Source organism: Glycine soja, chromosome 2, assembly GCF_004193775.1.
Source record: "Glycine soja cultivar W05 chromosome 2, ASM419377v2, whole genome shotgun sequence".
NCBI classification, from domain to species: Eukaryota; Viridiplantae; Streptophyta; class Magnoliopsida; order Fabales; family Fabaceae; genus Glycine; species Glycine soja.
The window spans coordinates 33159344-33231432 of NC_041003.1; the positions used below are offsets into that span (position 1 = coordinate 33159344).

At 35.6% G+C, this 72089-nt stretch overlaps 4 protein-coding genes across 4 annotated transcripts; 3 read left to right on the plus strand and 1 right to left on the minus strand.

The window, feature by feature from the left end:
- The first annotated feature begins 1962 nt into the window (after nt 1-1962).
- Nucleotides 1963-4679, plus strand: LOC114392754 (remorin 4.2-like). Its single transcript, XM_028353982.1, has 2 exons — nt 1963-2823; nt 4312-4679. The coding sequence occupies exons 1-2, from the start codon at nt 2116-2118 to the stop codon at nt 4501-4503; spliced, it is 900 nt and encodes a 299-aa protein (XP_028209783.1). The 5' UTR covers nt 1963-2115; the 3' UTR covers nt 4504-4679.
- Nucleotides 4680-6415: 1736 nt separating this feature from the next.
- On the minus strand, nt 6416-8710 carry LOC114375274 (pentatricopeptide repeat-containing protein At2g33680-like). Its single transcript, XM_028333055.1, has one exon. The coding sequence runs from the start codon at nt 8708-8710 to the stop codon at nt 6416-6418; it is 2295 nt and encodes a 764-aa protein (XP_028188856.1).
- A 10616-nt stretch (nt 8711-19326) lies between these two features.
- Nucleotides 19327-27525, plus strand: LOC114392765 (putative elongation factor TypA-like SVR3, chloroplastic). The gene is made up of 14 exons (XM_028353992.1): nt 19327-19804; nt 19988-20097; nt 21055-21258; nt 21959-22135; nt 22410-22562; nt 22965-23054; nt 23642-23776; nt 23856-23972; nt 24159-24310; nt 24381-24465; nt 25022-25116; nt 25885-26050; nt 26136-26331; nt 27030-27525. Exons 1-14 carry the CDS (start codon nt 19591-19593, stop codon nt 27164-27166), a joined length of 2031 nt encoding a protein of 676 aa, XP_028209793.1. The 5' UTR covers nt 19327-19590; the 3' UTR covers nt 27167-27525.
- A 7191-nt stretch (nt 27526-34716) lies between these two features.
- Nucleotides 34717-42408, plus strand: LOC114392775 (calcium-dependent protein kinase 32-like). Its single transcript, XM_028354003.1, has 8 exons — nt 34717-35889; nt 36777-36900; nt 37015-37158; nt 37740-37892; nt 38040-38155; nt 38260-38427; nt 38797-39027; nt 41926-42408. The coding sequence occupies exons 1-8, from the start codon at nt 35407-35409 to the stop codon at nt 42082-42084; spliced, it is 1578 nt and encodes a 525-aa protein (XP_028209804.1). The 5' UTR covers nt 34717-35406; the 3' UTR covers nt 42085-42408.
- The last annotated feature ends 29681 nt before the right edge of the window (nt 42409-72089 follow it).

Consider the following 72089-nt stretch of genomic DNA (forward strand, 5'->3'; position numbering starts at 1 on the left):
ACTGAAGTGATCGATACAAAAGCTCACAAGTGATTTTCTAGCATGAAGGAGTACGTGCATTTAATGCTTAACAACCACAATCTTCAGACGGAAAGCTCAAGTGAAGAAACATATCTATTTAGATTTGTTTTGCATGGGCATTCACCTAGGATGTGTCAAATCCTATGAAAAATAAATGAAGTTCAAGATCTAGAAGTTGTCAAACACCACTAAAAGACGTGCACTACTGATGAAAGACCTGCTCTGACTTAAAGTAAGTGATTTTCTACTGAAATGATCAACACAAAAGCTTACAAGAGTGATTTTCCAACAATAAGGAGTATGTGCATTTAATGCAAGCATTAACTGCTCCAACAACAATAATCTTTGAAGATAACAAACACTTGTTGAAGAAAACCTATAAATACCATAAGCTTTTAAAGACATGGACATAAACCTAGTGTTTTGATTCAAATTCTTTTTGTAATAATTTTTTTTGTAACTTGTTGTATAGTTTGAAAATATTCTCAGAATACCTTGAGAGAAAAGATTAATGAGATTGTATATCCATCTCTAAGACAATTAAGAGTTAGTTATTGTACAAACAAACAATTTTTTTTTTATTTGTATAGAGTCAATAGTGACTTGGTAGGACAAAGAATACTTGATTGTAACAAGCTTAGTCTTGAGTTGTAAGGGTCAGAAGTGTTAGTGATTAATACTTGTAATTTGTTGGTGGTTAGCCAAAACAAAACATAATCTCAGTAGTAAAAATCAACATATATAAATCTCTATGTCTTAATGCTTTCGTTTATCTTTTTGTTTTTAAACTGACCTAGGACTTGGATTAGATTTTGTTTTGAAAACTTTGTCTGATTTGCAAGATCTATTTTAATCGTCTGAAAGTGATTTTGCGAAAATCTATTATTTATCTTATAAAGTTTTTCTTCAAACGGTAACTTTGCTTTTAAAAAAAAATGCTTTAAAAATTTTAAAATCACAATTCAAAGCCCGGTTATATTTGCCTTTACATATACTAAAAATAAAGCATATTAAATCAAAACACTAAAAATATAATAAATTAACTAAAATACGATAAATTCAATTATTTTTCTACTAGCTAGTAACACAATTTATCATAATTTTCAGTCATAATATATATCATTTTTCTTTCAAACGATTTCACTACTTTAACTATCTTATACAATTAAAATAACAATAATATTTACATTATTCACACTTTAAATAGTAAATGAAAGAAAACATATGGAAAAGACTAATCTTAACAAAATATCTTTTTATTCGTTGATGAGTAGAACTAATCATTATTTGTAAAAAAAAAAAAACTAATCATTAAAAAATCACTTTAGCAATTTTCCCAGCTATGAATAATAAAATAATAAGAAATTTAGTATTTTTAATAGTAAAATATAAAATATAAAAATTGGGACCCTTTTTATCTGATTGATTTTTTCTCATAGCACACTTCAAGGATAGAAAATAAATCATCTCAATTACATTCTTTTCATACAAAATATTTAAATCTGAGACTTCATTTAAAAAATTCAAATCTAAATCTACTTACTCGAATACATAATAAATAATTTCAATTTAATAACTTGTTTGAAATTTTATATTTTTTCAGTAAGTTATTTTAAATTTTATATTATTTTATCAAAAAATCATCTCCTTCTCAAGTTCTTCTTTTCCAAGTAAATGCAAATCTTGTATAAGTCCAAACCAATCCATTCATATATCACTATTTGTATATTAACTTATTAAAAATTATATTAAAATAATCATTATAAAAATTAATAAACATATAAAATATATAGGTGGTAATTTATAGTTCAATGATAATTAAAAACTCTTAAATATCCTATTTTCTCTTTTTATCTCGCAAACCATTTCTCTACCTTATCTCTTCATTTTCACTTACCATTAAAAGACTATATATATATATATATATATATATATATATATATATAAAACACACAAACACTCGCGCAAACACAAAATAAACAAATACCCCATGGTACTCTGCTTGAACCCCCTGACTTTGTCTGTAGTCCACTTTCCCTTCACTTTCTCTGTTCCACTACTGACTCCACCAAAACCCCACAACACACCCTTCTCATGTTGAATGATCAAACACCTTCCACAAGCCATGGCACAGAGCAACACCACACTGAGAGTGCAGAAAACGAACCACAAATCAGAGAAATCTACGCCTTAACTCCACCCCCAAGAAGAGAACCAAACTTTGAAACACACACACATAGCCACAGCCACGACTCATCTTCTGTGTCCATAGAAGGTGGTTCCAGCGAGAACTTCAGCATGAGTAGAGAATTCAGTGCCCTCGTTCTAGCAGGCTCAAGCATCGAAAACAACATCACCACCCCAAGTCAAATGAGCTTGAACACGATGCATGGCAATGAAGAAGGTGTTAATAGTCACACTAACAGCAACAACAATTATAATAACAATAACAATATTAATAATAATAGCTACAACAACTTGGGGAGGATTGGAGAGGATGAGATGTTGATGATGGAGGAGACTAACCCTTTGGCGATTGTGGCGGACATCAACCCTTTGGAGGCGGTTTCGTCGTCGTCCCCTCCGAGGCGTGGTGGAGGGACTTCTTCTGGTTCAGGTGGTGCTCTTAATGAGGTGACAGTGCAGAGAGTGAGGAAGGAGGAGGTTGAGGCAAAGATATCGGCGTGGCAGAACGCCAAGGTTGCTAAGATCAACAACAGGTTCAAGAGGGAAGATGCTGTTATCAATGGGTGGGAGAATGAGCAGGTTCAGAAAGCATCTTCATGGATGAAGAAAGTTGAGGTATGTTATACACTTATACTTATATATGAGTTATGAATTATTTTGAGTACTCAGGTATCTCAGATCGAGAGTCAGAGACTAATTCTTCAAAATACGAAAATCTATTGAGGGGTTAACATCTAAGTTCTAACAAATACTTTTTCATGCATACAGACCTAAAGTATGAAAATCTATTAAAGGGTTAAAACATCTAAGTTCTAACAGATACTTTTTCATACATATGGACCTGGAAATTGAAGCTGAGTGAGGGTATATATAGTTGCTTATGAGTTGAGTTTTGGTTACTTTTTTTCGGGTGTTAGTGGGTTGGTTAGTGATCATGATTAGTTTGGTTTGAATTCTATGGTGATGGTGGTGCTTGTTTATGATGATTACTCTCTAGACTAAAATTGAGTCGTTAGATTAGTCCATGGTTGATCCAATCAATCGGTGAAGAACGGAACCCTTACCTTAATTTCTTCTGGGTCTTCATAAAAGTGTTTTTTTTTTTTAACTGAAATTAAAGATTGAATAGGGTTGACAAGTTGGGGAATAGGGTTTGACACCCTTTGATGATTGCTTCATTATTGTTATTTGGACTCTTGTATCCTGGATCAATATATTTCTAGACAAGGTGGGAATTATTTTCCCTTGACGGTTGGGGAAGAAATTTAGTTCTATGTATGAAATTATAAATGCGTGAACAAGGTCTAGATTTCTTGTCAATTTTTCTTTTCTTTTCTTTTCTTTCCCTCTTTATTATTATTATTTCCCTGAACAAATTAAAGTGTTAGTGACAGCAGATATCCTTTGAATTTTGATGTGTGTTTGTGATTTTAGCATGCAATTCAAGGGCTTGATCTTGGTCATATGCAAGCTTAAAATCTCTGTCTTCTCATAGTGAAAAAAATATGTAGAATTTGGCTCCTTCTCAAACTCTTCCTTTTCCTCTTTTCTTTTTTTGTTTGGGCTAGTAGGGAAGATACCATGCCAATTTCAAAGTAAAATATCATCCAGCTGCAGGCATATTCTGCATTTTTTTATGAGCAAAAGCATATTCTTTTGGTTAATACTTTAATATAATAATAGAGTTCAATTGTTATATATCATCAAGAGTAAAAAGTTTTATACTGTCAAACTAATTAGAGTTCTTTTAAAAATAATTTTTAAGAAAATTATTATATGTCGTCTAACATAAGATATGATATGTGATTGGATAAAGTGAATTTTAAACATGGTAATATCTGAAGGGACTCATTTAGGCTGAATCCATTTCCTTATCTTCAACTCTACTTTTACAGTCACTACAAAAAAGGGCTGAAAATATGGTAGCCGCCAGCAAATAGCAAGTGGTCTAATGATTTGATTTTGATGCCACTTTCATTTTCAGCCTACATTACATTAACTCAATTAGACATTAAAACAGAACTTTGACTAACAAAGTGCACACTATATGTAATTACTATTTTGTCCATCATTAACAAAAACAAAATTGCACTCATCGTGCAGAGGAAGCTGGAAGAGAAAAGAGCAAGAGCACTGGAGAAAATGCAAAATGATGTAGCAAAAGCCCATAGAAAAGCTGAGGAGAGGAGGGCATCAGCAGAGGCTAAAAGGGGAACTAAAGTAGCCAGGGTTCTGGAGATTGCCAACCTCATGAGAGCAGTTGGAAGAGCACCTACTAAAAGATCTTTCTTTTAAATTATATAAAATAAATGTTATGTTTTGAAACCACAGACAAAAGTGACGAAAAAGAGAAACATAGAGTGAAAAAGATTATGAGCATAATAGATGACATAGTGTGATAAGAGCCCCTGTTCCTTTTAAATTTAACTTAAAGGGTTAAAGAGGGCTTGCAGTGAGATAAGCAGTATAAAGAAAAAGAAGATATGGGGGGGGGGGGGGGGGGGGGGGGGGTAGGAGTTATATGTTATATTATATAGAAACCAATTGGAGTGTTTTTGAGTGATGATGATTATTTGGTTGGTTGTGCTGATTAAACGTTTTGTACATTAATAATATATGGTTTATTGTAATTAGTTGTTTTCCACTACCAATGCCGACATGTAACTCTGTGTCCAACATTTTATGCAATTTTCTCCACAATGTTAGATTTTGACATACCAAACGGGTCCTCTCAAATCTTCCTAATCAGTTGTTAATTTTCATACCCCATCACGGGAAAAAGAAGTATTTGTTTAGTTTATGAGAAAATATCTTGCAGACTTAACGCACCAGATAGAGTTGAACGACCTACTTAATGCACGGATTAGTAAAGTAAAACACTAATTCTAGTTAGAGAACACCACTAAAAATAAAGTTACGCACTTAAATTTTGTTCATTAGTAAATTAAGAACTAAGTTATTCACTTTTTCATCAAGCGAAAAGATTAGACATGTGACAACTTAGTAGACCAAAGACAACTCAGAAAAAAAAACAATTTAATAGTTGATGTTCAACTTTAGCACGGAAATTGCGCATTGATGTGGCTAGTATTTCATCACCTTAAGTAGCTAGAGTTTTCACGCTTTCAATAAGAACTAAAGTTAAAAACATTATAAATAATTTTCGTTTTCTAGTGTATTTTGTATTTGGAACGTGAGTCTTCAGTGGAAGGCGATTTTCACAAATACTGGCCTAGAAAAGGATTGAGTGTCAGTATAGAACACATAGGCAACAAAGCTAGATCCAATGTCTAGTTAGATAAATTCATTACCATCCAAAGGGAGAAGATTTTGGCGATGAAATATGATCAAGGCATCATTCTTAATGTTTGAATTTTTCATTTTCCTGTGTACAAAGAGATTTTCAAAGTAAGACCATCCAAATCTTGTATCCATGTGCTACTCATGAGAAATTATTATATGGTGTAAGAGCATTGTGTGTTTATGGTCTTGGTCAATCTCTACCTGACATGTAACCAAGTTTTTCAATTTACAAGAAAGAGTTAATGACACTCAATTAGGTGTCACGCAGAGATTAACCTGAACCATAGACACTGAGTGATTTCAAAGCATACAATAATTTCTCACCACTTATATTTCTGTCAGGCAATAGAACTATAGAAATATCTGTCAACATTGTCATTTTTTTATGCAGTATATTAATTCTCAGTGGTTAGCTAATAAAACAATCAAATATTTTTCATATTTCTTTTATAACGCAGAAACTGGTTTATAATTTGAAACAGTAACTAAATTCATGATACATAGCATTCCAAAATAACTGTCGTATTGGTAATACTTAAATTTGCTTACTCCATAGCATGATAGAACCCTGCTTTCATTTTCATGAAGTGTAATTCATAAACCTATGGTCAAGTTCTATATTTTCTACAAAGATTACAAATACAAATGTACATGATTTTGGTTCATTTCGGATCCTAATGAAAACAAGCATTAAAGCAAAAGAAGTTGCCGCACCAGTTTCTAATAAGAAAACTTCTACCAGTCACTGTAATGAACATTACAGAAGGTGTTCAGAATTTTCCAACCTTTTCTTAGCAAGAAGTGGTATACAGAATTACTATGGTGAAACTATTAGAAAATTGTCATGGAAGAGTGATCTACTGGCAAATCCACCCTCCACTGTCAGAATGCTGTAAAAATATTGTCACAGGGAATTTGAAATCAGTTCAAGATTATTTCTGTTCCCACAGCTCCGACATATTTCATATTTTAACAGATCCAAATGTGCATAAATTTCTCTGCTTTGAGGGTGGTTTTTGTCACTTGCTATAAAATAGTGAACCTCGTTGTCTATCTCAATCCAGCTGGAACCTGTTTCTTTAAATAATTTCAAGTCATTCATAGCTGTTCTGATCTTTGCAGCCTCTTCCAGCATGCCTCCTTCAGCATACATATTTGATACAAGTATGTAAGAGGAGGCCTCATTGGGGGCTAAATCAAGCAATTTTCTGGATGCCCACGTTCCACATTGTAAATCACTACAAAGCTTACAGACATTCACAAAAGTCCTCCAAAGCAAAGGTGACTCAGGGTACGGGCATTTGTTGATGATATCAATGGCTTTGGATAGGTTTCCAGCTCGACCTAAAAGATCAATGATGCAAGAGAAGTGCTCAATCACAGGCCTGATCCCATACTTCGATTCAATCTCATTGAATAAGTGCAACCCAGTTTCCCACAAACCTGAGTAACTACATGCTTGGAGAACAGCCAACATTGTAATCTCATCAGGAGCAAAACCCTGTTCCTTCATCTCCTCAAAGAGCAAAAGTACATTGTTTCCTTCACCATGAAGGGCATATGCAGAAATTATGGCATTCCAGGTAACAAAATCACGGTTCATGCTACTAAATATTTGATAAGCATCCTGAACAGTGCCACATTTAGCATACATAGTAATTACAGCATTGCCTACAGCAGTATCATCTTCAAGGCCCACCTTTATAGTGTAAGCATGAAGACTTTTCCCAGTTACCAAGCATGCTTGATTAGCAGATAAACAAAGGAGTCGTGAAAACGTTACACAATCTGGTTTCACACCATTGAATCTTACTTTGCTGAAAAAACCCATAGGGTCCTCTTCATCATCTCTTATTTTTGAATTCTGGTATCCAACTAGAATAGCATTAAATGAAGCAATTGTTTTATTTGGAAGCCTGTCAAAAATCACTCTTGCAGACTGCAAACTTCCACAGTTAGCATACAAATCTACTAAAGAAGTACCACTATTTACATCAGAGACATGACCAAGCTTTATTGCAAGTCCATGAATTTGAATCCCAAATTTCAAATTATTCCACTCTGAACACCCATCTAAAACAGTGCTGAAGCAACCAGAATCAAGAGGCACACCAACTTGAAGCATATTTAGGAAAATTTCAAAGGCTTTGTTAGAATGGCCGTTCTTAACAAACACTGAAAGAAGAGCAGACCAGGAAATCAAAGACCTCTCATCCAGTTCACCAAACACTCTCTCAGCCTCTTTGACCTTTCCATGTTGCCCATACATTGTAATAACTGCATTTCCAAGAGATGTTTTACACATAAAACCATACTTAACTGCAAGCCCATGTAGTTGCTTCCCTACATATAATCCTACACTTGAATCACACACACTGATCAAATTCGTAAACGTGTAATCACTTGGTTTCAATCCAGATTGTAGCATATCCACAAAAATCCAAAGCGCCTTATCCCCCAAGCCTTCCTTGCCATATTCCAAAATCATATAATTTATGCACTGAGCATCTTTAACACTTATGCCGCCAAACACTTTTTCACCACAACCCAACTGACCACTTCTACAATACATAGAAACCAATGAAGTGGCCACAACAACATTCTCCTGAAGCCCATTTTTCACGACAAAAGCATGAACCTGCTCCCCAAAAACACGATCCTCCAGGGACCTACATGCCTGTAGAACCACTGAACAAGTATGCTCATTGAACTTCTCACCAGCCATGCACATATCACGTGCAACACAGAAAACAGACCCAACATCCCCATTCTTCAAATACCCCTTCATGAGGGTAGTCCAAGTGACTATGCTCCTCACAGGCATTTCATCGAATATCCTCTGTGCATCACCCATGTTACTGAATTTTGAGTAAAGGTTCATAAGATTGTTGTCCACAAACATGTCACCTTCACAACCAGATTTGATAAGAGACCCATGAATTGCCTTGGCCAGCATATAATCATGTGACCCAATTGAGAATTGAAGGAACTGAGGCCAGTCATTAAGAAGAACAGTGTTGTTCTGATTACAGGGTGAAACAGCACAACATTGGGGTGTCCCATGTTTGAGGCTTTGTGAGGAGTTAGGGAAAGTGGGGTGGAAGCCATTATTATGGGGTGGAAGGAAGTGCAAAGGGCATGCAGAAGAAGGAGGAAGAATGGAGGGTGAAACAAGTGGTTGGAAAATTGGTTGAACCATTCGGTTAAAACTGAATAGAATCAATTAAATGCTATTTCTTCCATAGGGTGAAAAATAGTACGATATGCAAATGCAACAGTTTATAATTATGCATCAACCACACGGCTGAACTCCATCACGAATCCACAGCTATCTCTTACGTATCTTCTTCCGTCCTATATAATTTTTAAGCTTAAATAGGTTTTGGTTTCCTGGGTTAATTTTATTTTTCGTCTTTCAAATTTAAATTTGTTCTTATTTTATCTCTGTTTTTAAAAAAACGTTTTTTTAATCTCTTTTTAGTTTCTATTATAAAAAAAGAAAATTATACTAATGCTCACTTTAATTTTGTTAAATTATATAAACATCCCTTTTTATTTTCTACATTTACCATAACCTCCTTTTTAGGTAATTCCACTTTAATGTCTTTCAATCAATTAAAGGGTTAAGTGTAATGTATAAAAAGGTGTTATCATATAATTTTCAAAACTTAAGGAAATTAGTATAGGAATAAAAAAAAGTAAAAAATGTTTGGTTAGTTTCATAAAACTTTAAGGATAATTAGTGTAATTTACTAAAATGAAATAAACATCTCATTCATCCCAAAATTAATATGATTTTTTTTATGAAAAAAGACTAAAGAATTTTTTTTTTGAAACTAAGGGGGAAAAATGAATTCAAAGTTTTTTTTTTGACAAAATAAATTTAAAGTTGAGAAACCAAAAACAAAGTAACTCAAATTTAATAGAACAAAAATATATTTAAGTTTATAATTTATAATAAAATTCTTAACTCGTGAGGGCAAAAGATTTTTTTGTCAATAGATTATTATTACTATTATGTCCACATTTTTTTATTTTTAAAAAATATTAATATTGATATGTTAACCATTTTTATTTTTTAACTGGTCAATATAATTAATTTAATGAGAATTTATAAGTATTTAGTCAAATAAAATGTGGAGACCAAAAAGAAATATACAAGTATAGATTATTATTTTATCTTTGATATATCTTTTAAGATTTTACTCATTAAACTTATCACATAAAATATTTAGTTATTTATATAAGAAATAAATAACTAATTTTCTCAAAATAAATAAAAATAAGTAAGTTAGTTAAATTTAATTGATAGTGTCATAAATTTAAATTTTATATAAAAAAATCCAATGAACATTTAATGGTAGTATAGACTTACATACACCAACAAGTCATTAGTTCAAGTGATACTGAATTCGATTTTCTTAAGCAAAGTCTTGGATTCAAATCTTTTGAATGAAAAAAAAGTGATTAGGAGGGAAGAACTGATGTAAACCAGTTTGCACAAGGGTTGAGGATGGATCTTCAAAGGTTTTTCTTTTTATTTTTTTTTTTACTTGTATGAAATTTAGAAAATAGAATGGATAAGGAGAATGAAGAAGGTGGTTGGAAGAATCACTCCTCCGGAATTGGTGTCACACACAAGGTGGTGTTCCTTGATAAACCAATTTCTTGAATCACTCAAGTAACTAAGGAGATTCACTCTAAGGTGATTAAAACTCAATTCAAGGTATGTTTTTTTATTAGAAAATGTGTGGCCTATAAATAGGAATGACATCAAGTTTGTTACACAAGTGAAAAGATAAAATGATCACCAATAACAACAATTGATGGTGTCATTAAACCTAATTAAAACTAGAATTAATAACAACAATTGATGGTGTCATTATACCTAATTAAAACTAGAATTAAGACACAAAAACATATGGAAAATTGTGCAACTCTTTGGTCAACCAAGAGGCAGCCACAATCCTAGAGTTTTCACCTTATTAAACCTTAATTTCTTTAAATTAAAACAAGCCCATAGGTGGTGCAAATCCAAAGAGAATTAACAATCACTTTAACATAAGTTTGGATCTTTATTTCAACTAACAAAATGTTAATAAAATCACTCAACAAAAGTGGCACCCTCTACAATTCTTGGAACATGATGCAATTGGCAATCCGAAGCTTCTCCACTTGTAACGTGGGCCTAAATTCAAATAGCATGGTTAACACTTGTTGAAGAGCTTCCTTGGCCTTCTTTGTTCTAGCCCTTTCCATAGGTCCTCCAAGTCCTTCTAAAGGTTCCTTGCCCTTATTCCTTTGCCTTGTCCTCATCAAGAACCCCACCAAACCTGGACAGCCAAGTTCCTTAATGAAGATTAGTCATTGGCAAAGCCAATACATACTTTGTATTTATAACATACTAGAAAAATTCAAATACACAATCATATATATGCTTATTATTTGATATTTATTTGTATTTGTTAATTGAAATTCCACTAACATCGGGTGCACTTGACAATCATCTTTATCATATTGTACATTTGATCTAAACAAGAGCAGAACATATGTACTTGGGAAACTTATGAACATATATAGATCTATTACAAGGCTATTGCAATGATTGAAAAGATTTCATTTAAAGTTGAAAATGCTGACCTAATATACAACCTCCCACTTATTGATAAATCAATGAAAGAAATTATAAGTGAACTGTGATCTTTAGCTTTTATCCTGCACTATGCTTTGTGTTGTTTTATCTACTGGTACTACAAATGACTATAATATAAATTTATCTTTTGTTTTTTAATATTAGTTTCTAATAGCTTAGTTTATTGCACATCCACCCTATTATAATTCTCTCTTCTAAAATTTCAGTTGTCTTTTGTAATATCTTTCTAGTTATATTTTATTATTGCAGGAATAAAAGATGTATAATGCTATCTAGTTATGCTAAGGATTATGTTGTTGTAGGGTGCATGCAAGTTTGAAATTTTATACCGAAAAGGAGGTATTTGATTTCTTGGACTTCCTTTGGCTCAAACCAAGTGAAAGAGACCATTAAATATGCAAATGCTTGATTTTGATCCTCTATATTTTATCTTGTAGAATATACTAGTGGAAAAAACATATTCAACGATGGTTTCTAACACACTCAAAGACGATTTTAAACCGTCTTTGAAGTCAACATCGTGGAAAGTTTTGACTTTCCACGATAGTTCCAAAAAAACCGTCTTAGAAAAATTATCATTCTAAGATGGTTTTCAGGCAAATAACCATCTTAGAATGATGCCCTTATAATATGATTTTATGTTGAAAATGTTAGACAAGTGACATCAATAACTTAAGAGGGGGGTGAATTAAGTTTAAAAAGTTCTCATTTAATTGACTTCTAAATCCCCTTTTAAATCTATATGTTAGGAATATTGAAGATGAAAACGAAAGTTATATCAACAGAATACTTCAAGTGTGTAAGATAAATAAAATATGCAAGATAAAGTTATCAAGATAGGGAAGAGAGAAATGTAAACTCAACTTATCCTGGTTCGGCCACTTCCTGTACCTACGTTCATTCCTCAAACAACTCACTTGAGATTTCCACTAACTTTGTACAAATCTTTTTTAAAACTTCTGAACACCCGAGGGATCTTTTTTCTTATGTTCAGGAAACTCACAATTCAAGAGACAAACAACCTCTTGATCTTAATAAGTCTTTAAAGAAAGTACAAATGTTTTTCTCTCTTTTAGAGAAGAAGATACAAGATGAAGTTCTTAGAAGAATCGTTAATTGATTTACAACTGTTTGACCAATGATTTATTTTTGAGAGGTTAAGACAATAAGGTTATGAAAAACTTTGAAAACTTTCGTAGATAAGTCACATATTTATAGGCCCTTGGTGGCTTTTCAAAAACTTATGAAGGGATGTGACTTTTCAGAGTAACTTTTAAAATTTCCTCATTGGTAATCAATTACAACTCTTTGGTAATTGATTACACAGTTATGTAAATAGGAGTCATGACTTTTCAATTTGAATTTTTGTAGTTCCGTTACTGGTAATCGATTATAGACAAGTGGTAATCGATTACAACTTTCAAATTTCAAACTTTCTGAAAAAGGTTTTTAAAATAATTTTGCTTCTGGCAATCGATTATAATGTCTGGTAATCGATTACCAGTGGAAAAATGTCTTTTTCAGAAAATGTTAAAAATAATTTAAAACCTTTTTATAATCAATTTAAAAACTATGTTGTGAATTCAAATCTTTGCAATCACTAAGAGACTCTTTTAACAAAGATAGACTAAGACTTAACTTTCTTCTTGATCTTTGTTTTCTTGGTCTTGATTTGGACTTGAAATAAAACTTGTGTTGCTTTTGTCTTGGCATCATCAAAACCTTTATACACATACATTCACATTCTCCCCCTTTTTGATGATGACAACCAACTGAAATCATTTATTGAAAAATATTTCTTTTGCGAGACGATCACTGTCTCTTAATTTTGTAATCATTGCTTAACAGAAAAATATTTTCAGAAAGGTTTGCAGAGATATATATATATATATATATATATATATATATATATATATATATATATATATATATATATATATATATATATATACCCTATACTTGTACCTTACATGATTCTCTCCCCCTTTGGCAACATCAAAAAGACAAAAACACCGAAATAGAAACAATCATTCACGTAGTAACCAATCATTCATAGAGGAATCAACCAAGTGTTACACATACCAAACATATCAAGTCTTAAACAATAGTATGAATGACCAAAGCATCCACAGAAAAACAACCAACGAAGAAATAAACAACAAGTCCAAAATAGAAATATAAAGAACCAAATCCGAAATAAACCCAATGCAGAAAGTTTGAAATATCAAGGAAATTAAAGATAGATAATGCTAGATAAAAATAGGACGGAAAAGCTTCACATATTCGCCGGAGGATCAATATACAATTATGCAATCAAAAACATTTATGAGTATGAACAATCATGAAAAACAATCATCAAATGCAATTGTTATAAACATTCAAAGTAATCAGTCATAAACAAGCAAAACAACCATTTCACTCAACCAAAGTAAATAATAATCATAATCAATCATGATAAACAATCAAAGTTAAACATTCATCATAATCAAGCATGATAATTAAATAGTATAAACATCCAAAGTGGCTAAGATTCTAAGTTATTTAGGTTTAAGAGTCCTAATTTTCTTCTAATATCAAAGAAGTTTTCTTTGGGGAGAGGTTTTGTGAAGATATCAGCTAATTGATTCTTTGTGTCAACAAATTCTAATATGCAATCCCCTTTTTGAACATGATCTCGAAGGAATTGATGCCTTATTTCAATATGCTTTGTTCTAGAGTGCAGAATAGAGTTTTTGGACAGATTAATTGCACTTGTATTGTCACAATGGATAGGTATATGATTAAGTTTTCAACCATAGTCAGAAAGTTGTTGTCTCATCCAAAGGATTTGTGCACAATAACTTCCAGCAGAAATATATTCCGCTTCTGCAGTTGATAAGGCAACACTATTTTGCTTTTTACTATGCCATGATACTAGAGCAGAACCAATAAAATGACAAGTGCCACTAGTACTTTTTCTATCAGTTTTGCATCCAGCAAAATCAGAGTCAAAGTATCCTACTAAGTTATAAGAGGAATTCTTAGGATACCATAACCCTAGATTTATAGTGCCTAACAAATATATCATTATTCTTTTAACGACACTTAGGTGAGATTCTTTGAGATTTTCTTGATATCTTGCACACATACAAACACTAAACATTATATCAGGTCTACTTGCTAAAAATTAAGAAGAGATCTGATCATACCTCTATATTTCTTTATGTCTATTGACTGATCGATTTCATCTTTATCTAGATAGCAAGCAGTGCTCATAGGAGTGGCCATGTATTTAGCATTTTCCATCCCAAACCCATCATGGACATTTCAAATTCATTTTGCATATCTTGAGAGAATTCTTTGCATAGAGAATCGTTAGTTGACCCAAAGATTATATCATCAACATATATATTGTACTAAGAGAATATCATGCAATTTTCTTTTGATAAAGAGTGTGGTATCAACCTTTCCTCTTGTAAAGCCCTTTTCTAAAAGAAATTTTCTCAATCGTTCATACCAAGCCCTAGGGGCTTGTTTCAAACCATATAGAGCCTTTTTCAATTTAAAGACATGATTGGGCTTTTTTGAGTTTTCAAAACCAAGAGGTTGATCAACATAAAATTCTTCTTGGATGAAACCATTAAAAAAACTTTTAACATCCATTTGATAAAGTTTAAAATCTATTATGGATACAAAGGCTAATAACATTCTAATGACTTCTAATCTGGCTATTGGAGCATATGTTTCTTCATAATCTATTCCTTCTTCTTGATTATACCCTTTAGCCACTAATGTAGCCTTGTTTCTAATAATTATTCCATGTTCCTCCAATTTTTTTTCTAAAAACCCATTTAGTTCATATAATTGGATGATCATTAGGTTTATCAACTAATTCCCAGACTTGATTTCTTTCAAATTGATTTGACTCTTCTTGCATAACAATGATCCAATGTTCATCAATTATGGCTTCACTTAAGTTTTTATGTTCAATTAAAGAAACAAAATTCATATTATTGCATGCATGTTTGAGAGAGTGTCTAGTTGTTACCCCTTTTGATATGTCACCGATAATATTATCAAGAGGATGATATCTTGAAGTTCTCCACTCTTTTGGAAAATCTGTATCTGTACTTGTTTTAGTTTTATCATTTTTATCTTCATTATTTCCATTTCCTTTGCCTTTGTGCCCTTCATTATAAATGTGCATATCTTCTAAAGAATCTGTAATATCATCAAGTATTTCCTTTCTTGACCTTATAGGGTTAGTCTCATAAAAAGCAACATGAATAGATTCTTTAATAATCATAGTTCTTTTCTTATAAATTCTAAAAGCTTTACTATTTGAGGAATAACCAAGGAATATACCTTCATCTGCTTTTACATCAAACTTACCTAAGTTGTCTTTCCCATTGTTTAACACAAAATACTTGCATCCAAAAACATGAAGATGAGAATTGTTTTTCTTCCTTTGTACAATTCATATGATGTTTTATTTAAGATAGGTTTGATTAATGATCTATTCATTATATAACATGCAGTATTAACAACTTCAACTCAGAAATACTTAGGAAGATTTGTATCATTTAGCAAAGTTCTGGCCATTTCTTCTAAATAAAAGTATAATTTCTAAGCAATTGCTTCTAAAGGTCCCTCCTGGTAATATTCTAGCAGCATTAGGCTATGATTTAATTCATGTTGTTTAGCATTTTTGTTTGTGTTTTTCGGTTTTAATTTTCTCTTAGGTACCAAAAAAAAAGTTCATAGAGATCCAAATTTAGTCCATTAATTTTACTTAATTCTCTTTTTCTCTATTAACATGACATTACCGTGGTACTCAGGAAGAAATCCAAATTTATGTTGTGAGTGAGTCATTTGTTTGAGAGGGGGGCTTGCATTATACAACTCATCTCAATGCTAAACTTGCCTGGTTAAAAGGCATCCAAAGATACACCTTCTCCAAGAGTAGCAACCTATCTCTTGATTCTACTTCTTCACACTAACAAGGCATAAGCATTTTACTTAGAAAATCATGCAGCAAGACATTTACATTGTTCAAGTTCAGAGTGTAATGTAAGAGGCATGATAGGTGTTAGCTAAGTTTTCTAACTTTGTCTATATGTGATGATAATAACTTCGATAATCATCATCGTGCAAGCCTGAACTAGTATAAAAGCTATTGCGAAAGCTCTATCTAAGATTGTTAACTTTTGTTATTAGTTGTTTTAAAGTCACATCTAGAATGTTATTTAATTAATTGACCATATAAAAATCTTTCCACTCACAATGTATCAAAACATTTTTATTCTTAGTTTCTCTTTAGATCAATTGTAAGAGAATTACCTCTTTTTTTAGGTCCTCTTATGTATGTGTTGGATGAATGTTGTCGTCTTGCTGAGCTTCCTATTTGTTGACACATATATAATCTCTTTTATTAATCTTGAACAAATGATATTAGGAAATAAAATATTAAATGAAAATGAATTTAAATTTTTAAAATCTCCCATGCCATGCTATGTAGTGAACTCATTAAATTTTTTGTGATCCTTTAACTCTATTGGTGATGTTCTCTTTTTCTTTACTTTGTTCCTTAACTCAGGTTTGGCATTGTTGAGGATTAGTTGGAACCTTATTTGTGTAGGAAGTTGCATTCCATTGCACTAGTAGATATAAAGTGGATGCATACTTGTATAATTTTGCTAATGAGCCTAAGATACCGAGGAATGGAAAATTGAACAAGGTTATGAATTATCAACTTTATGACTAAGAGGGATAACCATGTACTTCTATATATTAAGCTGAAAGAGATTTGTTATTCAACTTTTGTCACTATTACACTAGTTTTTGTTGATTATAAATATGTTATGTTATGACTTAGTAGCAAATCACTTTATTCTATATATTGTCATTTTAACTCTTCCCAAAATTCTAGTAGAGATCAGTGACTTATCCAAAATTGTTTGTGTAAGGATATATATTATAATTAGAACTATACTTTTAATAGTTTTGTACACTTATTAATTTTTATGCATATAATAAATATTTTTGAAGAAAGTGTCTAGGTCTATTTTGAATTTGTAGGTTGAGTTCATTGAAAAAAAATATTTAAAAAATGCACTTAATCTCTACATTGATTGTGGTTGCAACCGATGTAGAAAGTGTCTTTACAACATCAATTTTGAGCAAAACCAATGCTGTAAAGACAATTTTTACATCAATTGTATCTACAACCGATGTAAAAAGGTGCTTACAACATTGGTTTTTGAACTGTCGTCAAAAGTTGCCCACTTTCATTGACAGTCAATTCAACATGAGTTCTAAACCAATGTTGAAGACTTTTATTTTTTATTTTTATAGTAGTAAGAGTTTCCATGGTCCAACGAGATAGCCTTCACTAAGATATAAAAGAAGGTGGGTTGATTGGAATGAACACTAAGTGTCACTTAAGTTCTATATTAACTAACCATGAGAGATCAAATGGCTCTTCAACAATTCATGATTGTCAAGTAGATTTTTTTTATTCAAGATACAATATTTTATAGATAAGTGAACTTTTCAATATGAATTAAATTTCAAACCATAATAGTAGTCTATTTTGTTGTGAGAAAGTGAGTAACATATGTTTCTTAATTTGCTATAGGTAGAATTTATCATTCCAAGAATTGGTCAGGGTGACTCCCCTCATGTCTAGAAAGCAAACATTCCAATGAAAAAAGGTGATTATCTTATATATGGCATTGCTTATATGCATATTGGTTTTATTAATGCAACTCTATGATCAGATGATATTTGATATACGCCATCATTAATCCTATATAATCTTTTATGATTTGATGTAGATTGAGTTTTATTAAACTTTATGTGCTTTAGGATATTCTTAATTAAGCAGTAAAATTTGTTGATTAATTCTTTATCTTTGTAAGATGTTAACTATTTTAATGTATTTTTTCTAAATTTATGTCTTTGATTAACTTGGGATGGTAGGGTTTTATGTACTTCCACACAAAAATATAACCATGCTCTATCAAGATCAAAGATGGAGAGATTCTAACTCTAGAATCTAGATATCAAAACAAGTTTTGTAGGAAGTTATGAGACATTTCTACATTTACTTGACAAAACAATTACCAAACAAAGATTTAAAACAAATCAATATGTGGATGTTCAAGTTGATTCTAAGGTGATGGTTAAAACATGCATCTGGTTGAGGTTTGATTCAAGAGATTCACTCTTGGAGTGAAAAGAGATTCAATATATGGATGTCCTTGGGGTGGCTACTCCAAAATCTACCTTGATGTAATTTTCTTTCCTTTGAGCCTTTTGCACAGTTGATATTAAAAAAAAACTCATTTATTAGGGTGGAGAGAATTAGGGGCTTTGTCCTTGGGACTTGGGCCTTAATTATAATTTTTTAAAGACAAATAAAAGACTTAATACTTAGCTTGATCCCTTAGTTTATTAAAATCGCTCAATTAGTTTTCTTAATTTTTTGAGTATTCAATTGAGGCCTTTTGTTTTTTAAATTTTACTCAATGGATCCTTTCGGTCACACGTCCATTAGGTGATGATTTATGGTTGTTATTAATTACGAATAGTGGCAGTTTAAACCCCCCACAATAATTATTGTTATTTTGAAATTAAAAAATGAAAAAAATATAATTTTAAAATGAGTGAATAAAATTTCCAAACGCAACATCCCCTCCTGAGGCCCAATCCCTCGAACCCCCTCAAGTTCCATATCCTAACATATACAAAGAAAGAAATTTGAGCAAGATGGACCTTGTTGGATGTAGACTTCGTGGGAAGCATTGGTGTAGGAAGGTTAGCTAAGGGAATTGTTTTGGAGGGTGCAGCAAGAGAGGTCAACACAGGCATACTGGAATGTGTTGTTGTTAAACAGATCCAATTGATTTTTTTAAAATTTTTTAAAATGATAACAAATAAAGTGGGGATTTTTTACTGCCACTTTTTAAAACACTATTTTCTTAAATTTCAAGATAATAATTGCAATTGATAACGGCCAAACTCATCACATAAAGGAAAAAATTCAATTGGGTAAAATTAAAAAACAAAAGGATCCAATTTCATGCTAAAAAACTAAGGACCAAATTGAGTACTTTTAATAAATTATGGGATGAAATTAGATATTAAGCCTAAATAAAATAACACTCACAAAAAAGAAGGGAGGAAAGACACGTTGATTGGATGATGAGGAGAAAAGTAGTCCGTAGAGGCATTGAGAGCCAAACACTATAGCCATTTCCCCACAGAAGAGTGATCAGTATCCATTCCTGTGCCACTAAAATTCTATTTTCCTTTCCACGACACTTACAATAACAATAACAGTAACAAAACCTATTTATTAACAGCCTCATACCCATTTTCTTTCCCCATCACTTCCTCCCTCTTTCTCTTCTGAGTAACCAACCAACCAAGAGAGTGAGGGAGCAATGGAGAAGATGGCAGCACTCACTACTAATATTATCCACACCCCTCTCTTACCCAACAATACCACTCTTCCAAAGACTTCATCTTTTCAACCCTTCTTCTCTAACCAACTACTTGGCCTCCCCTTATCTTCTTCTTCTTCTTTAACCGTCGCTAAACGGTTCTCTTGCAGGCCCATCAAGTGTTCTGTTTCTGAAGCCACAGAGCCCAAAACAGGTAACTAATTCACAACCCTTCTTTTCTACTTGTTGCTTGTTTTCGTATTTTTTGACATTGTGTACCATTTTGCATACAAGTTTCGGCTTTTCAGGATTTTTTTGTTGTTTTTGTTTGTATTGTTGTCTATGGAGTGTCATTTAATCTGATTACCTTTTTTATTTTTCATTTGCGTGTATTTAGAGAAGAAGAGGCAATTGCTGAGAAGAGGGGACGTGAGAAACATAGCCATTGTTGCTCACGTTGACCATGGGAAAACCACTCTCGTTGATGCCATGCTCAAACAAACTAAGGTATTATTCATTGCATGGAATATGAGTTGAATTGAAGTAAATAGAGTTTTGGGTTATCTGTTCTTTTCGTCTCCTTATTATTGTCATTTTGTGTATTTAGTACTCCTTTTTTCTTCCTCAAATTCGGTCCCATGACTTCAATTTTGCAATTTGAGCCACTTGACATCCAATATTTAATAGAAATGTTGATGTGGTGTTGTAGAAAGTGATTTAGTGTTAGGAACGGAAAAGAAGAGGGAAGAGAAAAGCCTAGCTTCGAGGGCTAGGTAACCTCCTGAGCACAAGAAAGGAAGAAATGGAAAAGGAACTTGTATTCTTTCTGCTTTTTCATACAATCATTGCTCAATATATAGCCTTCATTAGAGCATTTGAGATGCTAGAGACACACACATGACAAGGATCAACAGATACCCACTACTCCTATAACAGAATTATTCTACCAAGCATATTCCTACTAAGTGCTAGCCATTCCCTCACTGCCAGGTGGGCTACCTCTAACGGCATTCGAAATTTCCTTCATACGTAGTCTCTCAAATGCTTGGGCGGCTTCGTTATTCTCTTGGGCCTTGCATAGCTGCTTCCTACTTCCTGCACACCCTTCTCTCGGAGCACTATTCCATGCCTATCATTTAGTGTCTATTTATTTTTGAGTTTGGTAGAATTGATTCTGATATAGTTGATTTTGAACTTTTAAATGCCACTGGAATGCATGTCCAAATTAATATTAGGTACAAATTTTGAACGTGTGTCAGTGTGTGGAGTTGATTTTTCTCATAAATCAAACAAGCACTTATTTCTATACAATTGTTGTGAATGTGAAGGATAAGTTATTTTTTAGAGACTTGATAACATCTGTTGACTGGTTTAACCCTAGTTTCCATAGCAAAGTCATTTGGTTTGTTCTTGTAGAAAAGAGTGGAGTGGATGGATATGATATGTGTGTTGAATTTTGTGCAGGTATTTCGTGATAATCAATTTGTTCAGGAAAGGATAATGGACTCGAATGATTTGGAGCGCGAAAGAGGAATTACAATACTGAGTAAAAATACATCTGTTACTTATAAAGATGCGAAGATTAATATAATAGATACTCCGGGTCACTCTGATTTTGGTGGTGAAGTGGAGCGCATCTTAAATATGGTGGAAGGGATCCTTCTAGTGGTATTCCTTCTCTTTTCCCATTTTTTTATGATCATCATGCATCTTTTTGCACCATTGAATTGACCGTGATGACTGATATTGACTATTGGTAACTACTCAAAGCTGGCTGCTTGTTACATTTCTTAGCTAAGAAAAGATGGTTTTCATTCATGCAATTCTCCTGCACTTTTCCCTATTCTGTTGGGTATTTTTGACCAAGGGAAAAGGGGGAGGGGGTGGTAGTTAGTGTCTTCAACACTTCCTTATCACGGGTCTCTTTTACAAACTAGTTTCAAGAATAAGAACAAATAAAAAAAACTTCGTACCCCATTGCCCAGAGGCTCTTCGCTATGCGAAGGTATGGGGGAGGGATATTGTACAACAACAACAAAGTCTTATTCCACTAGGTGAGGTCGGCTACTTATATTCTAAATGATTAATTTTGTTCTCTTCTTTCTTATCTTGATCCCTACATATCGTCATTATTGGTTTTCAATTTAAAAGGAATTTTAAATTTGTCACCATTTTATTCTTACTACTCAGACTGTACAAATGTATCCTTATTCTTTGAGGGATATTTATCTATAACAATGATAGTTTGTTTTCCTCTATTAAATTTTTTTTCATACTTTTTCTCATTTATAAATACTTCATTTTCTTCCCTGGAATGTGGCTTCTTGTAATATGTAGGGTTTACCAAGCTGCTTTTTGTTTTATGTAGGTAGATTCTGTTGAAGGGCCAATGCCACAGACAAGATTTGTCTTGAAGAAGGCTTTAGAGTTTGGTCACTCAGTTGTCGTGGTTGTGAATAAAATAGATAGGCCTTCTGCTCGCCCAGAATATGTCGTCAACTCTACTTTTGAACTCTTCATTGAACTAAATGCAACAGATGAACAGGTATGTCAGTGATCATATAACTTAAGACAGTTGTAGTTTTCTGTGTTGTTTACAATTTGGGTTGGAGCTTGGAAGTTTGTCAGTAGTCAGAACTCTATGATTTCTTTCCCAATGATCTGTGGGAAAGTTATAAAGAAAACTATTAGATTTTGAATGCCGTCTGCTGGTAAATTCAAACATATCATTGGTGTTTGAAAGATTAGAATTGTTTCAGTATTATGAAAGATAATACTCTGTAAGTTTCATAGCTTTGCAATGTTTTTTCTACTTGCAGTGTGACTTTCAAGTAATATATGCAAGTGGTATAAAAGGGCATGCAGGGTTGACTCCTGAAAATCTGGCAGAAGACCTTGGCCCATTGTTTGAATCCATCATTAGATGCATCCCTGGACCACATATTGACAAAGATGGTGCCCTTCAAATGCTTGTCAGTAGTTGCTAATTATATTGCTTCTTTTTTATTTAATTTTTCTATTGATTTGTTTTTTTTTAATAATTTTTAGCATATTTTTATACGTATTAATTTACCACCTCTGGGGAAACAGAAATAAAAGATGCAAATGATGATCATGACCGGTTTATTTTGTGAGAAAATACGAAATGACAATCCGGGGATGATGTCATTTCCGTATCTAACATGGTCATTTATGAAGTTTGTAGGATCTACTTTGCAGTCCATTATCATTTGTGACAGCATAAAAATTTTCAAAATACTAGATGAATCTTAATGTTAACCATGACAGTAACCAAATTTGTGTGAGGAAGATTCATAAATATGTGTATACAAGATTTAATTTGCAGTCTTTCCATATGCTTATTTGCCAACTAGGTTACAAATATTGAGTATGATGAACATAAAGGGCGTATAGCAATTGGGCGCGTGCAAGCTGGAGTCTTAGAAAAAGGCATGGATGTCCGAGTGAGTTCCTTTTCCTTTACTTTTGTTCTTCATTTTTGTAAATTCCTCCATACTAACACATTACTTTTTACTTACATTGAGTTTATATTGTCAGGGATAAATATTTTTGCATAATAAGTGAAGTTTATTAACTTTATAACTACATTTTAAGTCTCAGACTCACTTCTCTAACTCAGTTTTTTTTAGTTTTTGTGGGGGGTTGAGTAAACATTATTGAGGACTTCATTTCAATTTCGTATAACCATTTTGTTTCGAAGTCCAGGGAGTAGATAATTTTAATCTGCTTATGATAGTAAGAGACTTCAATTAAATAGGTCTATGTAAGGAGAGTTAGGTGAGTAACAGGGGATCATAGCCTCTGAGAAACATAATACTTACTGTAATAATTAGTTAGTTATGACAACAATAGAAAAAATAGAAAGAGATGAGTGTGTTAGGGGCATGGAATGATATTGATTGATTTTGTCAGGTATGTACTTCATTGGATCAGTGATTGGGAATTAGGGTTTGATCAATAAAATCTCAATTCATTCTATATTCTGATCCAGTTTCTATCTGCACACCACTTATTGATTGATTTTGTCCAGGTATGTACTTCAGATGATTCATGTAGATATGGAAGAGTTAGTGAGCTTTATGTGTATGACAAATTCAATAGGGTCCCTGCAGATAAGGTGGAGGCAGGTGATATATGTGCAGTTTGTGGAATTACTGATATTCAGGTAAAGATTGAGGGTTTTGGATAAAGTTCATAATCTTGTATTACAATAACCTTATTAACCTTTACAAATCTGTACTCAGATTGGGGAGACTATTGCTGATAAAGTATCTGGGAAGCCACTACCTTCCATCAAGGTGGAAGAACCGACAGTGAAAATGTCTTTCTCCATAAACACTTCACCTTTTGTTGGCCGTGAGGTATATCAATAGATTAATGCTTTATTGCCATAAAAAAGTTCTCTATTATCTTTTACTGTGTGAATATCCTGATGCTTTCTGTTAGGCACAACAATTGCTCTTAGGTTCAGCTTTCTTGGTAACAGTGTAAGTTGTGTTTTCTCAGCTAGGTCAGAGACCAGCTAAAACGTATTTGTAACTTTTCAGGGAAAGTATGTTACTAGTAGGAATTTAAGGGACAGGCTTTATCGTGAACTTGAGCGGAATCTGGCTATGAAAGTCGAAGATGGTGAAACAGCTGATACATTTGTTGTCAGTGGGCGAGGAACTTTGCATATCACCATACTCATAGAAAATATGTCAGTATTATGAATGTTCCATTTCTCATTAATTACTCTTCATATTCTTCAAATAATATTGCATCTGCAGGCGAAGAGAAGGATATGAATTCATGGTTGGGCCTCCCAAAGTTATCAACAAGAAGGTGAATGAACAACTGTTGGAGCCGTATGAGGTAATTTCTCAATCAATGTTTTGTTGCTTTTTAAAAGCAAAAAATAAAAAGTTGATTTGACAACACATGACAACTAGAGTCTTATTTGACAGACCTTGAAATCTAGTTATTTTTCCTGTAGAAATGACATGCTTATTTGAGACAAAAAAACTAGCTTAATTGGTTTGTTTTATGCTGTCCTGTTACATGAAGACCGGTCTGACATAATAAATATTCCTATGCTAATCTATTATGTAAGCGAAGCATCAAAATCTCATGTGTTTTAGGAAAAGCATATGAATGATCCTGAAAATGTGATAGCCTTTTAATAAGTTTTCTTTTTCAATATTTACTTTATTAAAAAAAAGTAGCTTTTAAGTACCTTCTACGTGCAAAATCATCATTATTGGTTATACAAAGATGATGTCATACAAGATATCTTTATTCATTATTTTGATATTTTCCTGTACAAAGATCTCTTTTTCTTTTTTTATTCTTCCTGTTTTTTTATCATCCAAACAAAGAATAAATTTCTTTTCTCATTTATTACATATTTTAATAAGAGGAATTGTTGCAGATTGCTACTGTGGAGGTACCAGAAGAGCACATGGGAGCTGTTGTTGAACTTCTCGGCAAGAGACGAGGACAGATGTTTGATATGCAAGGAGTTGGGTGTGTAAATTACTTTCTTTGCTTCTATTTTGAACGTGATATATTTTACCACCAATGTCATACTGTTTGAAAACAAAGCATTGAAGTTAAGTAAAATTTCTAAGAGAATCATCATCATATGTCATGGCAAGGAGTTTTTATCTATAGTAAATTGGGAGTTGTATCTTGTATTGTTTTGGATTAATAATATAAATTCACGTAAAAGACATATTGATAATATATTTATTACATGACTATAATAATTGATAAAAGATTCACATTTATTCAGATTTCGCTATGAGGTAATCTTGTTTTGCTTTTGAATGATAATCATGGTTGACAAATAAAATTTGATAAATGCTAGTCTTGTATTGTATTTACAATGACTCTGATTGAAAATAAAAACTCTTTCTCCACTTTTCTTTCTCAATCACAGAATGTCCCAAATCCATACTATTGTTTTTTGCTTATGATGTCCCATGTGGATTGTTTTATTTATTTATTTATTTTGGCTCTGTATAGTATTCTCGTTTGCCTGTATCCTAATTTTTGAAGAAATGTTGCCATGCCAATGTTATATCCAATGCACATACTTATCTCTGTCGGGTTGTAATTCACATGCTTGTATTATATCAAAATCTAAACTGTAATTTCTTAAACCATTATTATCAGTTGGTATATCACACTCTCTAAACTCTACAGTGCATTTTATCCTACAGTTCAGAAGATCTGCATTGTCTAGACTAATGTAGCATTTGATCTGATATTGACCACATTTATTTCTATCAGATCGGAAGGAACTACACTACTCAAATATAAGATCCCAACCCGTGGCCTTCTTGGTTTGCGGAACTCAATTTTAACTGCCTCCCGAGGGACAGCTATTCTCAACACTGTCTTTGATAGCTATGGGCCATGGGCTGGTGACATTAGTACTCGGGATCAAGGCTCATTGGTAATGTCTGCATTATAAACATTAGCATAGTACTCAACAATGCCATTGTTTCCTCCATTCATTAATGATAGTTAGGGAATTTCAGGTTGCTTTTGAGGATGGAACAAGTACTTCTTATGCAATCTCTAGTTCACAGGAGAGGGGACAGATGTTTATTGGTCCTGGAGTGGATGTTTATAAAGGTCAAATTGTTGGCATCCATCAGCGACCTGGGGACTTGTCCTTGAATGTTTGCAAGAAGAAAGCTGCAACCAACGTACGTTCCAACAAGGAACAAACAGGTGAGTGACAAGCAGCTCTAGTGCAATTACCTTGTTATTGTATATGAAATACACATTCAAATAAGATGATTTTATGCTATTTCTAGTTCCTTAAGCCGGTGTTAAGTTTGACTTCAAATGATTTACTCTTTCAATTAATTTTATTTTAACATTGTTTTATACTATTGGAGGAATAATGCTGCTTGCTACAATTTGGCCTGCTACTATGTCTTAACTTCTTTCAGCTTGGTACAATTTTGCTTGCTACTATTTCTTAACTTCTTTCAGAAAGATCTTACATAGAATTCTGATGTGACTAGTAACAACTATCAGATGTGTGTTATTTTTTTGTTCTTTTATTTGGAAATGCCATTTCTTTTACGTTTCTTGCAAATTATTTGCTTGAAATAATAAAAAAACTCAACAAATTATTACTTTATCATCTGAATCCAAGGAACCGAATCCTTGGTAAGCACATTCCAAGGTCCAACACATAATTACAGTAATGTAAATTGTAATTATACCAAGCTGTTGAATAAGCTTTTCAGAGTATGATTGGTATGTATCCTAGGTTGCTAACATTATGTAAGCCTGAATTGTGTTTATATAATTTACTAGTATGATATTTATTATTAGTATGCAACTTCACATTCACTCGTGTATAATAGTAGTATTCTAATAGTCAAGAAAGTTTTAATTTACTTTATTCCCTTATGCAGTGATTCTTGATACGCCATTGGACTATAGTTTGGATGACTGCATTGAATACATCCAAGAAGATGAACTAGTAGAGGTCACCCCCGCAAGTATCCGAATGTGCAAGAATCCAAAAATTACAAACAAGAAAACAAGGTAGACTCTCACTGTGAAGCAGTAACTTGCGAATGCTTTTTGAGTTAACCAGTGACTGCTGGTGTGCTGAAGCTGCATAACTCATCAATGCTGTTGCTGCTAAAGTGATGAAGAAACAAATCATTACCATTGATGTAATGTCACATATATTCTTCCGAAGATGCAGGCAGAATAATATAGAAGCTGGCTGAAAGCCCTATTCATTATAGCTATTGGTCATCACAGTTGATTAAAGGGATGAAGTTATACTGAATTTTGTTCAATTTGTAAAGTCTCTATTAGAAGTAAGGAACAAGATATTAATTCTTCATCATATGGTTATTGGTTGCAGAATAGCAATACAACACCTTGGTTAAATTTCCAGTGAGATTTCTAAAAACTTGAGCCAAGATTCCCAAAGAGAGCAAAATCGTGAGACAAAACTAGTTTTTAAAGAACTTGGCAGCTTTTAGAGCCAAGTTGGGCTTACGGAGCCTAAGGTCCAACATGTGACTTAAGAGACCATCAACTTGTAAAATCTTTTTATTTTCTAAAAGTCCATTTTCTCACCTCTAAACCCAAAACATATTCCCAAATTTTTTATTTAATGAAAAAAATAAAAAAATAGAATATTTAATAATAATAAAAATATTTATAAATATAAAAAGAAAAACTAGGGTGTTATAAAGTATGTCTTAAAAGTTGTTTGTTGTTTTCAAATCATTTGGATCAAGCAATATGGTGTGACAATACGAGTACTATAAATCTGTTAAAGAATCATATTCAACATTCAAGGTTTAAGCACATTGACATCAAACATCACTTCACCAGGGATCATGCTCATAAAAGACATTGAGCTGAAATTCATTGAAATCAAGCTCTAGCTTATTGACATTCTCACCAAACCTTTGACTAAGGATTGGTTCAATTTTATTAAATCCTAAATTAATGTCAAATCCTTGACTGTAATAAGTCAAAAGATTGAAGTTGATCAAAGAACCACTCATTTTACTATTATGAATTGATCAACTTGTGAAAAATATTGAAGATCAAAGATTTACACATTTTAGGTGTATTCGATCCTTATCTTTTAATATTTTAAGAGTGTTGCTCTTAGTTAGAGTTACTAGGAATGTTGGAGAATTGATAGGCTTTCAATTCTGGATCTTTGTAGGGTTCAAGAGAAAGATTTTTTTATTTTATTAGACAATTGTGTGTGCATAGTGTTTGTACTAGTGTTTTCTATATAGTTGATGTTCTAAGAGGACTTAGAACAAACTAGATGTAAGTTTGGATTCGACTGAACCAATACAAACTCTTGTGTGATTCTCTTATTCTCTATAACTTTGAGTATTGTAATCATCTTGAGAATGAAATCGATTTCAAAGGGTCATCATAAAAGTTATTGTTTTATAAAGATTTTTTGAAGAAACTTTGATTGATTTAAAGGAATGTTTTTAATCAATATTAAGAATCATTTGGTAAAGATTTTGAAAGAATCTATTCAAACCCCTTTCTAGATTCTAGGCTTGATCCAACACTCCAACCTTTCTACTTTCTCTTATGCTTCTCGTGTTTGTTTTAAACCCTCATAAATGGCCAAAACTAAAACCATGGGTGTAAAGAATCTCTCTCACTTCTCTACCTCAAATAGTGAAAATTCTAATTCACTCTCTTATAACTCACCAAGATAAGGGAAAAAGGCAAGGCTATAGAAGTGTCCTCAGGGTCTGATTAGAAGCTACTATGACTGTCACACCCCTTCGTTCCAAGGGTGTTGTTAATGGGTCACCAAGGAAGAAAAGCACTGTGAAGGCAAAAAAGTATATAAAGAAGAGAAAGAGGTCAGAATACAAGGCCTTGCCTTATTTAGTGATAGGAAAGTGAAGGAGAAGTTTGACAACAGTTAGGTCAACAAGAAAGTGGTCAATGAGAGGTAAATTGATCTTTTGGAGATCAAAGAATGTGGCTGAGACATTATGTGCTTTGTGAAGAAGCAAAAGTGGACAAGGTTCTTTGAAGTACATGAACCTGTCTATCCAAGGTTGGTGAGAGCCTTTTTTGCAGCTGCTATGATGGATAACAACAATTTTACCTTGAAGAGGATTGAGATTCTGATCTTAGAACAGTTCCTAGTAGATCTTTTATGAGTTCTTGTTGTTAGTTCTAGGCTCTGTGATGACTGGTGTGATATCATAGGCCTCAGAAAGAACAAAATTATGAAGAAGTTCTTCAAGAATAAGGATGAAGACTTGAAATCCAAGTCTCTAATATCCTTTGGAAGGATTGCCCACTAGATTAACATACATTTTGTGTTGCCCAAAGCTGGTTCCTATCAAAGGGAAAATGACCATGATCTTCTGTTCGCTAACTGCCTTTGGAGGAATATTCCACTTAGCCTACCCCATCTAATCATCAATCGCATGATTAAGGAAGCTAGGCCCATTAAGTCAACCTCCAGTTTGCCCTATGGGATGCTGATGACCTTAATCTTTAGGTGTTTTGGTGTACCTCTAGATGATGAAGCAAGGGATGATGAGGTGCTGACTTGGGGAGAGAAAATTTTTACAGCTTTGAAGTAGAACCCCTAACCTTAAATGAAGAAGGAAAACACTTGTTCTGATGAGGAGGATGCTCAAAACAAGGATGAGAAGAAGTAAAAAAAGAAGGAGAAGAAATAAAAGAAAGAAAAGAAGGGCAATGTGCCTGCCAAGAAATCCCCAACCATTCTCACTTATCTTATCAAAAGTAGGAAAAGTTTAAAGGTTAGGGCTAGTAGAAGCCTTCAGTCCAAGTTTGAGGAGGTAAAGGAAACCTCAGAAAGGAAGGCAAAAGAGAAGGAAGTTTCCTATCCTTTTGTTGAAATATTTATCTCAGAGAAAGTGATCTCTAAACAAATTGAGAAGTCTTCTACGAAAGAAAAGTGAGTTCTATGGATGCTCAGAAAATTTAGGAGCATAAGCCTTATGAAGACCATTATAAGGATGCTCATAATGAGAAATACAAGGAAGTGCCCCCTCAGAAAATGGAAAAAGAATATAAGGAGGATCTTTCTAAGGAAGAGAAGGGTGAGGAAAACCATTATGAGCCTTGAAATGAGGTGACAATAGCTGATGAAAGTAGTCAATCTACTCAAAATGAAGAAGCCGAAGGTCAAAACTCAAGAGCTTAGAAAGCTGGAGTTCAGAATGAAGACATCCACCCTTTTGAGGACGTAGAGGCTGCTGAAGCTTAGAACATTGTGGGTTCTAAACCTGTACATGAGAATTGCAATACATAGATCATTACTAATGTGTTGGCCAAGATGAGGACTACTGGTTCCAGAGTGGAGAAAGAAAGCATTGAGAAGAGAGAAGACAAGCAAGAAGAGCCTTCTAAGAAGGCAAAAAAGGTTGAAGTTGCTGCTAAAACTATTCAGTATGTACCAGAGGTTGCAGTTGGTGAGAGAACCTCTTTGGGTCTGTGAAGGATTCTTTATTTAATACTAAAAATATGTTGAATCTCATCAACTCTCCTATCTTTCACACTTCTATCAAAATTGCTTGTGGCCTTTCTCCCTTTTAGCCTTAACCTTTTCCATTCCCTTCCCTCAATTTCCTTATGAGTCAACTACTACAACACCTTCAACGGTTCAAGAGAAGGTACCAATTGTTCACATTCCCTTTCATCCACCTATTGTTGAACCTCCTTCAAGTTCAGTAGATAATAGGCTGAACTCTTTGGAGAAGCAAGTCAGGAAGATTCATTCTCACCAAAAGTTATTGTTATCCAACTTTGATCAACTTCAGAGGACTATAAATGATTTCATTGAAAGGTTCCTTCATCTTGAAGAGTGGATATCTGACAAGGTCAGACCTGCCTTAATCCCTGAAGTTGCTCCTATGCAACATCAGCCCCCTCCCCCCCCCCCCCCACCACCAAGAGCTACTACCATGGCTTCATCTTGTTCATCTTCAAAAAACTCCTCTCCTAACAAGCATGATTGATTTTTACCTTTTGTTCCTTCCTTTTTTGCTTAATGACTAAGGGGGAGAAGATTAAGAGAGATTGGTGTAGGAAGGAGATAATTTTTTGTAGGATTATGATCATATGCTTATTTATAATTTTTTTGTTGATATCTTTTGTATGATCCTATTTATTTAATGAAACTGATCTTGATTAATGGTTATTCCTTTCTATCTCTTCTGTTTCTATCCCTGCATTATGTTGTTCTTTGAAGAATATGTTAACTTGAGTTAAAAATGCATGTATAGAGGGGCAGTTTCCCTCTAATTAATATGAAACAATATTGATGCACACTCCCAGAGGGAGTTAAAACTTGAAAAACTTAGAAAGGTAATGTCACCCTTTAAAATTTCTCCTAAGGGTTTGTCATCATAAAAAAATGGGGATATTGTTGAATCCACATCCCTGCTTTTAATTATGAAAAACCATTAACAATGCAAATTGTAAGGATGATGGGTTTATGTAATGACTAACATTCGGCTCAAGTGTTTTAGTGTTAAATCTATTAAGAAACAAACATGTTAGTTCATTTTGAAGCACTCAAAATGATGCTCAGAAGATTCCTTGAAGCCTATATGCATAATGAAGAATGCTTCCCTAGGAGTACTTGTTTTTGGCAAAGAACTGAACAACCATGGCTTACTCAGAGAAGACTTATTAAAGGCTACATAGAGAGCATCCAATATCAGAATGAAGTTGTATCAAATTAAATATCAGAATGATGAAAAACCTAACTCTGAAGACTAAACTTTAGAGTGGAGTTCATAATGGCTCATAATGCATCTCAAGGATAACATCCTGTCTTCCATATGATGCCACATATACAGAGAGCACATCAAAAGATTGAAATTGACAACATTTCACTTTACATTGAGGGTACATCCAAAAGTGAATGCCAACTACATTAAAAGATGAAATCAAGTTGAAATTGTCCTTGAGAAGTGAATAAAAGACTAAAAACTTTACATAGCCTAACCTTGGATAGAATACTAATACACCAATAATTGTACCTTTGCTTAAACTTATGAAGCAATATACTTAATAATGGTTTATGTTGTTAAGATGTGTTTTTGATGAAGTTGTCCCACATCAGAAAGACATATCAATTTGTCTTCATCAAAATAATCTACTTCAAGTATGGATCCTTTCTCAACTATCATTAGAATTACCATTCTAATGTTACTTCAGAATGCTCATTAGAAAGTTTCTTAGAATGGGAACCTCAAAATGATCCTGCTAGTTGTCATTTCATGATAGCTGTTAAGTCTATCTACTTGCTCCAAAAGCTTGTCAGCTTTGTGAGCTCCACATGAATGATCTTTTTGTAGCTTTAAGAGGTGATTCAAGAGCATCATGAAGACAAGCTGAAGCATTCTAGTGAGAGCAACTCATGCTAAATCCCTGTGTGAGAAATCTACATTTTTGTTTCAACCATCTCTGTTGAGAGTGACCCATTTCTGTAAAAAGCTTGTAATCTATAATAGATCTAAGATAGATATAAGAGACTGTAATTTCTTGAGTGGAAACCCTTTGTGAAGTGAAGATCTGTATTTGTGCAGTCCAAACACATAAACCTCTTTGTTGTTGAAAGTCCAGCAGGGATGGAAAGGTTAAAATCCAGTGGTGTTGTTGGTTTATCCTAAGTTATGTTAATGAAATCTCATCTTGAAGGGTGAGGATTGGACGTAGTCCCAAGGTTAGGATAAACCAATATAAAAATCACTGTGCATTACTCTTTTCCCTTCATGCACTAATTTTTTGTTTATTAATCTGTTAACTAGTTTTTGTATATCTTTAAGACAAGAAACCTTTCACAAATACCTCCAAAACTAAACTCTTTTATCAAAGTCTTTATAAACAAACACCCTTTTTTTTTAAATAGAGCTCTAAACTGTTTAAGAACCTTTTTCTAGAGGTACTTGCTTTTATGTTCTGAACCCAAACAATTCTGGATTCTGAACTGTTTCATTATGAACTTATATCAATAACCTTTTCACTTTTGAAAAGGAGTTAAAATTTTGTGAAAACACAATTCAAGCACCCTTCTTGTGGTATTTTTGACACTTCACTACCATCAGTACAAACTTAACATCATTAATGAAATAAAGATATTGACGACTAAAAACCGCAACAAAATATAAGTTTTTTTCCCTTCATCTTCCTCCTCTTCTTTTTCCTTGTCCTCCCTCTTGTTTGATGTTTGATTTGCAAGGTCATCATGACCTTCTCTAAACCAACCATCATCTTGATTTGCTCCCTTGTGCTTTATTCCTTTTAGAACGCACTACATTTTGACTCATGGAAACCCTTGGAGTTGCGCCTAACCTCATTATCAACATCACCAAAGTGTTAATCGATGATAGAAATCCAAAATTGAGAACCAAGTAGAAAAACCTTTGGAATGGAGGAGGGATGGCGATGTTGTTCTAACAGAGCACGATGCGAGATGGCCACAGCTTGAGATGGCACATTGGCAATGCCGCAATTTAAAATAGTGTGGAAAATACAAAGAAGGATGAGTGTTTGATATGGGCTAGTGATGCGTTGGGGAATGTTGAGGATGCCTTAAAGTGTAGAAGTCGTCACCGTCACATCTCCATGGAGATGTTGTTGTCATCGTCGTGCGAAACCTGTTTAGCCTGTGCACACTTGTCACTGTCCTTTCTGTTCCTCAACCAAAACCTATTCAAAATCATAATCAGAGCCTAAACAAACAAAAGCCATCCATGGAGGGTGATTCCTCTTGGAGTGTCCGTCTATTTTTTACTTCCAGGTGCTACCAATCTACTCTTCGATCTCGATTAGGTTCTCTACTTTTTTCGTTTTTTTTGTTTTCCCAATTCAATTCATTTTGCACCTTTTCTTTGTTTCCTCTTTCTCTCATTAAAGATGAGGTCTTCAAATTTTTATTGAATGTTGTTGAGTTGGAGAAGATGGCGAAGATAATGGAGGAGGAGGAAGGAGGAAGAAGAAACAAGATAGATGAAGACAAAAAAACTTACACGTTGTGACGACTTTTAACTGCTAATACCTTTATTTCATTTCTGGGTTAAGTTTACATGGACAAAAGGTCCATCTTGATTATTTCGTAAAACATAAATGATCAAAATAACTTTTTAAAAAAATAAAAATCAAATTAAACCAAATAATAAGATAAAGGACCAATTAGATCATATGGTCTATTTTTTATTTTTACTTCCTATGAATAAATATTCTATCTACATTACTTTAGTGCGATTTTTCATCGTTATTTTTTTAACAAAAAAATTAAAAATCAATCCTTAAAAAGAAAATATCACAAAAATAAATTTCATTCCCAATACAACTTTTTCTATCCACATCCACACAACAAGAAAACAAGCATAGCCGTCCATTCTTTCAACAACACGTTTAAAAAAGTCCCAATTATTCATTAATGAAACTTTAGCAACGTATCACCACGTTACCAGTGGCAGGTAGTGACACATGCGCTCACATCACGTTTACCAAAAATAAAGAAGCAGAAAACAAAAGCGGATGATTCCATATCTAAATTTCGGATATTACATTCTTTTCTACGGAGAGGAAATCCCATTTAATTTAAAGAGAGAGAAAAATACAAACACAAAGAAAGAGCATTAGAAAAAGAGGATTAAGGAAGAAGAAGGAGACGCCGGACCAAGCGTCCGTGTTTCATCTTTGGTCTCCTCTCCTTCCTCTTCCCCGTAATCCTCCCTTAAATCATCATCCCATATTCACAAATCACAATCATTAATTCTTAGATTAATTGCATTCGAGGTATTTTCTGCTTTCATGTGTCGTAATTGTTCATGATTTTGTCCTTAAAATAATCCTCATTTTGGTTTCAAGGTGTTTCGACCTCCGGTCTGTCACACTGTTAGGTTTATGCGTCCGACACAATGTCTGTATAATCTTATTCTAGACATTGTCTGTCTAGGTAATCATAACATACATCATGCATTGTATCATCGGATCCTAAGGATTGTCCACTTCTTTTGTTTACGTGTCATTTATAAAATCATAAACATTCCCTCGTTTTGATTTCGAGTTATTCTGACCTTAGGTTTGTTTATTACACCTGAAAATATTATCCATTTTAGTTTCACGTACGTTCGAGATATTATTATTTTTTTAGGTTTACCACATTCGAGATATTGCGTGTTATAGGTTCATCACATTCGAGATATTATCTGTTTTAGATTCATCTTGTTGTTGAGGTATTGTCCACGCTCGTGTAAGCCTTCACATTGGATCATCTCTATGGGTAACTGTTGCGTTTTGCCATCCCGTCAGATCAGAAAAGAAAAAAAACACAAGAAGAAACGGAATCCCTATGAGGACGGGCGGGGGAAGAAGCTGGTGGTGCTGACGGAGCCCACGGGCCGGGACATCGGCCTGCGGTACGACCTGGGCCGGGAGCTGGGACGCGGCGAGTTCGGGGTGACGTACCTGTGCCGCGACAGGGAAACGAAGGAGGAATTAGCATGCAAGAGTATTTCCAAGAAGAAGCTACGAACGGCTATTGATATTGAAGACGTGAGGAGGGAGGTGGAGATCATGCGGCACCTGCCCAAACACCCGAACGTTGTGTCGTTGAAGGACACGTACGAGGACGACGATGCCGTTCACCTCGTCATGGAGCTCTGCGAGGGCGGCGAGCTCTTCGACCGTATCGTTGCGCGCGGCCACTACACCGAGCGCGCTGCCACCACTGTCACCAGAACCATCGTCGAAGTCGTGAAGGTCCGGTAACAATTCTTTTCTGTTTACTATACATGATTCTGTCTTGTGTGTTTTTTTTTTCTTTTATTCTAATAATATACTACTCCTGTCCCTGTCCTTTTTTTTTAATTACACTAAAACTTGTTTCTTATAACAAGGATAGAGAGTATTAAATCAAGAATTAATTTAACTTTGAAGTAATGCTTTAGTCTGTGGATAAAACATAAATAGTGTTTCTTAAGTACTTCTAGTGTTGTTTTCAATTAAAATTGGAGTTTCATTTCAAGAACTTATTTTGAACTTTAGTGTAAATATTTATCATGTAGGTGAAATTTCAATATTATCATAGAACATCACTAAAGGTACATAAAGAAGTGCATCTAAGTTTTGTCCTTAGTCTAATACGTTAATTTTTGAACTTATGAAACATTTGGCAGATTTAGTAATTGTGTTGGTAATTTAAAAACTAGAATTGAGTATTACTTGATGTTGATGTTATTAGTGACTAATAATTTCAGATACTACAATAATACTTTGAGATTTTTTGGTGTTAAATTAACTGATGCTTGTAATTTTTTGTTATTACTCTTTTTCTATACATTTCCTTTCGTGATGAGTGTGGGATATATATAAAAAATGGCATTTACTTTGTTTTCTGTTGAAGAACGAACTGTTTTTGTGTATCTCACTCATCAATCCTTCTGCAAATATATTTTACGTATAAATGGCATTTTAACCTTTAATTTGAAATATGGGAGCCAGGTATAATTTGTTTGTTGGCATGTATGAAGATTCTTTGCTCTTCACTGCACCTATGTCCTTGGAATGCTTCTCTCCTTTTATTTGATTGTTGGTTACTCTAAATCTGATGTTAAATCATGATTATTTTGTATTTTTTTGTGGTGTAGGTGTGCCACGAGCATGGTGTGATGCATCGTGATCTCAAACCCGAGAACTTTTTGTTTGGAAACAAGAAGGAAACAGCACCCTTGAAAGTTATTGACTTTGGATTGTCGGTTTTATTCAAACCAGGTAAATGCTTTTGGCTAGTTATTGAATCTCAATGTTGTTGTTTGATCCTTAATATTTTGCATTTTTGCTGCTTCCATCCATTTACAATAAGCTAAAGTTTGCCATTTTTTGCAGGTGAAAGATTCAATGAGATAGTTGGAAGCCCATATTACATGGCTCCTGAGGTATTAAAGCGTAATTATGGCCCTGAAATAGATATCTGGAGTGCTGGAGTAATTCTCTACATATTACTTTGTGGCGTTCCACCGTTTTGGGCAGGTTCGTTTTGTATTCTGAATGATGTTGTGGTTTTTGTGAGTTTGAGATCTTAAGTATACTAACTAAATATTTATTATAGTAAATTAGTAATAGATATTCTTGGTGTTGGAAGAGGAATAATGCATGTTTTTGAATTTCAGTTCAGCAAAAACAGAGTGGTCTGTTTGTTACTAAATAAATATTGTGTATTGGTTACACTTTCTAATTGACCAGTGATATTGAACTCATCAGCATGATCTATCTTCTGAACATTAGTTGCTGAGATTAGTAATTGTGCTGCTACTGTTACTGGATTCATCAACATGTTTATCCAATGGATTGATAGATCATTAAAGAATTCAACGTTATGATTCCATTTCTTTAGAGAAATCATTTACAATGATCTTTTTACATAATGAAGATGTTATTTTGTGCTAATGTGATATTTTTCATGCATTGCATGTTTAATATAAGATATAGGATGATATTGTATGTTTTGCTTATTTTTCATTGTTTTGGTACAATTTCAATTACATTATTATTTCTTGCTTTCATCTGGGTGATACATTTGATTTTCTAAATATTTTGTGTTTTAAATGCAGAAACTGAACAGGGAGTTGCTCAAGCAATTATTCGATCTATTGTTGATTTTAAAAGGGAGCCATGGCCAAAGGTTTCTGATAATGCAAAAGACCTTGTGAAGAAGATGCTCGATCCTGACCCTAAGCGCCGGCTTACTGCACAAGAAGTGTTAGGTATATATATATATATATATATATATATATATATATATATAATGCTTTTAGGGAGATGAAGTGTAGAATTATGTGGAATATTTTTTCTCTTAGAAGTTGCGAAATGAAAATGTGAGGATGGTAATGTTGCTTGTTCACTAAATGCAGATCATCCATGGTTACAGAATGAAAAGAAAGCTCCTAATGTTTCATTAGGAGAAACTGTTAGATCAAGGCTCATGCAATTTTCTGTAATGAACAAGCTTAAGAAAAGAGCCTTGAGGGTAATGTTCTCAACAATATTTGAATTCTCCAAACTGTTTATTAATATATCTCCATTCTGATTTATAATTTATTGATTCAGTTCTCTTGACTTTCATGTGAACAGGTGATTGCAGAGTATTTGTCCTTAGAAGAAGCTGCTGGAATAAAAGAGGGATTCCAGCTGATGGATACAAGCAATAAAGGCAAGATTAGCGTCGATGAGCTGCGTGTAGGGTTGCATAAACTAGGTCACCAAATTCCTGATGGGGATGTCCAAATACTTATGGATGCTGTGAGTATTTTTCACTTTATCTGGAAACTTTTCTTTTCTGTTTGTTCTACAATTGATGTGTGAAGAAATAAGTAGTTTGGTCTCTTGTTTTTCAAAATTTTATGTTCATTGTAATATATCAAACTAATTAATTGCAAACTTGGTATGAGTTATTAGTTTATAAATGCTAACACAAACTGGTTTTCTAAGTAGGTAAGTTTGAAGTAATAAGCTGTTACAAGCATACATTCTTAATCCTCTTGATGCCATTTCCTATTTTACTTTAGTAACAAGGGTTATTTGAATGTACTACTTTAAATTATTGTTTTACACATTCATACCCATAGAAAACTCTCTTGAACTTTTAATCTTTGGGGGCTGCTTATACAGGGTGATGTAGACAACGATGGGTACATAGATTATGGCGAGTTTGTTGCCATTTCCATTCATCTGAGAAAGATAGACAATGATGAGCACCTTCACAAAGCCTTCCAATTTTTTGATGAGAACCAAAGTGGATATATTGAAATTGAGGAGTTACATAATGTCTTAGCTGATGAGATTGAAACAAACAGTGAAGAAGTCATCAATGCAATTATCCATGATGTGGACACAGATAAGGTCAGTATATTTCACTTTTTTTTTATTCAATTTGATTTTGTATGGGGTTAAAATTTCAAGTAAATTGTGTCGGCTTGATTTGTTCATTTATACTTGAACGCATAGTTGTGCCTTTGTTTGATATCAGATCAAATTTTGAACAAAACTTTCTTATGACGAGAACAAAATAGTTAAATTAAGCATCCCCTTAGACATTATTATTTTTTAAGGCCAGTTTCTTAAATATATCTCATTATCTTGAGGGATCAGTTTCTGATTTTCAGCTGGAGTGGAGATATCCCGAGTTAACACTCTCAGAAAAAAGGATTATATTTAAAATATTTTTTATAACTTATCTTTCTTCCATCTGGTTTAAAATATTATAGTGTGTTTGGATGAAGCAATTTAAAAACAAAATTCATTTTCTCAAGGAATTTAAAATGATTCATGATAAAATAGCTTGTTTGAAATGAGATTTAATTTTTGATATTTTTATGAATCATTTTGATTGACTAAAATAGTGGAATTTCAAATTCTCTAAAAAAATATAGAATTTGAATTTTTTTATTTCAGAGATGCTCACTATAACTCACGTTCTTGCTCACGGCTCTTTCTCGCTCAACACTCACAAGTTGTGAGTGTAACTACGGGTGACAAAATTTTTTACGGCCGATATCGACATAAGTTGTTTTTCACTGACGTTGGTTGAGGTTTTTTCGGTCAGAATTTTTTTGTATGATATCAACCAAAGTTATTTTTTGTCGATATCGACTAATATTTTTTTTAGATGATGTTGGTTAGAGTTATTTTCTCACTGATGTTAGTAATGGGAAATTTTTGCTAGCATCGGCCAATGATTTTTTTTGTCGTTGTCATCCAGGTTTTTTCAGTTGATGTTGACCAATGATTTTTTTTGGCCGACGTTGGCTAGATTTTTTCTACCGACATCGATCATGACTAACTTTTGAGTAGACACCTGTTAGGATTTTTCAGCCAACATCAACTAGGTTTTTCTAGCCAACATCAGCCAAAACTATTTTTTTAGCCAATATCGGCTAGGATTATTTTTTAGCCAATGTTAGCTAAGGTGTTTTGGCTGATGTCAACTAGATCTTTTTAGCCGACGTCGATTAGGATTTTTTTGCGGACATCACTAGGGTTTTTTGGTTGATGTTGACTAGGATTTTTTCTGCTAACACCATCTAGGTATTTTTGACCGACATCGGACATGACTATTTTTAGTCAACATCGACTAGGTTCTTACAGTCGACATCCACTAGAGTTTTTTCGATTGACATCGGTCAGAGCTAGTTTTTAGCCAACATCCACCAAGGCTAATAATTTATAGCCGATGTTGGGTAGGGTTTTTTGTTCGACATTGGTCAGGACTATTTTTTAGCCAACTTCGAATAGGGATTTTTCGGCCAATGTTGACCAATGATGCTTTTCAGGAGACATCGGGTAGGTTCTATTGGTTGGCATCAACCAAGCTATTTTTTAGTCGATATTGAGTAGATTTTTTTGTCAACGCCTGCTAGGATATTTTAGGCTGACGTTGGCTAAAAATAGCCTCGGTCAATGTTGTTCAAAAAGACCCTAGCCAGTGTTGGCCAAACAAACCCTAGCCGATGTTGGTAAAAAAAATCTGGCCAACATTGGCTGAAAAATAGACTCAACCAACGTTAGTCAAAAAATAGTCCCGACTAACATCAACTGACAAATATTCCCGGCACACTTTGACAAAAAGAAACCGTATTTGATGTCGACTGAAAAATAGCCTTGGTTGATATCGATTTGAAAACATCACTGGTTGTGGTCAGACAAAATAATCCTAGTTAAAATTATCAATATTTTGTATTTATAAATTATTAAAAATTGAAAATATTTTTTAATTAATATTTCAAAATTAGATTGTGTTTATTTTCTATAAAGTTTGATATTAAAATTTCATCTATTTAAAATATAAAATTGAAATTTTGAATATGGAGGAAATTGAATTTCCCTATCCAAACAAAGAATTTAAAATTGAAGAAATTTGAATTGATTTATCCAAACAAAACATTCGAAAAATGAGAGAAATTAAAATCAAAGCATTTCAAATTCTGATATTTCAAATTCCTTAAAATTTTAAAATTCCTTATCCAAACACAAGGTAAGGGATATTTGGTACAAGAGAAGTTTTTAATTTCTTAGGAATTTAAAGTTGAGAATGATTTTTTTCTCATGTGTGGTTCCTATGCAGTGTTGTGGAACTCCAAGATGTTCTATATGATTCTTGTATGTTGGTTCATTAACAACCATTAGTTAGTTCTCTTAGATTTTACCAACTTAGTTATTTTTCTGTTTTCTGTTATTATGTTATAACATTTAACAGTTAGGTAGTTTTAAGTTGATTAGACTTGAAATAGTGCTTCTATTTCCTTCTTCTTGTATAGCCTAGATCACAAGAGAGATTTCTGTAACCAGAAAAATTCTGCAGAGATTGAATAAAAGTGGTTGCTGTGAGTTCTGTGTAGTTTTTTTGGTTCATTTTTTTACATTTTGCTTATCCTTGTTCATACAAGAAACTCATCATTTTGTGAAGTAAAATCTGATCTTGGCACAACAAATGTCTATAAGAGAATTGCTAGGAATACAACACATTCTATATCATAGTCTTTTGTACACACTTTTTTTATTGGTCAAATTTATTGAAAATGATAATTTCACGGGATTCACATCACATTCATTGATTCTCTCTCCTGATTTTTTAGTTTTGAATAAATTTTAACTAATTAGAAAAAATGTGTTTGAAAGAGTGTGTTCTTAACACTTCTCGTATTGATAAAATACTTGATCTATATTTTAATTTTAAAGAAATACCTTGTAGATCTTTTGTCTTGGAATCACCCTTTGACCTTTTCCTTCATGTGATTGCAGGATGGAAGAATAAGTTATGAGGAATTTGCCGCGATGATGAAGGCAGGCACAGATTGGAGGAAAGCATCAAGGCAGTATTCAAGAGAGAGGTTCTCTAGCCTAAGTCAGAAATTGATCAAGGACGGGTCTTTGAAACTAAACAATGATGACGGTAGATGACTTTATTAGAAATATTGTTTTACTCGGGCAAAGCCAAAGGAGAAGAAGTCATCCTCATCCCTTTATTCTTTTCCCCTTCATTGTTATTCTTTTCTCTCTATTTTTTGTTATATCCTTTCGAGGGATTAATTAAATAGGATATATATAGGCCTGATAAGTAATGTCTGTGGCTTGCAGTATTCATTTTTTAAAGTTCTTTTGGTTTGTTGAGGGTGTTATTGGAGAAAGGAGAGGGTGGAGGATTGGACAAGTCTTCAATGTGTGACTGTAAATATTTTCAAATAGTCACACTTATATTATAATCATTTGGCATATTTAACGAAATTGTACTTTTTTCTTCTTCTTGTCTAAACGTTGGGCGAGAACACAAAGACATTTTCTTAGGCTGTGGTTTCCTCCATCTCAAAGTTACTTCATGCATTGCTTTTTTGCTTCTGAAATGATCAATCCAGAATGTAAAATACATTATGAACTGATTACAGATTTTGACTTTCAAAATGATCAATCCTAAAGATAAAAATAAAATTCAAAAAGAAGGCAGGATGCAACTTGGAGGTGCATGAAGAAATGGTCATTTTTTTAGGAGTAGGATAGTCAAACAAATCATCACCATTTTTACGATAATGATTCTTCCCCCACTAATGAAACAAAGTGTAGAAAAAGGACAAACTGTTTTCAACTTTACCGGAAAATGATGGCAATTGTAATGATATATAGCTTGCTCAATAATTTCGGCCGGCAAACGTTGCAACATCCAAATTATGCGACACTGTTGATGATAGAGCATTTACTATTATCATTATTACTACTGGTTGAAACACACCGCCTGTCTGTTCACATTTCTGTTGCGTATATTTTTACTAAAATATTAATTTTTTTTAATTATTTTATTTCATATTGCATTAGCATGTATACATTAATATTAGTTCAATATGATTTTTGTACATCATATGCCTCTACTAAAAGAAGTTGATTTTTAGTCACTTTTAAAGACAGTCTTGGACCGTCTTTGAATCTGTCTTGTGAAAAATCAATATTTTTCATAATGATTTTTAAATCGGCTTAACAAGCAGGTTTTTATATTGATTTTTACATAAATTATCTTAGAATGTCTATTTTCTTTTGTTTTAAAATGTAAAAAAAAAAGAGAATTTGAAGATGATTTTTCAAAAAATCATCTTAAAAAGTAATATTTTTAAGAGTTTTCTAGTGCATGGACTACACCATATTTGACTGTACCCTTCCTTTCAAGGTTATCAAATTCGAAAATTTACACAGACTCGTGAGAGTTTCATAGACTCGACTTGTAAGCTCAACTTGTAGACTCGTAAGAGTCTACGAGTTATAAAAATAATAACAAAATATCTATAAATAATATACTAATTAAACATTTCAACAATATAATAAAGCAAAACAGTAAATTATAAAATTTAGAATATTTAAATAATCAAGTCTAGTAATAATAATACATCATTACTAGACAATAACTTGTAGAGGTTATAGTAGTGGTAGATCATTCTCATAGAAAGTTTGATGTTATTAGAGAACAATGGTTTGATATTATTAAATGTGAGAATTTTGTATTTGAGAATAACACGCTAAATGAAGGTATGTTGAATGCTAACCACACAGAAAAGAATAAAAAGTGACTTACATTTTGATCTAATTTTTTTAACTTGCAAACTTGTTGACTCGGTGGTAAACTCGAGAGTCTACTGAGTTTACTTAGAGTTTATAGAATTTACCCAGAGTTTATTAAAAAAAGAGTTTATCCAAGAATCAACTCGCAGAGGACAAGTGGACTCGTAAACTCGTAAGAGTTAATGAGTTAACTCGATAACCATGCTTCCTTCTACTATCTCTAGTTTCCAGCATATAAAAAATTTCAACAACTCTTGAAGATCAAATTAATAAGAAATTTTTTTATAAAAAAGATAAAAATGAGAAATCAAAAGGGTAAAAAGGCATTTTCTATTGGTTATCCAGTTTTCAAATTATCATAAATTCAAGTATTTCTATATAGAAGCAAGTGAAATCTAGAATGAGACATTAGATCATTCAAACTTTCATGGCATATGAAACATTCATCATAGGCATTGTGCACCAGCTTGACCAAGCCTTTTCTCACTAAGTGGGATTAGCTACATGAATCAAATAATACTCTAATACTTCTAATACTATACCACTAAAAGTATCTAGTGATGCCTGATTCATAAACACTTGATACTGCAATACTCTGGGTGCACTATTTTCAAAATGAACACAAAGCTTAAACCAATAAATTTAAGGATTAAATCAACTTTAAAAACTACATCCAAGTAGATTTTGTAGCAATTAAATTGAAGGATCAATTTGAATTTAAAGATCACAACCAATAAAGGTCCTAAGTACTAATACTTACCTCCTCTACATAATGACAAACACTAAAAGCCCTGCCTCTTTCCCCTTTAAAGCAAGGATTATCGTGCAGTTGCTGTTTAAGTTTGTTTGCAAGTGTTGGATCACTGGCCTTGGGGAAATTCGATTCCTTGTTCAACAAAGGGAGTAGCCCCAAAGGCTTCTGCATGTTATACAACAGAGTACATAATGAAAATACTAGTCACATAGAATAATCTGAACTCCAACATTACGATCTGGACATAATATGATTCTGAAAATAATCTATCTTCAGTGTAAAAAACCTAAAAAAGAATGCTAAAAAAATAAAAACATTGGCCTGGTTTCCAGCTCAACAAAAGAGGAATAACTATAAAATTTTAGAAATCTTAAATCATATAAATACCTTATCAAAGAGATCCAAACACACTTGATTGCTCTTAAAATCTACTTTGGTCCAATGAATGCCATCTAATTCGTAATCCTGAAACATGTAAATTGCAATGTTGTTGTCAATCTAACCAAGTCTGTTCAAAATACATACTTAGCATGTGATACAAATAGCATTTTCTTGTTTTGTTGTTGAAGTCTCTCATTGGCATAGTTTATACAAAATTATGAAGAAGCTGTTATTCTACAAAGAAAAATAATAAACTATTAACAAAGAGTCTATCTATGAAACATCAATAAACACGTTAATACAAATCGTTTACCTGGAATGACTTAAACCCATAAATATAAAGGATACATATGGATCTCCCATTGCGGCATTTACCCACTTCAAGTGACTTGTTAACTTGTTTTACAAGCCAATCAAACAAGCTTGCATAAATAAATTTTGCTAATGCATCTCTTGCATCAATTACCTGAATATAGGATAAAAAATTGGATATAATAATACAATACAATTAGGAGAAATAGAAAACTAGATCAACTAAATTGTTCAAGTAATAGACAAACCCGCTCCAAGGTCAATGTCTTGGTAATGGTATCCTTGCTAGCTTGGATTCTATGGGTAGATAATACTTCCATTAGCTCATGGGAACTGCAACCCATTAGCAAAGCAACATTTGCTACAGTTTCCAATAGAAAAGAAAAACCAAAGTCATTTTTTAGTAACTGAAATTTCAAATATACCCTTTATGTTATTCATAGACAATATGAAACAAGGAGGGAGGATTGCCCACTCTTGTATAGATTACTTTGACCATATTCCTAGTTGATGTGGAACTTCTTAACAATTACCTTCATCATTCACCACCTCAATATGATTTTTCATTGTCAGGATCTTAGAGTGATATATTTCCCAACCATAATATTGCAGCCCGCATCTTACAAACTAGCTCTTGATCCTCTTTGAACATTAGAATAACATCCAATGCTTTATGGGGAAAAACTCAAATGCAAAAGGAGGAAAAAATGACATGAAATCTTAGGAGGCCATAACCAAAATTAAAGAAGCTAATGTTAAAAAAATGAACTATAAAATAATATACCATCAGTGATAGGAGGAGAGGGAAAAAACAAGGAGAAAGGGACCTTGAATTCGAGGACAATGGAATTCATATTTTGCTTTTATTCCTTTCTATGTTTTGTTTATATAAGCTTTGGTGCTAATCATACTCACAATTCATTGAGGCAACTAACAGAATTCCACTACTAACAGAATTATCAATCCACCAATGCCACTCAGAATTACTAACAATCTTTGGCATTTTGCTAAACAAAAAACACTGCTAATATCCACGACTGTTACACGTAATCTTTAAGGTAGGCTAGTCGAGTTGCACTTCTCTTGGGCCTACTGTCTTGGGCCTCTGTTGCATTTGTAGTATCCAATATGCTTGGGTTTTGGTTGCTATCAATACCACCCGCTGAAAAATTTACCTTGTCCTTAAGGCGAAACTTGTCACACACTGTCTTCCATGCTTCCTATGAAGTCTCTTCGGGTGAGAGTCCTAGCCATTGAACTAGAACCATCACCATCGAAGGAGTGGTTGTGGTATCCATCTTATGAGACTAGATGGTGAGAGGTTCTAGAACTGGGTGATTGTTGAAGGCCTATGGCATAAGCATATTGGAACTAGGTGGAAGTGGACCATGGTGTAGGCGGAGTAATGAATTGTGGAAGAGGGGATGAATTTTGGAATTTTATGGTGAACGGGGGTGATAAGCCACCTTGCCAATGCACTGGATAATTTCAAATGGTCTGAAGAAACGTTTGGTTAATTTGTGGTGTGCAGACCTCAAGACCAAGACTTGGCGGTAAGGACGAAGTTTCACATACACCCATCGGCCAACCTCGAAGTTGTCATGCCAGTGTTTGGAATCTGTAAACCTTTTCATGTTTTTCTATGCTTTCAGAAGATGTCATTTTAGATCCTCGTGAATTTTCGTTTGTGTGGTGAGGATAGAATCCACACCTTCATTGGGAGAAGAATCTAGGATATACCCAGGTATGGAGGGTGAGGGTTTGTCGTAAGTCACCTCACAAGGAGTCATCCCTCTACTGGAATGGAGGGAAGTGTTATAGGACCATTCAACAAGATTCATACCTCTGCTGGGGGTTTTCCATGTTGTTTATAGACCATATCAAGAAACATAGTAGCGTCTTTGAAGGTTGTGAAGTGCAGAGGGAGGGTGCCAAAATGCACCCCTTTCTGGGAAACGATCAACCACTACCATAATGATTGTGTAACCCTAATGCCCGATGAGATTGGTAAAGGTTACAATAAGCCAGCGGGTTTGCAAGTCACATGCTTGATTTGCTGGCATGTTGGGCATTTCTGGATGAAGGATTTGACATCACGCTCTAAGTGGTCCCAAATGAAGCTAGCTTGGATGCGATGAATGGTCTTGGCCACACCAAGATGTCCACAACGTGGTGTGGTGTGGAACTCAGTCAACAGAGCAGGAATAAAAGTGTTGTAATCATTGAACTAGATATTGCCCTTATATAAGATCAGACAATTATGTAACTGGTAATCAGGGTAGGCTGCTGGATTTGCGGAAAGAAGAGAAAATTTGTTCTGAAAAATAGGACTTGCTTGTAGGGTTTCACAGAGTTGGTCCATGAACACAAATTGAGGAATAGAAAGAATAAGAAGTTAGGCCTCTACACCCCCTTCCACTCGAGAGAGGGCATCTGCCACCATGTTCGAAGAACCACTTTTATATTGGATCTGATAGTCATAAACCAATGGTTTGGATAAATAATATTGTTGCTCCGACACCTGAATAACCAGAGTCATGAGGTCCTTTAAACTCCGGTGGTTCGTGAGAATGGTGAAAGGGTGGCCTAGTAAATATTGACGCCACTTGCGAATAGCGGCAGTCATGGCATGCAATTCCCGAACATAGGTCGAAGTGTGTTACAGTTTTAGGGTGAATTGCTTACTGAAGAAAGAAATAGGCTTGCCTTGTTGCACCAGTATTGCTCCCATGGTAGTGTTGGAAGTGTTAGTTTCCAGAATGAATGAAGCAGAGAAATCAGGAGCCATCAGTATAGGAGCTTAGGTCATGGCATGTTTTAAGTTGTCGAAAGCTTGTTGAGCTTTCGGTGACTAGTGAAACTTGTCACAACATAAGAGCGTAGTGAGAGGCGACAACCTTTGATAAAATGTTGGTAGAAGCCAATGAGGCCCAAGAAGGATCGTAGGTCCTTTTGAGATGATGGTATCGGCCATTGTATCATGGCGACAACCTTTGATGGATCGGGTTCAATGCCATTGCCTAAAATAATATGGCCCAGGTATTCCAATTGGCGTTGGGATAACAAGCATTTAGAACGCTTGAGATAGAACTTGCCCTGTAACAACGTGTTTAACACCAAGTCTAAGTGCTCTAGGTGTGCTGATAAGGACTCATTGTAGATAAGTATATCATCAAAGAAGATTGTTGTGAACCTACGTAAAAATGGCTAAAGGACGACGTTCATTGTGGCCTAAAAAGTAAAGGGAGCATTTCACAAACCAAAAGGCATGACTCGATATTCATAATGCCTATGGTGTGTCTGAAATGTCATTTTGGCGATGTCCTTTTCCGCCATTAGAATTTGATGGAAGCCTTGACGAAGGTCCAGCTTGGAGAACCATGAAGCATGGTCGAGGTCATCCAGTAGCTCATTTATTGTCAGCATTAGGAAATGGTCCCAGATTGTAATGACATTGAGAGCACGATAATCTACACACATTTGCCAACAACCGTATTTCTTCTTCACCAAAAGCACGGGGGAAGAGAAAGGGCTATGGTTTATACGAATCATGCCAGATTGAAGTAATTCTAAAACCTATTTCTCGATTATAGATTTTTGAAAGTAAGGGTATCTGTATGGAAGGACATTGATAGGGCTGGTGGAGGGGGAAAGAGAGATATGGTGGACTATATGTCGAGGTGGGGGAATGGTCGTGGGGGTGAGGAAGATGGGGGAAAATTTGGTAATGAGGTCTTGGATTTCGGGTATGGGGTGAGGCAGTTCTGGGCACGGGTTTGGGTTGTTAGTGGGTTGGAGGGCAAAATGGAAGAGGGAGGACGTGGAGGACGTGGAGCCCTTGTGTAACATTATTTTAATTTGATTTGTTGAAGAGTGGATAGGCCTAGATGCAACATCCGTGCAAAGCTCCACAAAATGACCCAAGTGGTTAAACTTCATGGAAAGAGTGGTGTAGTTAGTAACCTTGGTGCCCAATTCCTTCAACCAATCAATGCCCAACACCATATTTGCGCCACTAATGGGTAAAACATGGAGGGTCATGGTGAAATAGTGACTCTGTAAGAGAAGGGAAATGTCGGCACATCGGTGACGACACTCTAGGATGGACCCATTGGCAATGATGACCCTCAATGGTGAAATTGCCTCCATGAGTAGTGCCAAGAACTTGGCAACTCGAGGCTGGATGAAGCTATGGGTACTGCCACTATTGATAAGGAAAGTGAGGTGAGTCTAGTGAATAAACCCATAAACGCGAAAAGTTACAGGGGTGGACAAAATAGAAAGGGCATTAAGGCTTATATGTGGTAAAGGCTGAGGTGGTGGAGCTTTGAAATTAGAGTTTGGTGGGTCTGTTAATGGGGGGTGTCAGACCCTAATTTCGTCCGGGGACTATCGTTTGCTGATATTTTGATTCTTGCTAGTTGAATTACGGTGTTTGATAGTAGTTATAGCGCGAAGCAAGGAATCACTCAGTGTTTTGATCAAGAAAACAAAAGGATACCAAGGAAGGGGGCAAAAGGTTTTTTTTTGGATTTTTCTAGACCGTAGCTCACCCAGGCTAGCATTTGGCTCACCTGGGCCATGAAATAGCTTCATGCCTAAGCAACCAGCTCGCTTGGGCAAGCTTTAACCGCCCCAAAATGGCTTTTTCCCTATAAATAGCCGTGATGGGGGAGGGGTTTAAGGGGTTCCAAGGTTCAAGAGTTGATAGAAGAAAGAAAGAAGAAGAAACAAAGATGAGGCGCTACCGAATCGTGACTGTGATAATTCCCTACATCGTTTTCTTGTTCTGTGTTCCTCGTGCAACAATCGGTTAGTTTTGTTTTTAAGGATTGAGTATGATCTATGTACCCTTAGGGGTCCCCTCTGTTATTATGTGCATATTCATCTTCTCCATCTATCATTGGTAATCTCATTTTTTATTTGTAAAGTTTAATCTTAACTGATCACTAGTTTCGTAAAGTTGTCTTTAAAGAGATTGAAAGCTAATAAACAAAACCAAAATAAAACCAACTCATAACTGGACTTCTCTCCATCAAAAAGTCACTTGAGATTGTTTCAAGGTCCAACGCCTTTACGACCTTTTTGTTTGTAATTAAAATGAATCATTCAAAAGCATAAAACCAACTCAACAGATGGTGATTCTACTGGGGACTTGCTAGAAAGTTAAGCCATTTTCATCGAGTGTGTAATTTTATCATGATTTTTTCTTTATTTTATTTTCACAAAATAAAATGTGCCATTGAACCCTAGGATAGACAACATGTGCTATACTTAGGTTGCTCTATTCACACATGACACCTACACTTTTTTCACACACCTTTAGATGTTGGGCCCTATACCCGGGTCTGAGCCATAGGTAGTGGAGGTTGATTTGTAGTCATGCTGGGTCTCTGACTCGCTTGATAATAATGAAGCTTCACCTAGAGTTTTCCTCTTTTGGTGAGGCATTTTCATTGGTAGTCCCTATCATCACAATTTTGTTACCTAAGAAGGTGATATCTCTAGAAGCCAGTGAAGTTACATGAAACCACCCTTGGGAGTTGTCACTAGAAGTGGACTTTGGGATCCTTTCCATTAGGTTCCTGAATTAGGGGCACAAAGCAAACTCACTCTGGCTTGTTTCTTGATCGCATTATGCATTTGTTCATGGCATCATAATGGACATATCATTCCTGCATTTATCATTTATCATATTCATGCATTGCATTTGCATAAGTCATTGCATTATCATACATCTTCATTTAGCATGCTTTTGTTTTGCCAGTTGCATACATTCTATTTTCATCGTCCGCATGTTATGTTCACTCATGCATGATCCTAACACATATTTGCTCATGCCTTTCATTTTCCAAAATAGAAAACAAAAAAGAGCAAAAAGAAAGTCACAATGAAGCTTGAAAGTTTACACCACATTCTTAGTTAAATGTGTTGGGTACCATGATGATAGCTATAAACAAACCATGTTGGGATTATACACTTATTTCTCTTGAAGAATGATTGAAAATCATGTGAACATGGTACCTAATGCATTGTTAATTAGAAAATGATGGTTCGTCGGACATCTCATGTCGATCTCATAATTACATTTGTTATGCATAGCATAAGTATGCCTTAATCATTCATCTCTATGATAGGTTGTCAAAGTATTGTCAATCAAAATTTCTATTCCTTGGATTATGGGGTCAAACCAAGCACATGCTTTTAAGAAAAGGTTTTCATCAAGTCAAGGTCAAGTATGGAAGTAACCAGCTTGCCAAAGTTGGGGCATAAGATGGATCGAGTTTACATAACTTCTTTGGCTACTGCCAACACATGATTGAGCTAAATAATTTACAAAATTAGGGACTGTTGATGTCCATGTTTTATTTCCAGTTGCACTTTGGCTCTGACAAGATGTAATGAACAATATTGTTTTAATGAAAATCTGAATTGATTCGACCCTATGTTCTACTGGATGTCCTGTGTAAAATTTGCAATACTTCAACAATGTATCATTCACATACATCCATGCTTATTTTTCTTTTTCACATTGGTTGCATTGCTTATTGCATTTTTTCCTTGAAATAAGAACTATAATCATTGTAATCAAAAGGAAAAGATGCGCTTTACGACGCCCTTACTGAATGCGTGCCAAAGCTAGAGTGATGAATGAAATAAAAAAGGTGCAAGAGCAGATGAAGGCCGACATGGAGACTATGAAAGAGCAAATGACCACAATGAGCGAAGCCATGATGAGTATGAGAAAAGCAATGGAGGTCAACATGGCTACAATCATTGCTGCAAGTACCGCCACTGAGGTGGACCCGACTCACCTATCTGGCCTCAATCAAGTAAATCATCCAGTCTCAGATATGGTAGGTCAGGGAGGCGGGGCATTGGGAAGTATGAGAGGCCCCCATTTTGTGCAGGTCCAGAGCAAGCATTCCTTCCCACCATATGGCTTGCCTCTCAATGATACACCACCCAATGTTGCACACGCTTCTGACGGGAATGTCGATAACTTCGCTCCTATACCCATTGAGAGCCAACACCCCAATCCGGTCATGCACAGGTCCCTCAACCCATGAGGGAGACACATGAAGTACCCCAAGACCACACTCTAGCCGACTTCAAGCCTCACCTCGAATATGTCACTGAGGGGCAGGCATTTTGTGGCATACCCCTGCCAAACACTTTGGGGGGCCCTCAGTATCGCCCACAATCATAACCCTTGCATTTTGCAGTAGGAAGAGTGCCTCCTGCCATGGTGGAAAGGGAAAAATTTGATCATATAGAAGAAATGCTGAGAATCATTGAAGGAGGCGGAAATTATGCCTTTGCTAACATGGTAGAGTTGTGCCTAGTGCCTGACATGGTCATTCCTCTGAATTTCAAGGTGCTGGATTTTGATAAGTACAAGGGTACTACTTGCCCCAAGAATCACCTGAAGATGTACTGTAGGAAAATGGGGGCATACATGAAAGATGAAAAATTGTTGATGCATTTCTTCCAGGAAAATCTTACTAGGGCAACCGTCACCTGGTATACTAATCTGGAACCTTCCCGGGTCTGTTTCTGGAAGGACCTAATGGTTGCCTTAATTAGGCAATATCAGTACAATTCTAATATGGCTTTAGATAGAATGCTGCTACAGAACATGTGTAAAAGAGATAATGAATCATTCAAAGAATACGCCTAGAGGTGGAGGGATCTAGCGGCTCAAGTAGCACCCGCAATGATGGAAAGGGAAATGATAACAATGATAGTAGATACATTACGCGTGTTCTACTATGAGAAGATGGTGGGATATATGCCTTTGATTTTTGCAGATCTAGTGTTTGCAGGCGAGAGGATCGAGATAGGCCTAAGAAGAGGCAAATTTGCTTATGCTGCTTTGATGAATAGGAAGCCTGGGGAAAATAGAGAGAATAAGAAGGAGGAAGAAACCCATGCTGTGACTGTCGTTCCTACATGGCCAAATTTCCCACTAGCTCAACAATATCAATATTCAACTAATATTTGTTCTTCTTATTACCCACCACCCTACCAGCCAAGAACACCCAATCATCCACAATGGCCGCCCCTAAATCAGCCACAAAACTAGCCTGCTGCACATCTGAGACCAAACACCACCCTTAATACGAATCAAAACACCAACCAGGGAAGGAATTTTCTTGAAAAGAAGCCTGTAGAATTCACCCAAATTCCGGCGTCGTATGCTAACTTACTACCATATCTACTCAATAATGCAATGGTAGCCATAATCCCCACAAATATTCCTCAACCTCCATTTCCCCGAGGATACAACTCAAATGCAACATGTGCTAATCATGGAGGAGTTCCGGGGCATTCCATTGAGCATTGTATGACCCTGAAACATAAGGTGCAAAGTCTAATTGATGTAGGCTGGCTAAAATTTAAGGAGGACAATTGCTTGTGAATTCTGATGTTGTTGAGCGATACTATGCATGATACTTGGGGAAATTTGAAGGTTGTTGTTAGATGTCTCCAATGAATCATTAGAATTTTCAAGTTTATGCCATTACTGTAAACAACAATCATAATGGTAATAATGTGATATATTTGATGTCCTTGTCTCTTATTCTCTCACAATTACATCTTTGAATATTTATTGAACATTCATTGGAATGACTTGCGCTCATGAGTTGATCTCCAAGTCCGTTCAATCCGAAATTGCTAGTTCTACACGTTTGGTAAGGGTGCCATAAACAACGAGTAAAGTAAAAAAAAAAAGAAAAAAACATTTGATTGACTGTGTTTCAATTAAAAAATAAGAAGTACATACATTTATGTGACCTCATTTTTTTTCATTCTTAAAAGTTGTCTTTTGAGAGAAAAGTGAGTTGTCAAGAACAAGAGTCTTTCAACTTAATCTATCAATTGAAAATCCTTTAAATATTTCTCGTCCTTGAAAATTCATTTTTGAGAACCTGCATAGTTCCTTTCACTTTTCCTTGCTACAAGGTCATGACAAAAGACAACAATAGATACCTCAGAGCCCTACACTGGGGCAGTGAGAGGCACTATGCATGAGCCTCAAGTGAACCTAGGGACAGATCAGAAATTCTCACCCGGTAGGTTAAAAACCCGAAAGGGCGGCCTAGGCAAAATTAGCGTAATAAAAAATAAAAAAAGGAAGAATAAAGAGTGTGTTTATCAAAGGTTTTGTCCCAAAGTCCAAACTGCAAAAATATCTAAGTCAAGATTTCAAATGACACATGGGCGTGTTTCAACATCCCAAAAACTAATTTATCCCTTGCTTCCCCCTCCGAGCCAAAGCATATTTGTTTTCTAAAAGCAACACAAAAAACAAAAAAAAAAAAACAAAATAGAAACCATGAGTAGGAACCACTGCTAAACCGGCGGGAAGAGCAATGCTAACAGTGCATGCATGAAGTTGGGCAACAATGAAAAGAGAAAGAAAATAAAATTTGCTAAAGGCGAGTGAAGAAAAAAAAGAGAGACAAAAGATCTCCAGATTTTACAAGGAAGGCACAAAAGTGTAGTAAGGGTTAACGTATAAGACAAAAGGAGTAGAGCCCAACCCAAAAATTGAAATGAATAAAAGTACAAGCAACGCTCTCGAGGTTCTTACTCAATATAATCCTTAAGCACTCTTTGAGCCTCTCTGATCCTTTCTTTCATAGCCCTCTTACCCCTAACCTCGTTACATGCCCAATAAAGCGCATGTGGATCAAGGAATTACTAATTTTGCTTTTAAGTTTGGATTCTAGAATGGAATTCGCACACACTTGTGATTGTTGAAAAAATTTATATAAAGAAAAAGAGAATCCTCGAGGTTTCACACTTGCACATTTGTGAAGAAAACTCATTCGATCGGGAGCTCGTGGAAAATGCCCAAAGACAATTGTGATAGTAGGGTACATCTAATGTTAGTCGCTCATGCAGACTCCTTAGGATTCCTTTTGAATCCAAGGGTGACCTTTGTTGTATAAATTCTTTCGGGATCATCCCATGTCATCGAGTTTCAGCGGGATCGACAGACCCTTGGCATCACTCTATGACTTTAAATCAAGAAAGTTTCACTTGGTCACTTACCAAAGTGTGACAATCCATTGCCATCCTTCAATGGGGCATGTGATCGATTCCAAAGCCTTATGTTTCCTTGCTATGCAAAAAATAATAAAAGGTTTTAAAACAAAAAAGAAAGGGACAAAACCTAGGATCAATATTTCAGTTGACTGATTAAATATCAAACGACTCCATTGCTGTCATCCAAAATAGTCAAGTGATTAAATCAAACAAAACATGCACTCTAAGGGAGTCCTTGAAGGGATTTGTAAAAGATAGGATGAGGTTGCACGATTTATCACATCTTTTAGAAAGAGACAATCAATCTGTGTTTTTTCACACACAAAAAGAGAAAAAGAAAATTAAGATCACCAAAAGTGGAAAGAATGTCATGAACATTGCCCAATTTTTCATTGCATTGCATTGTTGCATACAAAACCTGCATTTACTTCATTTTAGGACAAAGTTTGCATGCCCATGCATTCCAAAGCCCATGTTTCACATCAAGATATCAGTCCATAGATTTCTCATTATATACCAATTGCCAAAATCCAATTGCATGATTCACAGGACTCAACGTCCTTTGTTTTTTTTCATAGGACTCAACGTCCCGTGCTTTATGTTTCAAAAGACAACAATGTCTTTTTTCGTTTAACCTTTCAAAGACTACAATGTCTTCTGTTTTATGATTTCAAAGACTACAATGTCTTTTGCTTTATGATTTCAAAGACTACAATGCCTTTTGCTTTATGATTTCAAAGACTACAATGTCTTGAGTCTTTTACGCTTTCAAAGACTACAATGTCTTTAGTCATTTATGCTTTCAAAGATGTCGCAACCTACCCTTCGGCGGGAGGGCGAAAAGACCAAAATGGATTGGCCAAAGCATTTGCCTCCAAGGGAGAAAACACGCGAATTCGCCACCAAAGTTTATTCGGGGAAAGCGTTAGAAAAACCAAAAAGACAAAGGTCTACGGATTTTGAAAATGAGGGTTCGGGAGTTGTTTACACATGGGGAAGGTATTTGCACCCCACACGCCTGTCACAAGGGACGACAACCTTTGATCGAGTGTGCAAAACATGACTTCAATATTATGTATTTACCCTTTTATGTTTATTGTTTTTTTGTGGTCGACAAGGATGTTCCCCTTGCTCCTACATATCCTTAGGTGCGATGAAGAATTCAAACCTACGTAGTTCTTTAAGTCTGAAAGTTTATGTGTTACATTGATTTTATGTTTTTTGAAAGATTGATTTTAATTGCAAATAAAAGTCATTTAAGGCGTCAGACCTTAAAATTATATTTTAAATTTTGAAAAGCAGAGAGAGTCATTAAGACGTTGGACCTTGAAACGATCTTCTCAGGTTTGAAAAGCGAAGAGAATCATTAAGGCATTGGACGTTGAAACGATTTCAAGTGATTTTAATGAAGAGAAAATCAGTTATATGTTGATTTCATCTTGGTTTTATTCATTAACTTTCAATCTCTTTAAAAAGATTATTTATGGCATTAATGATCGGTAAAACTCACTTTACAGGAAGAAAAGTGATTACTGATGATAAAAGAAGGAGATGAAGATGCACAAAAAAGAAATAGGACCCCTAAGGGTTCATAGATCACATTCAAATCCTTAAAACAAAAACTAACTGGATGACAAACAAAGAACGATGTAGAAGTTGATTACGGTTGCAATTTGGTAGTGCCTCGGCCTCGATTTCTCTTCTTTCTTCTTCTTATTCTCTCTAATTTCTCACAATTTCTCTTAATGTTGGACCTTGGAATCCATCACTCAGCCTCCCTCATGCCTATTTATAAGAAGAGATGGCATTAAGGGTCATAGCAGCTCGCCCAAGCGAGCTGGTGACTTCACCATTAAGCTATTTGGTGGCCCAGGTGAGGCAAAGGCTAGCCTGGGCGAGCCAGGGTTCAGAAAAAGCTAAAAATGACCCTTTTGCCCCTATCTTTCGGTATTTTTCACATTCTTGATCTAAACATGGAATGATCATCTATTTTGCACTGTAATTGGCATTCAACACCATAAGTCGACTAGCAAGGATCAAAAGATCAACAAATGATAGTTCCCAGACAAAATTAGGGTATGATAGTTGCCCCTGTTTACTTATCTTTTATTATAAATAAAAGGGAAGTAAATATAAGGACACTAATTTCGTTCGATTGATCTTGCTATTTGATTGGGCAACTAGCGAAAACCAAGGAAGTGAAACCGAGAAAACATGAGGACATTAAAGTTCTGTAGAGCGGAAGACATCTGAAGTTTTTTTTTTCAAAGCATAGAAACAGAGGACGTTGAGTCCTATGAAACACAAAGACAAAGATATTGAGTCCTATAAAAGATAAAAGAGGTTGAAGTCTTGTAAAGCGTAAAAGATAGAAGATATTGAAGTCTTTGAAAGTGTAAAATGATTGAAGACATTGAAGTCTTTTGAAATGTAAATGAAGACATTGTAGTCTTTTGAAGACAAAAGGCATTAATAGTCTTGGAAATGCAAAGGCAGAAGACATTGAAGTCTCTGCAAGACAAAAGACTTTAATAGTCTTGGAAATGTAAAGGGCAGAAGACATTGAAGTCTTTGCAAGACAACATACTTTGATAATCTTGGAAAAGTAAAGACAGAAGACATTGATTGTCTCTGGAAGACAAAAGACTCCAATAGTCTTGGAAAAGTAAAAAAGAATTTGATAGTCTTAATAAAAGACTCTGATAGTCTTGGAAATGTAAAAAAGACTTTGATAGTCTTGACAAAAGACTCTGATAGTCTTGGAAATGTAAAAAAGACTTTGATAGTCTTGACAAAAGACTCTGATAGTCTTGGAAATGTAAATGACAGAGGACTTTAAGCCCAATAAAAGCATAATGACAAAAGAATTTGAGTCCTATGAAAGATAAAGATGAGAACTTTGAGTCCTATGAAAGATAAAGCGAGGACTTTGAGTCCTGTGAAAGATAAAGGCGAGGACTTTGAGTCCTATGAAAGATAAAGGACTTTGAGTCTTGTGAAAGATAAAGGTGAGGACTTTGAGTCCTATGAAAGCATAATAGCGAGGACTTTGAGTCCTATGAAAGATAAAAGCAAGGACTTTGAGTCCTACGAAAGATAAAATGAGGACTTTGAGTCCTATGAAAGATAAAGTGAGGACTTTGAGTCTTGTGAAAGATAAAGACAAGGACTTTGAGTCCTGTGAAAGATAAAGACGAAGACTTTGAGTCCTGTGAAAGATAAAGTGAGGACTTTGAGTCCTATGAAAGATAAAGATGAGGAATTTGAGTCTTGTGAAAGATAAAGTGAGGACTTTGAGTCCTATGAAACAAGCCAATCGGTACTAGTACCAAAGGGCTCAACCTTATGAGAAAGCAAGAGGTTGACTCTTTGAGAAGGCCTCTCATCCTAAACTCAAAAGATAGGACATTAGATTTGAGAAATTGGTATATAAAGAGAAAAATACGCACTTATAGCTTAATATGAACATGATTTTTGGGATGCAGATGCATGCAACCTTCATCTTGAAATGCAGTAAATGCAGGCTTTGTATGCAATAATACAATGCAATGGAAAATTGTACAATGTTCATGACATTCTTTCCTATTTTTGTCATTTGATTTTGATTTAATTTTTTTTGTTTGTGGAAAACACAGATTGACAATCTCTTTTTTGGAAGATGTGATAATGCATACAACCTCATCCTATCCTTTTGCAAATCTATTCGGGGACTCCCTCAGAGTGTATGTTTTGTTTGATTTAGTCTCTTGAAAATTTTAGAGTGATGACAATGGAGCTGTTTGACATTTAATTAATCAACTGAAATATTGATCTTAGGGTTTTCCCCTTTCTTTTTAAAAACTTTGATTATTCTGCACAACAAGAATACACAAGGCTTTGGCATCGATCGTGTGCACCATTAAAGGATGGCAATGGATTGTCACATTTTGGTATATGACCAAGTGAAACTTTCCTGATTTAAGGTCATAGAGCGATGCCAAGGGTCTGTCGATCCCATTGAAACTCAATGACATGGGTTGATCCTGAAATAATTCATATAGCGAAGGCTACCCTTGGATTCGAAAGGAATCCTAAGGAGTTTTGCATGAGCAACTAACATCAGGTGTACCCTACTATCACAATTGTCTTTGGGCATTTTCCATGAGCTCCTGGTCGGATGAGTTTTCTTCTCAAATGTGCAAGTGCGAAACCTCGAGGACTCTTTTTTTTTGTTTTGTTTTAGATATATATTTAACAATCACAAGCGTGTGTGGGTTTCATTCTAGAATCCCAACTTAAAAGCAAAATTAGTCATTCCTTGATCCACATTGGCTTTACTAGGCTTGTAATGTGGTCAGGGGTAAGAGGGCTGTGAAAAAAAGGACTAGAGAGGCTCAAAGAGTGTTTAAGGTTTATATTGAGTAAGAACCTTGAGAGTCTTGCTTGTACTTTTTTTCCTTTCAACTCTTGGGTCCGGCTCTACTCCTTTTGTCTTATACATTAATCCTTCATTACACTTTTGTGCCTTTCTTGTAAAATCTGGAGATCTTTGTCTCTCTTTTTTTACTCGCCTTTGGCAGATTTTACTTTCTTTTTTTCTTTCATTGTTGCCCAACTTTATGCATGTGTTGTTTGCATTACTCTTCCCATCGGTTTAGCGGTGGTTCCTACTCAGGGTTTCTATTTTGCTTTTGCTGTTTTTTTTTGTTTTTTGTTTTTAGAAAACAAATATGCTTTGGCTCAAAGGGGGTAGCAAAGGATAAACTAGTGTTTGGGATGTTGAAACATGGCCATGTGTCATTTCAAATCTTGACTTAGATCCTTTGGTAGTTTGGATTTTGGGACAAAACCTTAATAATAGGCCCCTGATTGTTTTTTTTTAATTTTTTTTAATTTTTTATTAACCCCAATTTTGCCTAGACCACCCTTTCGGGTTTTCGACCTACCGGATAAGAACTTCTGATTTTCCCCTAGGTTCGCTTGAGGCTCATGCATGGTGCCTCTCATTGCCCCAGTGTAGGGCTCTAAGGTATTTATTGTTGTCTTTTGTCACCATCTTGTAGCAAGGAAAAATGAAAGAAACTGTGTAGATTCTTGAAAATGAATTTTTAAGGACGAGAAACATTTAAAGGATTTTCAATTGACAGATTAAGTTGAATGACTCCTGTTCTTGATAACTGACTTTTCTCTCAAAATGACAACTTTTAGGAATGATAAAATGAGGTCACATGAATGTTTGTACTTTTCATTTGAAACACATTCAATCAAATGTTTTTTTTTTAACTTTTTACTTTTACTCGTCGTTTACGGCAGCCTCACCAAATGTGTAGAACGAGCAATTTATGATTGAATAGACTTGGAAGTCAAACTCAGGAGCATAGGTCGCCTGGGCAAACAAACCATCGGCTTACATTCACATTCCAGTGAAAGTTAAATAAGCAAAGATGTAATTGAGACATCAAATTTATCCATATTATTAGCATTGTGACTGTTGTTTACAACAATGGCATAAACTTGAAAATCCTAATGATTCATTGGAGACATCTAACAACAACCTTCAAATTGCCCCATGCATAGTGCCACTTGACAACATTAGAATTCACAAGCAATTGCCCTCTTTGAATTTTAGCCAGCCCACATCAATTAGACTTTGCACCTTATGTTTCAGGGTCCTACAATGCTCAATGGAATGCCCTGAGCACATGTCACGTTGGGGTTGTATCGTCTGGGAAACGAAGGTTGAGGAGTCTATGTTGGGCTTATGACTGCCATTGCATTATTGAGCAAATAGGGGAGTAAGTTCGCATATGGCATTGGAATTGGGGTGAATTCTGCCGGCTTATTTTCTGGAAAATTCCTTCCTTGGTTGGTGTTTTGATTTGTGTTAAGGGTAGTGTTTGGTATCGGATGTGCGGCAGGCAGGCTTTGTGGCTAATTTAGGGGTGACCTTTGCGATGATTGAGTGTTCTCGACTGATAGGGTGATGGGTAATGAGAAGGGATGATATTGACTGAGTATTGATATTGTTGAGCTGGTGGAAAATTTGGCCATGTAGGAACGACAGTCACAACATAGGTTCCTCCCTCCTTCTTATTCTCTCCATTTTCCTCAGGCTCCTCATTCATCAAAGTAGGATAATCAATTTTTTATCTTCTCAGACCCACTTCCATCCTTTCGCAGGCGAAAACTAAATCAGCAAAGCTTGAAGGTGTGTAACCCACCATCTTCTCATAGTAGAACACCGATAATGCGTCCACTATCATTGTTATCATTTCCCTTTCCATCATTGGGGGCGCTACTTGAGATGCCAAGTCCCTCCACCTCTGGGCGTATTCCTTGAATGAATCATGCTTCTTCTTGCACATGTTTTGTAGTTGCATTCTATCTAGAGCCATGTCAGAGTTGTATTGATACTGCTTGATGAAGGAAACCATTAGGTCTTTCCAAGAATTGACTCGGGAAGGTTAGAGATTAGTGTACCAGGTAACGGTTGCCCCAGTAAGACTTTCCTAGAAGAAATGCATCAATAGTTTCTCATCTTTCGCGTACACCCCCATCTTCCAACAGTACATCATCAGGTGGTTCTTGGGGCAAGTAGCCCCCTTGAACTTATTGAAATTTGGCATCTTGAACTTTGGAGGGATGACGATGTTAGGCACTAGGCACAACTCTGCCATGTCAGCAAAAGCATGATCTCCGCCTCCTTTTTCACCATGGCAAGAGGAACTCTTCCCACTGCAAAAAGCAAGGGTTGTGGTTGTGGGTGGTACTGAGGGTCCCCCGAGGTGTTAGGTTGGGGTATGCCACCAAATGCTTGCCCCTCAGTGGCATGTCTTGGGTAAGTCTCGCAGTCGGCCAGAGCATGGTCCCAGGGTGCTTCATGTGTCCCCCACATGGGTTAAGAGACAAGTGCATGATCAGATTGGGGTTGTTGGCTCTCAATGAGTATGGGATTGGAGTTATTGACATTCTCATCGGGAGCGTGTGCAACATCGGGTGGTACATAGTTGGGAGGCAAACCATATGGTGGGAAAGAGTTCTTGCTTTGCACAACATGGGGACCGCCTGTACTTCCCAATGCTTCTCCTCCCTAACCTACCACGTCGGGGACTGGACAAATTATTTGATTTACGTCAGACGAATGAGTTAGATCCACCTCAGCAGTGGCGCTGGTAGTGGCAACTACAACTGCATTGACCTCCATTATCTTCTTCATGCTCAACACGACCTCCATCATGGCAGCCATTTGGTCTTTCATGGTCTCCATGCCAGCCTTCATTTGTTCTTGCACCTCCTCTATTTCACTCATTACTCTAGCTCTGATGCGCGTTAGGTAAGGGCACCGTAAAGCACATTCTTTCCTTTTGATTACAATGATTAAAGTTCTAATTTCAAGGAAAGAATGCAATGAGCAATGCCACCATTGTGAAAAGAAAAATAAGCATGGATGTGTGTGAATGATGCATTATCGAAGTATTGCAAATTTTGCACAGGACATTCAGTAGGACATAGGGTTGAATCAATTCAGATTTTCATTAAAACAACATTGTTCGTCACATATTGTCAAAGTGAAACTGGAAATAAAACTTGGACGTCATCAATATTTAATTTTTTGTAAATTATTTAGCTTGATCATGTGTTGGGAGTAGACAAAGTGTAACTCGATCCATCTTCTGCCTTAACTTTTGCAAGCTGGTTACTTCCATACTTGACCTTAACTTGATGAACCTTGTCTTAAAACATGTGATTGGTTCAACCCCCACAATCCAAGGAATATCAATTTTGATTGCCAATACTTTGACAACATATCATAGAGATGAATGACTAGGGCATACTTATGCTATGCATGACAAATGTAATTATGGGATTGACATGAGATGCCCGAAGAACCATCATTTGCTATTTAACCACGCATTAGGTACCATGTTCACATGATTTTCAATTTTTTTTTAGAGAAATGAGTGTATAATCCCAACATGGTTGGTTTATAGCCATCATCATGGTACCCAACACATGTAACTAAGAATATGGTGTAAACTTTCATGATTCTTGTGACTTTCTTTTGTTCTTTTTTTTCTTTTTGTTTGTTTTTTTTTTGCAGAGGAAAATGCAAGGATCATTCATGAGTGAACATGACATGTGAATGATGGAAATAGAATATATGCAGTTGGCATAACAAAAGCATGCTAAATGAAGATGCATGATAATGGAATGACTCATGCAAAAGCAATGCATGACTATGATAAATGATGAATGCATGAATATGTCCATTACGATGCCATAAAGAGATGCATGATGCAATCAAGGAACATGCCAGAGTGAGTTTGCTATGTGCCCCTCTAATTCAGGAACCTAATGGAAAGGATCCAAAAGTCCACTTTTAGTGATAATTCCCAAGGGCAGTTTCATGTAACTTTACTGGCTTCTAGAGATATCATCCTCTTAGGTAATACATTTTGGAAATAGGGACTATAAGCGACAATGCATCACCAAAAGAGGAAAACTCTAGATGAGGCTTCACTGTTATCAAGCGAGTCGGAGACCCAACATGACCATAGATCGACCTTCACTCCTTATGGCTCACATAGACTCGGGTATAGGGCCTAATATCTCAACGTGTGTGCAAGGTGTAGGTGCCATGTGTGCGTAGAAAAAATATTTCTAACTATGAATGTAATTGATAGACAAACACACACCAAACACAACAAGATAGCAAAGGTTCTATACAAAAATGGACAAAACAAAGGATAAAAGGGAAAAGGGACATAAAAAGAAGAAGTCAAGATAAAAAAACATTGCACACTGATTGAATGGCCTAACTCTCTAATAAGTCCCCAGTGGAGTCGCCAACTGTCGCAACCTACCCTTCGGCGGGAGGGCGAAAAGGCCAAAATGGATTGGCCAAAGAGTTTGTTGTTCACGGTCGGCAAGTGTACCGGATCGCACAAGTAGTATAAAACTGTAAGAACCGAGTATCGAACTCTCGGGGAACTTGTGATGTCTGGCAAGCTATTTCGCTAAATAGGTGTCTGGTATGAAAAGATGATTATGGTTATGAACAGGTATGTAAACTATCTATGCAAAAAGAAAGAAAATCACGCAAGAGAAATGTTGTGTAAAAACAAGTAGAGAACGCGTTGGTCTTCCTAATAGGTTCCTGATGCTAAAACGGATGTTCTCTATCTAACAATGCTCATGTATTCCTTTGTTGTCTCCTGAACTGCTAGACCCCGATTCCTCATGATAGCCTAGCCTAATCCTAATCAAGCCTCGTCCACTGATTCCTCTTGTAAGACTAAACTCAACCAGGACCGCATTAAGACACATACATAACTAAGTTCTTGTACCCTGATTCCTCGTGATAGTACAACAACTTAGCCCCGTACTATCAAGGACTTTAGAATCAGACCATTTTCCATTGTTGAATGACCCTAACAAAGCATGCATATACTGGAATGAAAAGCAGATAGCACAGAGAACACACAAAACATCATTACATAGATAGAAATATATTTACATCAGGTACCTACAGGGAAGATCCAACGGAGGATTTAGCTTTCCATAGTCTGGAAACCTCCTTTACAACACAGAGAAGAACAAGATGAAAGATTGCAAAAATACAAGTGGTGAGGATGTCTCATTCACCTCTAGGATCTCACAATCACTCACAAACTCATCTCAAGCTCTCAGAACAGCTTCTGCTTTGAGCTCTCGTCTCTGTAGATCTTCACAAAGCAAAATCTCTCAAAACTCTCTGGAACTTGGAACTTTCCCTCTCTAGAACTTCCTAAACATGCAAAAGCTTCAAGCCAAGGCCAGACTCGTGCATGCAGAGGCTTCTCAAGGAAAAATGCCAAACTCCTACAAAAAATCTGATTTCAAGCTTAAATAGGTGGGCTGGTCCGTGCTTGCGCGCTTAGCGCAAATCTGAATTGCTTAGCGCACATATGTGGATTTTGGCTTAGCGCGCTTCTCTCGCTTAGTGGATAAGCTGAAGCGGTGCGCTTGATGACCTGGAGCGATGCACTCAGCGAACCTGACAGCTTATCTTCTTCTGGCTTCTTCCTCGCGCTTAGCCACTGAGTGCCGCGCTTAGCGAATGCTCCTAAGCCAACAGATTGGCTTAGCGAGAAGGTGAAAACAACACTTTTTCCAATTTGCCTAATTAACCTGAAATTGAGAGAAATTGATTATTAAACACACAAAACAAAAATATAAATTATCTATTACCTATATTTAACAAAATGTACTTATAATATTACAAAACAACTATAAATTGGAGAAGTTTGATACAATATACATAAGTTTTATACACAAAAGTTAGTCGTATTCATCGACTAACAATTCCCCCAAATTTACAGTTTTGGTTGTCCTCAAGCAAAAGAGAACAACTCACTTGTCCTCAAGTGGTAAAACATGCAGTGTTTATGTACAAAGGTGTATGCATCAAAATTTATTGATTGCATGATGAGAAAGATGAAGCAATGTGTACCTATCACTTGTTTTCACAGAATACGCAGCTAGACAAAGAGGAGAAAAAGTGTGAACTATACAGTTAGATGAAGTTAATCATAAGACAGATATCAAGGAAAATAGCTCAAACCACAGTCTCATGGCTACTATTTCACTCAAGCACAAGTGTTTAAGCTATTCATTAATAACAACTAATAGGGGGTCCAATCTTTGCATTTCATCTCATGCCATCAAGTCAGGAATGTATAAACAGAATCAGAAGGACTTTCTCGGGCTTGTAGTGAGGTTTGGCTACAAAAATTCATTGGTTTTTCTAGGATTCAAAGGTTTAGAATCTAAGAGAGCACAAGTCCTAGACTTATCCCAATGATATTTTCTTGTATCATACAAGTAGCCTTCTCACTATTTTTCTTATCTTAGGTCGCTTTTGACCTTATTGAAACAGCACACTTATTCTTTTCTTCTTCCTTTTTTTATTTACATATAACTTATTTGTTGTGTGTGCTAATGCTTAACCTTTTTCTTTTCATTCTAATTGACTTTCCTCCCCCAAATTTAGAGTAAATTTCCTTGAACCATATGCTCTCCTAGAATCTAAACAAGGTATCAGGAGATAATCATTTAAGTTTAGGGTTCAATTCATGACAAAAATCATTCAGCTTATAGAAGGAGCAAAAGATACAATTATCATTCAAGGTGAGCTATTCGGTCAAAAAAGCTTGTGTATATACAAATCATGGCCTTCATCATGTTCTAAGCTATACATATCATTCTAGAATTCAGAGATTCATGCAAAGATCATTACTCATAGTTAGTCGTTCACTCACAGAGTAAGGTCACATTCTCACCAGTTTTTGGTTCAAGCTTTTTCTTTCACAATCAGTATGCCTATTGACTAACAATTCTACTGTAAGTTCACACTCTTGTTCTTTCTTTGTTCAACATGAATATTCGTTCAAATTCATGAAAAGAAACACAGATCTCATCTTAAGCATGCATTCAATTTAAAACAAGGCATACATCCATTTCACAAAATAAATAAACTACTTCACTGCCATACCAACAAAAGTTAAGTTAAACTATTCCAGATGCTTCATGATGAGAAACTACACTACTCATGCACAAAACTAATAAAAAGTAAATAATCTACTAACACCATAATTATACTAATAGATCAAAAAGCACAAAAAATAAACAAGAATTTAAAAGTCCTGTGATTGGTCCTGGGTGTCCTGTGTCTGAACCTCCTCCTCTTCCAACAAATGAAGTACAGGAGTAGCTACAGGAGAGGCGTTCGGAGACTGGACCGGGGTGGTTTAATCCTCAGGCGTGGAAAGGTCTGCTGCTTGCAGCGGAGAAGTGGTATCTGCCACTGGTGCCAGAGGCTCTGGAGTGGCTTCAAGAGACTTTTTAGAGGTGGCTGCAGCTTCCTGGGTTACAACTACCCTCTTCTTCCTGATCAAGGGCTCAGGAGTGGAAGACTCTGATGACTCATCCTCCGGCTGATGGGGTACCTGAGCGGCGGGATCTTCGTCTTCCCTGTGAAGAGGAGGCTGAGTCCCTGGCCAGGCTACCCATAAATTAAATTGCTCTACCGTCGGGATGGAGTTTGGAGGCGCTACCAGCTGTAGGCTTTGCAGTAAAATAATCTTCCCCTGATGTATGCTTCGAAATGTTGAAAATCTGCAGGAGGTAGGGTAGAAGGAGTTGTTGTCATACAAGCTGGAGGAGGAGCTGCTGATGTAGAAGCTGGATGAGGAGCTGCTGATGTGGAAGGAGCCTCAACTGGCCTTGCCCTTGGTCTTCTGGCCCCCCTAATAATAACTGTTGGATCATTCGGGTTCCAACAGTTTTTCCTTATGTAGGCCAAATTAATGACCGGGCTCAAACATTCAAAAACTAAGCTATTGGAAGCGACTCCTCTGGACCTACGTAAAGCTGTGATAAGAGCAGGGAACCCAAGTCTAGAGGAGTTAGACTAGGCCATTGATGTGATTTGTCCAGAGATGAGAACTCCGACATTCATGTCCAGTTGAGTAACTAGGCCAAAGATTAACCTAACTCTATCCACAGTCAAATCCGAGGTGTGGGAAGTCAGAGCCAGGTTGGAGTATGAGAGAACACTCCAGACCTGAGCAAGAGTGGTTAGATCTTTTTTGAGGATCTTCCCAGGGTGACCTTCAGCATTTAAAATAAACCCTCGGCCGAGTATGCACAGAGCAGCCTCAATTTCCCTGATGTTAGTAGGCATCATGTAGTATCTTGAGTAAGCGGGTAAAGATTTACCCTCAGCAAGCACCGTAGGTGTTTCTAAAAAGGCATTGAGGCTGTCTGCATCAATTCTTATCAAGTGGCCCTGTATTCTGACTTGTTTTGGTGAAGGCCCCTCAGGACTGTAGAGATTGGCGTAGAACTCCTTCACCAATGCTAGGTCAATGCTACTGTCAGCTAAATTGGTGAGGCGCTTATGGAAGTTACGCCTCTCCAATTCAGCCTTAAATTCATCCAGCTCTGTATGATATATTTCCACTTTCCTCTTAGCTAATACATGTCTTCCCAGGACATTATCAATGTATCTAGTCCAAGCCTTAAAAGAGTGGAATCTTCTTGTATCATATTGAGTGGTGGGCCTTGAAACGACACTCTTTCTTTTCCTGGAAGACATCTGCAGACAAAGGAATTAAACATTTGATCAGGACTCAATTTATTAAAAATCAAAAGAAAAAATGAAAAAAAAAACTAAAAAAGACACTTTCCGCTTAGCGGGCCTTCATAAAAGACACACACCCACTTAGCGAGACATGGGTTGCTTAGCGGGCTTCACAAAAAATGACACTGGGCTTAGCGACACAGGAGTGCCGCGTAGTGGAAAATGCTAAGTTACAGTGTCTGCAAAGTTGGCTTAGCTGGCAAGGAGCCCGCTAAGCCTAAGGTTAGCCACATGGATTTGCACTTAGCCAAGGATAAGCTGCACTTAGCGGCACTAAACTGAGCAAAAATTTCACTAATTTATGTAGGCTTAGCGAACAGGGCCGCTCAGCTCAGCAGATGCCGCAAGGAATTTCGCTTGGCGCAGGAGATCCTGGCTTAGCGCGCGGCCAATCAATCAAATTTTTTTTACTAAGTTACCTGGGCTTAGCGAATTAGCCTCACTTAGCCACAGGTATTGTACTAGGCAGATAAGTGTTCATCCTCAAGAAATAAACTCGCTTAGCGCACAAGGCATGCTTAGCAAGTTCTCTTATCAGCACCTATGTTCAGGGAAGAACTCGCTTAGGGCAATAGGTGCGCTCAGCGAGTTCTTCAGGAAAACGCCTATATTTAACGAATATTGATGAACTCGCTTAGCGAGGTAAGTGCGCTAAGCGAATTCATTGCATTTTCCAGAAAAAAACACAGAAACAGTGGCATGTTTTCTTCCATATTTTGGGCCTCTACCTAGTGGATTAAACATGCACAGCCCTCAATACAGTTTTCAGACACAAAATGAACCTAAAGTTTTCAACTTTAAACTATTTGTAAAACAGCAAAACCCTAAAAATTTAAACCTACTCAAAAGTTGTCTATCCTAAGGTTTGATAAAATAGCAAAGAGAAAGATCAAGGAACTTACTTGTGCTGCGAATGATTGATGAGAACAAAAGGATGCAAAGCAAAAGAAACAAAAACACATAGAGAGCAGTTTGAGGGAGAGAGGGAGCAGAAAGGGTGCAAATTTTTGGAAAGTGGGTGTAACTGACGTTACACCCACTAAGAACGTTTCGTTCTTTTCGCTTAACGGTGAGGTTCACTGAGCGAGAAGGCGAGACGTTTGGTTTCTCAAATTTTCCCATTCAGCGGTCCCGTGCTTAGCCAAATTCAAAATTCAAAATTAATTTTTTTAAGCACAGAATTTGGCTTAGCGCGAAGGTGTTGTCGCTTAGCAAGATCTGCAGATCAGAAAACCTGCAACTTCCGCTAAGCCAAGCTCTAGTCCGCTTAGCTGAACTTATGCATTTTAAGTGCAGAGGAGCTGGCGCTGAGCGGTTAATAGCATCGCTTAGCGCGCATATAGCCGCAAGCGATTGAGCTCAGCGACCATGAATGGCGCTAAGCTGCATCAAATCCAGTTTAATCTACAAGACAGTCTGCTTAGCCAGCAAATTACACGCTCAGCCCCATGGCCCTCAATTCTGACCGCAATGAATTGTGCTTGGCGACACTGGGTCATGCTTAGCCAAGGTAAAGCCATCGCTCAGCGATCAGTCTGTCGCTTAGCTGAATTCAACTCGAATTGATTTTGGCTTAGCTTAACCTTGGCTAGCTTCTGGAAATAATCAACCTCAGGTGCCAGGGTTGTGCGCTAAGCGCTTGAAACTCGTGGCTTAGCGCATGAACGATTATGCGCTTAGCGAAAGGACTAATTTTCAAAAAGATTTTATAAGTTTTAAACTTAGTCCTTTCCCAAGAAATTGAAACCCTTAATTTTACCATTCAAAAAGAGGTTTATATTCTCCAATGTTCAGATTATACAACAAGTTCCCAATGATCCAATGCATGAAAAACCAAAAATAACACAAATTGAAACTGGGTTGCCTCCCAGGGAGCGCTTCTTTAATGTCATTAGCTTTACACTTTTACCTCACTGGGCGATCTTACGTTTTGGTTCTCGCCTTCAGAACCTCTTGACCTTCTCCCATTACCCGCAAGCAAACATTGTGTTCTGGAGTAGGCTTGTCTTCAACAAACAAGTCAAAATCAATTTTCTGGTCTTCAAAACCTAACTCCAGCTTCCTCTTCCCCATGTCAACTATGCAGCTTGCAGTCAACATGAACGACCTCCCCAAGATTATAGGGATGTCAGTATCTTCAGAGATATCCATGACCACAAAGTCTGCTGGGATGATAAAATGCTTGACCCTGACCAATACATCTTCAATTACTCCGTAGGGCCTGGTAATGGAGCGGTAAGCTAATTGTAGAGTCATTCGAGTGGGCATAATCTCCAACTCTCCCAATCTTCTGCACATGGAGAGTGGCATCAAATTAATGCTGGCTCCCAGATCAATCAGAGCCTTTCCCATATTGACTTCTCCTATTGAACAAGGAATAGTTACACTCCCGGGATCTTTATGCTTAGGTGGAAGAATCTTTTGGATCACTGCACTACAATTTCCTTCCACTATGATGTTTTCCTGATGAATGTATTTGTGCCTCCTTGTCAACATATCTTTAAAAAATTTGGAGTAGAGTGGCATTTGCTGCAGAGCTTCGCCAAAGGGCATGGTTATTTCCAGTTTCCTGAAAATATCCAAAAATCTAGCCAAATGACGATTTTTTTCTTTCTTGGAAGGTACCACAGGATATGGTACTTCCACACCTTTGTCCACAGCCTTTCCACTTCTACTCTTATATGAAATCTTATTTTTTTCTTCTTTTTCATTTTTTTCATTTTCTATTTCTTTTTCTCCTTCTTTTTCTTTTTCTTAGTTCTCTATCTCTTTATTCTGGACCATTATTTTCTTCCCTTTTTCCTGATTCTATTTACCCTTCACATCATTTTCCTTAACCTTAACACCTGTCTTTTCACCCATTTGCTCCTTGTACACCAGACTTTCTTTATCCTCAGCTTCCACAAACCTTTTACTCATAGTCATCACAACCTTGCATTCCTCCTTAGGATTATTTTCCGTATTTGCTCCAAAACTGTTGGATGACTTGTCAGCTATCTGCTTGGCCAGTTGTCCCACCTGGACATCAAGGTTCTTTAGTGCTGACTCAGTACTCTTATGATTTGACATCGTTACCTGCATAAACTGAGTCAAGGTCTCTTCCAACTTAGTCGTCCTCTGAAAGATGTTAGGCCCTTGTTGAATTGGCCTGTTTAAGGATCCACCCTGGTCTTTATTGAACTGGTTGTCAGGGTGTGTCATCCACTGTCCTTGCTGATTATAAAGACCTTGTTGGAAGCCTGAAAATCCTCCTTGATTATACCTTTGCCTCTGCTGATTCCCTATGAAATGAAATTCTTGAGTGTTTTCTTCAGTGGTGATGCATTGGCCTGTCTCATGAGCTTCACCACAAATGGTACAACCTGTGACCTGCAAAACAAAAGAATGTGTAGGTTGTAAAATCGACAGTTTAGTTGGCAGCTTACCAAGTGTTTCCGGTAGGATCTCAAGTTGCTTAGATAGCAACTTGTTCTGTGCCAACAAAGCATCGTGTGATGTTAGCTCCAACAGTCTCTTCTTTGTGGGTTGATGGGTTCTGCCCCTCGAAATGGCATGATCACTGGCTGACATGTTCTCTATTAGCTCAGTTGCTTCTTATGGGGTTTTCAGCTTTATTTTTCCCCCAGTAGAAGCATCTAGTAATTGCTTGGTTTGTGGTCTCAGCCCATCTATGAACATATTCAGTTGGATTGGCTCAGA

What these genes read in the sequence shown, in the direction of transcription:
- LOC114392754 (XM_028353982.1), top strand. Translation starts at nt 2,116, where the DNA reads ATGTTGAATGATCAAACACCTTCCACAAGCCATGGCACAGAGCAACAC. An exon ending in CATGGATGAAGAAAGTTGAG is followed by an intron (nt 2,824 to 4,311) that starts GTATGTTATACA and finishes CTCATCGTGCAG; the next exon opens with AGGAAGCTGGAAGAGAAAAG.
- LOC114375274 (XM_028333055.1), bottom strand. Translation starts at nt 8,710, where the DNA reads ATGGTTCAACCAATTTTCCAACCACTTGTTTCACCCTCCATTCTTCCT.
- LOC114392765 (XM_028353992.1), top strand. Translation starts at nt 19,591, where the DNA reads ATGGAGAAGATGGCAGCACTCACTACTAATATTATCCACACCCCTCTC. An exon ending in TAAATGCAACAGATGAACAG is followed by an intron (nt 22,136 to 22,409) that starts GTATGTCAGTGA and finishes TTCTACTTGCAG; the next exon opens with TGTGACTTTCAAGTAATATA. An exon ending in CACCTTTTGTTGGCCGTGAG is followed by an intron (nt 23,973 to 24,158) that starts GTATATCAATAG and finishes GTAACTTTTCAG; the next exon opens with GGAAAGTATGTTACTAGTAG.
- LOC114392775 (XM_028354003.1), top strand. Translation starts at nt 35,407, where the DNA reads ATGGGTAACTGTTGCGTTTTGCCATCCCGTCAGATCAGAAAAGAAAAA. An exon ending in CGTTCCACCGTTTTGGGCAG is followed by an intron (nt 37,159 to 37,739) that starts GTTCGTTTTGTA and finishes TTTTAAATGCAG; the next exon opens with AAACTGAACAGGGAGTTGCT. An exon ending in TACTGCACAAGAAGTGTTAG is followed by an intron (nt 37,893 to 38,039) that starts GTATATATATAT and finishes CACTAAATGCAG; the next exon opens with ATCATCCATGGTTACAGAAT.